Here is a 72,089-nt window from a genome sequence, read left to right as displayed (position 1 = left end):
TTTCTCAACTCTGACTCTAGAAGACAATGTACCATTTACGCATCTATTCTATTTTAAATTGGTTCTTGCTTAAACTTACAACAGTGGTGGATGGATTTGTTTTATGAACCATAATAGAACATTTACTTAAATTTACTCTATCTTTCTTCTGCACTGTCCATTCCATCACATATATTTCTCCATTCAAGTTCCTTTCTCAGAAACATGAAATAAGTGCTCTTTACCAAACCTAATTGTACTTGTCAGAAGAAAACTGTGTTGTTGTTACAAAAATTGTCATAACAAATTAAGTCATAGAGAATGTAATAATTCATTTGGGAAATACTCTTTTAAAATTTGCTTCATTTTCTGTAGTTCAAAATAATTCTAAAAAATATTGTACTCTTTAGAAAATGTATGAACACCATAAAGGATGACAGTTTTGTGAAAAGCTGTCTCTAGCTGAATGTTACCTACTTCCAGACTTGAAAACAAATAAATAAACAGTATATTAAAGATTGATATAAAATTTATCTTTGACTGCCATATAAACATCTTAGTAATGTGAAGCCTTCAGAAGGTATGCTCAATTTCTCTGCCACAAAAGTTTGTGAGAAAATATAATTAAATGTCTGACACCACATTTTCATCACAAATTCTACATTCACATTTATCACTGGACAGAAAATATAGTGAAATATGAAAAATGACTAAATCATTTTTCCAATTTCACTGTTCCAAATTACACATTAAGAATGGAGGGTACTAACATAGACACCTTAGAACCAAATACAATATTTTAAGGCTATAATAAATTACATATTCATATAAACTCTAAGTTGATATTTTTATTAAAAGATATTGTTATAAAACTCAAAAACAGCATTAAAGACAATCTTCCAAATGTTCTACTTTTGTGTTGGTACATATTAGTTTAAATGAGAAGAGTTAGAGAAGCAGCTAAAAAAGAGCAGTAGAACATATTATGGGGGCCAAATAACTGGAGTTGATTTCTGCTGCTTCTACTTACTAGCAGTACTAAAACAAATATAGCCCATATACTTGAATCTTGGAACACTGAAAAAAGTAAGATAAAATAAAATAATAATAATAAAGGTTAGTATACTAAAGCAAGCAACTATACTAATTATACTAAAGTCAGTATAAACCATATCTGAGCCTCAAAAAAAAAGGGGGAGAATAATAATGGTTATCTTTCTGGGCTATGGAAATGTAAACATAATACTTTTCTTTAAAGATTTATTTATTTGAGAGCACATGTGATAGAGAGCATGTGAGAGGGGCAGATAGAATGGGAGCAAGAGAGAATCCCTAAGCAGACTCCCCACTGAGCATGGGGACCCTGAGATCTAAACCAAGATTTAAACCTGAGCCTAAACCAAGAGCCAGACTCTTAACTGACTAAGCCACCCAGGCACCCCAAAGATAATACATTTAAAGTGCCCCAAATAGTACCTGGTACATATAAAAAGGCAAGAAAAGGTGGATTTTCCTTGTTCAACAATATTATCTAAAAGAATGTTGATAAAAATTTGAGTAGTTAAATCATTTCAGGATATTAGTATCTGAAATTTATGCTGGTGATATCTTTAAATATCAGTCATGATCAAAGTACCAATCTTTTCAAAACATTGAACATTGTATTATTTTCTCCAAAATTCTATTATAAAAAATAAAACATATAGAAAAGTTGAAAGAATTTTACAGTAAGCACTCACAAGCTACTACTTAGATTCTACAATTAACATTTTATATTTTGTCATATATTTATCTATCCATCTGTTAATGCATCTTATATTTTTATGCATTTTGGAATAAGTTGCACATCTCTGTTCTTCTCCCTGAATATCTCAGCATGCATGTTATATAGATATCCATATTTGTTTACAGTTTTCCTTTTTTTCACATAAAACTTAGATACAATAAAATGCAAATCCTAAGTGCACATTTACATTTTGACAAATGCATGCATCTGTATATCCCAAACTCCACAAAACATAACGAGTACTACCTCTCCACAAAGTAAAACACTTTAAATACAAGATACTTTAGTCATCTTGTGAATCAAAGTAGAAGAATTATGCATTGATTAAAATTCACATTAGAAATGTATAAAAAATAACTAAAAGTCTTGAAATTAACTGTGACAACTGGAGATAACAGAAAATGGAGAAGACGGGCCTACATACAAAGATGAGAGTTGATAGGAAAACCATTCACCCAAGAATGAGAGGGTACTGACTAATAGTGCAGGACGGGATCATTTTAAGCCCAGGAATCAGAATTCAAAGAACATGAAATCATTGGATATATTTGTGTATCCAGTGACAATATGCATTCACATTCATGTGTACATACTTGGTACTTGTATGTCTCATTCAAAATGAACACTTCAATTTTATTATTAAGGAACAAATTTAGATGCAACATGTCAAGCTGAATTAGGATGAGAGAGAAAAAAAATAATAAAACAAATAAACCAAAAAATTAAAAACAAATCAAAAAGTTTTGAGAAACAGGTTTTGTTTTCTTTTCCATTCTGAGTTCTCTATTTCTAAACAATTTCAAGAGACAGATGACTACAACTAAGTAGCTTTCTAAAAAGTTGACGCTTTTCTGGGACACCTGGGTGGCTCAGTCAGTTAAGTGTCTGCCTTCAGCTCAGGTCATGATCCCAGGGTCCTGGCATTGAGCCCCGCATCAGGCTCCTTGCTGAGCAGGAAGTCTGCTTCTCCCTCTGCCTACCACTCTCCCTGCTTGTGCTTTTTCTCTCTCTCTCTGTGTAATGAATAAATAAAATCTTTTAAAAAAATGTTCCTCTTGCAAGTTATTATGCTGACTTCCTTCTTTCTAGTTTTCTATATCTAGGGCTTTGTCATCTTGATATAAATTGCAATGTTTAAAATTAAGAAATTCAAAGGCTTGAGAGTTGGAGTTTAGTAGAATAACCAATCATGGAAAACACTGAAATAAAGGGCAAACAGAGTGTAATCATGGATGTGCAAGACAAAATAGCAGTTGGAGTATGGCTTCTCATATAGTTGCAAAATGTCCTGTTGGAATCCCTACCAGAAAAAAAATGACTGTAATAAAGCCATGTGGAATTAGAATGTGTCACAAGTTCCAAGGTCATTAATAGATAAATTAGGTCATAACTTGTATACATTAGCAATCAGAAGAGTGCCATTGTTCATTCACCATATATATAGCTATCCAGAGAAATAGAAATAGCAAGAAATATATTTTAAATACTCTATTTTCAGTTCACTCCCTGGTATTGCAGAATCTCATCTCTATCTCATTTAATTTCGGTATGTTCATGAAACTTCCAAAGTGATGAAGAGTCAATCTCTTTTGCTAATACACCAGTCCCTAAAAGACTAATGTTTCCACTTTAATACCCCAAATTTCTTTCTCTTGTCTGCAAGACCCACATTCTTCCCACACATTCATAATATATTGACTAAACTTGTTTCATAATTGAACTCCATCTATTTCCCCAAGATCCTCCAAACTATGTAGAACAACATTTTCACTTATCCAGGAAGTGGGGAAATATGGACCTTCTCTGAATCTCACACCTAAGGGCTCCATTTCCCCCAGACAAAATAATTAATACTTGGGGAAGGCCTCAACTAGAGGGTGGGTGGGTTTGGATGCTGTTGCACTCAAGCCCAGATATTGCATCTCTCTTCTGTGCTTGTTGTCAGTTTGTGTTGATTTTTGGGTACTCTGATGCTTGTTACCAGAAAATTTTCACTGGACATCATGAAGGACTGTTTTAAAAAATTTGTAGTCGTTAGGCACTGCAACTTTTGAACATATCTCTTTGTTCACATCAAATATATTAAGCTTTATAAATATCCCCTTTTTATTAACTAGTCTCCATGTCCAACCAGGGCTTGATCTCCCAGCTCTGAAATCAAGACCTGAGCTGAAATCATGAGTCAGTCACTTAAGTATTGAGCCATCCAGGCACCCTTACAAATATCCCACTTTAAACACAATTTTGCTGGATATATTTAAGATTATTTTTATTGATTAGAACTATATTAAAATAAATTATTTTATGATATACATTTTATTTTATTCACCTAAATTTAGATAAATATATGAAGTAATGGCTAAATTATTTTTATGCATTTACTGTTTCTTTACAAAATTGTATTTAAATTCTAGTTGGCTAACATATAATGCAAAATTGATTTCAGGAATAGAATTTAGTGATTCTATTAGAATCACTATAGAATCTATTCTAATAGAATAGATTATAATAGAATAGAATCACTATAGAATCTATTCTAATAGAATTTAGTGATTCATCATTTACATATAACATCAGTGATCATCAGAAGTGCCCTCCTTAATACCTATTACCCATTTAGCCCATCTCCCCCCACCTCTCCTCCATCAACCCTGTTTGTTCTCTGTAGTTAATATTCTCTTACTGTTTGTTTTACTCGTGTATCCTTTGGGTAAATATATAGTACTACAACTGCTGAGTTGTAAAAAATTGCAATAATCAGCCCCTTTCATTTTCCCAGTCAATGGTTTGGGGGAAGTGTTTCTCCTGTCTCTATTGAGCAACTCTATTGAGTTGAAATATTGCTCTATTTCTCTCTCCTTTCTCCATGATCAGGGCTCCCTCTATCTACTGCAAACTTAATTATTTTCTCCCACAAATCACATCACCACAACTCTTTCCACCTTGTGGCCTCTTTCTCCCTCTAGTTGTTCAGTTTGTTCTTTCAGTGCTCATGAATCTCATGGGTGTTCAAAATGGTTTGATAATTATCTAGTTGTGTTAGATGGATGGGGCAAGCATAAAGTCCTCCTAATATTAGGCCATCTTAACTCTTCCCTCCCATATATTTAATTTAAAATTTGTTTTTCATAATTTAAATTGTATGCATTTATTTATGTTTGTGTATGGTGTGCAAGAATTATGTATGTGTGCCCATGTTTAAGTCTCAAAAAATTTTCTAGATTGTTGTAAAGCTTAAAAACTCTTTTGATACTAGGTTTATAATACCTAGTCTTTAAAATGCTGTCTCCAAAATTTAACAAATAAAATAAAGGAAAAAACAATAACAAAAGGAACTAAAAAGCACACTCTTTAGAGAACAAACAGATGGTTATCAGAAGGGTGGTAGATGTGGGAATGCTTGAAACAGGTAAAAGGGATTAAGAATACACTCATCTTGTTGAGCACTGAGTAATGTATAGAATTGTTGAGTCACTATATTTTACACCTTCCACTAATATAACACTGTATGTTAAATCACTGGAATTAAAATTAAAAAAAAAAAAAGAAAAATCTTAAAAACTAAAAATTAAATAAATAAGTAAAATGCCCACCCCAGGTCCAACATTGATAACATGTTACACTAGACTTGTCTGCAATAGCTGTAAACAAGAGCAGAATACATGACACATGACCCAACTTGGCCCATTAACTCTCATTTCATTCACATTTTCCAATATGAATAGAAGAACAAGGTTCTGAATGCTTTTCCTCAGCTACCCTGAGCTTTCTCAAAGTTACTTTGCAAAATTATGCATTCCTGCTTTTCTCTTAAACTTACATTCTTTATTTTTTCATAGCTCCAAGTCCCTTTTATATGTATAACAAACATTTCATATTTTTCTTTTTTTATTATTTATGTGAGTCACCATACATCATCAGTTTTTGATGTAGTTTTCCAAGATTCATTGTTTACATGTAACACTCAGTGCTCCATGTAATATGTGCCCTCCTTAATACCCACCACCAGGCTCACCCATCCCCCCAATCTCCTTCCCTCTAAAACCCTCAGTTTGTTTCCCAGAGTCCATAGTCTCTCATGGTTCATCCCACACTCTGATTTCCTCCCATTCATTTTTCCTTTCCTTCCTCTAACGTCCTCCATGTTATTCCTTATGTTCTACAAGTATGTGAAACCATATGATAATTTACTTTCTCTGCTTGACTTATTTCACTCAGCATAATCTCCTCCAGTCCCATCCATGTTGATGCAAAAGTTGGGTATTCATCCTTTCTGATGGCTGAGTAATATTCCATTGTATATATGGACCATATCTTCTTTAACCATTCGTCTGTTGAAGGGCATCTTGGTTCTTTCCATAGTTTGGCTATTGTGGACATTGCTGCTATGAACATTGGGGTACAGATGGCCCTTCCCTTCACTATGTCTGTATCTATGGGGTAAATAATAAGTAATGCAATTGCAGGGTCAGAGGGTAGTTCTATTTTTAATTATTTGAGGAATCTCCACACTGTTTTCCAAAGTGGCTGCACCAACTTGCATTCCCACCAGCAGTGTAAGAGGGTTCCCCTTTTCCCACATCCTCTCCAACACTTGTTTCTTGTCTTGTCAATTTTGGCCATTCTAACTGGTGTAAGGTAGTATCTCAATGTGGTTTTGACTGGAATTTCCCTGATGGCTAATGATGAACATTTTTTCATGTGTCTGTTAGCCATTTGTATGTCTTCATTGGAGAATTGTCTGTTCATTTCTTCTACCCAATTCTTGACTTGTTTGTCTGTTTTGTGTGTGTTGAGTTTGAGAAGTTCTTTATAGATCTTGGATATCAGCCCTTAGTCTGTAGTGTTATTTGCAAATACCTTCTCCCATTCCATGGTTGCCTTTTTGTTTTGTTGACTGTTTCCTTTGCTGTGCAGAATCTTTTGATCTTGATGAATCCCAAAATTTCATTTTCACTTTTGTTTCCCTTGCCTTTGGAGACGTGTCTTGAAAGAAGTTTCTGTGGACAATGTTGAAGAGATTACTGCTTATGTTCTCCTCTAGGATGTTGAAGGTTTCTTGTCTCACATTGAGACACTTTCTCTTTCTTTCTCACTCTTCCATCCATTTTGAGTTTATCTTTGTGTATGGTGTAAGAGAATGGTCGAGTTTCATTCTTCTATATGTATCTGTCCAATTTTCCCAGTACCATTTATTGAAGAGACTGTCTTTTTTCCACTGGATATTTTTTCCCGCTTTGTCAAAGATTATTTGAGCATAGAGTTGAAAGTCCATATCAGGGATCTCTACTCTGTTCCACTGGTTTATGTGCCTGTTTTTTGTGCCAGTACCATGCTGTCGTGGTGATCACAGCTTAGTAATAAAGCTTGAAATCAGGCAACATGATGTCCCCAGCTTTGTTTTTCTTTTTCAAAATTTCCTTGGCAATTCAGGGTCTTTTCTGGTTCCATACAATTTTAGGATTGTTTGTTCCAGCACTTTGAAAAATGCTGATATTATTTGAATCTGGATGGTGTTGAAAGCATAGATTGCTCAGGCTAGAATAGATATTTTAACAATGCTTATTCTTTCAACCCAAGAGCATGAAATGTTTTTCCATCTTTTTGTGTCTTCTTCAATTTCTTTCATGAGTGTTCTGTAGTTCCTCCAGTATAGATCCTTTACCTCTTTGGTTAGGTTTATTCCAAGGCATCTTATGGTTTTTGTTCCTATTGTAAATGGAGTCAATTCTCCAATTTCTCTTTCTACAGCTTCATTGTTAATGTACAAGAAAACAACTGATTTCTGTGAATTGATGTATACTGTCACATTACTGAGTTACTGTATGAGTTCTAATAATTTTGAGGTGGAGTCTTTTGGGTTTTCCACATAAAGTATCATGTCATCTGCAAGGAGAGTATGACTTCTTCATTGCTGACTTGAATACATTTTATTTTTGTTGTTGTTGTCTGATTGCTGTTGCTATGACTTCTAGTACTATGTTGAACAATAGTGGCGAAAGTGGGCATCCTTGTCATGTTTCTGATCAAAATGGGAAGGCTCTCAGCTTTTCCAAATAGAGAATGATATATCCTGTGGGTTTTTAATAGATGGATTTTATGAAGTTGGGGAATGTTCCCTCTATCTCTATGCTCTGAAGAATTTTAATCAAGAAAGGATGCTGTATTTTGTCAAATGCTTTTTCTGCATCAATTAAGAGGACCATGTGATTCTTCTCTCTTCTTAGTTTGTTCTATCACATTGATTGATTTGTGAATGTTGAACCACCCTTGCATCCTAGGGATAAATCCCACCTGGTCATGGTCATGGTCATCTTTCAAAAAAGATCAAAATTCGATCTTTTTAATGTACAGCTGGATCCTATTAGCTAGGATCTTGTTGAGAAATTTGGCATTCATATTTATCAAGGATATTGGTCTGAAATTCTCCTTTTTTATGGAGTCTTTGGAGCTCAAGGTAATGCTGGCTTCATAGAAAGAGTCTGGAAGCTTTCCTTCTGTTTCTTTTTTTTTAAGCATTTTCAGAAGAATAGATATTATTTCTCTTTAAATGTTTGGTAGAATTCCTCAGGGAATCCATCAGGTCCCAGACTCTTGTTTTTTGGGAGGTTTTTGATCACTGCTTCAATCTCGTTACTAGATATTGGTCTATTCAAGTTGTAAATTTCTTCCTGTTTCTGTCTTAGAAGTTTGTAAGATTCAAGGAATGCATCCATTTCTTCTAGGTTACTTAACTTATTGGCATATAGCTGTTGATAATAATTTCTGATTATTGTTTCTATTTTCTTGGTGTTAGTTGTGATCTCTCCACTTTCATTCATAATTTTATTAATTTGGGTCCTTACTCTCTTTTTTTTTTTTTTATTAGTCTGGCCAGTGGCTTATTGATTTTATTAATTCTTTCAAAGAACCAGCTTCTAGTTTCATTGATGTGTTCTACTGTATCTCTGGTTTCTAACTCATTGATCTCTGCTCTAATCTTAATTATTTCCATTCTTATGAATGGAATAGCCTTAGTTTGTTGTTTTTCCCCAGTTCTTTAAGGTGTAAAGAGAGTTTGTATATTTGGGATTATATATAATCCCAAATATGTGTGTGTGTGTATATATATTTTTATATATATATTATATATATTATATATTTATATAAATATGTACTTATATAAATATATTTAAAATATATTTATATTTATATTTATATATTTTATAAATATATTTATATAAATATATATTTTTAAAATATATATATATATATATTGGGTTTTTTTGAGTGAGGCTTGGATGGCTATGTATTTCCCCCTTGGGACCGCCTTTTCCATATCTCATAGGTTTTGGACCAATGTGTCTTCATTCTCATCAGTTTCTAAGAATGTTTAAGTTCTTTGATTTCCTTGTTGATCTAAACAGTCTTGAGCAGGGTGATCTTTAGCTTCCAGGTGTTTGAATTTCTTCCAAACTTTTTCTTGTGGTTGAGTTCCAGTTTCAAAGCATTGTGGTCTGAGAATATTCAGGGAATCATCTCAATCTTTTGATATTAGTTAAGACCTGATTTGTGGCCCAGTATGTGGTCTATTCTGGAGAAAGTTCCATGTGCGCTTGAGAAGAATGAGTGTTCTGTTGGTTTAGGGTGGAATGTTCTGTATATCTATGAGGTCCTTCTGGTCCCAATGTGTCATTCAATGCTTTTGTTTCTTTATTGATTTTCTGCTTAGATGATCTATTACTGAGAGCAGTGTGTTAAGATCCCTTACAATTAATGTATTCATATCAATATGACTCTTAATTTTTATTCATAGTTGGCTTATGTAGTTGGCTGCCATATTGGGGGTACAAATACTTAACAATTGTTAGATCTTCTTGTTGGAGAGACCCTTTAAGAATGATGCAGTGTTCTTCAGTATCTCTGACTACAGTCTTTAGCTTAAAATCCAATTTGTCTGATATGAGAATCCCCAATTTTCTTTGGAGGCCCTTTGGCATGAAAGATGGTTCTCCATCCCTTCACTTTCAGTCTGGATGTGTTTTTAGGTTCAAAATGAGTCTCTTGTAGACAGCATATGGATGGGTCCTGTCTTTTCATCCAATCTGCAACCCTATGCCATTTTATGGGAGTGTTTAGGCTGTTCATGTTGAGAGTGATTATTGAAAGATATGTTTTTATTGTTATCATGTTGCCTGTGAGGTCCTTGTTTCTATAGATTGTCTCTATATGTTTCTGTTTTATATCACTCTGGGGTCTTTCTTCTTTTATAACCCCCCCTTAATATTTCTTGTAGGGACAGCTTGGCAGTCATATATTCCTTTAGTCTTTGCTGGTCTTGGAAGCTCTTTATCTCTCCATCCATTCTAAAACACAGCCTTGTCAGATAAAATATTCTTGGCTGCATGTTCTTCTCATTTAGTGCCCTGAATATGTCTTGCCAGACCTTTCTGGCTTGCCAAGTCTCCATGGACAGGACCGATATTATTCTCAGTATCCTTCTTCTGTATGTATGGAATATCTTCCCCCTAGCTGCCCTTAAGGTATTTCTCTGGTTTTATGATTTGCGAGTTTCAGAATCACATGCCGGTAGGTCTCTTTACCTTCATTGATCTTGTGGGGGTGTCCTCTCCACATCTAGGACATGAACACTTGTTCCAGTCCCCAGATTAGGGGAATTCTCAGCTAGATTTTGCTCAAGTATATCTTCCAGTTCTCTCTCTCCACCCCCTCAGGGACCCCAACAATTCTGACACTGGGATGTTTCATGACATCATTTATTATTCTAATTCTGTTTTCATGGATTCTAAGCTATTTGTTCCAGGCCTCCTTCTGATCCTTCTTTTCTATCATTTTGTCTTCTAAATCACTAATTTGTTCTTCTGCTTCACTTACTCTAGCTATTAGAGTATCTAGATTAGATTGGATCTCATTGTTAGCATTTTTAAGTTCTGCCAGATCAGCTCTCACTTTTGCCTTTAGAGAATCTATGTTGTTACTAATGGTTTTCTCCAACCTAGCCATTGTCTACATAACTGTTATCCTGAATTCTATTTCCAACATCTTGCTTATGGCCATATCCATTAGTTCTATGGCTGAGGTCACAGTCTCTGAATTTTTCCTCTTTTGGGTGTTTCTCTTCCTAGTCATACTGGTGGGATGTGGTTGAGGGGAAGTATAGCTGAAAATATCAACTATCGATCCAAGCAAGGTGCACCCTGGAAAGTTTTGGGGCAATCAGAAGTCACTGCCAAAAAGAAAGAAAAAAGAAAAAAAAAAACAGCCAAAATGAACCCCATGAGTAAAATTTATAAACAAAAACAAACAAATAAAAAGACTAACAAGAGAAAAATAAAAATCAAAACACAAACTAAAAAGGAGGGCATGAAGGTAAGGTGATTATAATCCCTCAATGTGGACAAGGAAGGGTATTTCAGTTCTTTCTGGGTGTATCTTGTTAGCTTTGTTAGAGGACTCAACTTTCCATAGATACAGGGAAATTAAAACTGGCATATCTATAGAGGTAGTATTGAATAGGGATAAAAAGAACTACATTGAAACTTGTATCTGTATATAGATAGATGATAGATAGATAGATAAATATAAAGAAAAAGAAAAAAATTATATGTATGAGAAAAGTTCAAGTTAAAAAGTTACTACGGAATATGTTGTATTAAACTTCTAGTTGAAAAGGTAAGTAGGTAAAAAAGAAATAAAAGAACAAGAATCATGAGAAAGAATTTAAAAAGAGAGAGAGTTAAGTTGTTTCTAAGAAATATGCAGTCTGTAGGGCGCCTGGGTGGCTCAGTAGGTTAAAGCCTCTGCCTTCGGCTCAGTTCATGATCCCAGGGTCCCGGGGTCGAGTCCCACATTGGGTCTCTGCTCAGCAGGAAGCCTGCTTCTCCGTCTCTCTCTGCCCGCCTCTGCCTACTTGTGAGCTCTGTCTTTCAAATAAATAAATAAAATCTTAAAAAAAAAAAAAAGAAATATTCAGCAATACCAGGAACTTAATATATTGTTTTCCCCTGGTGTTGGGGTTTTATAGTATTATGGGGAACCTGTGGTTGTTGTTCTCTTGTTCTTTCAGCTTGTCTTCTGGGAAGGGGCCTGCTGCATTGTTTTTCACTCAATCCTTCTTGGGAGGAGTTGCCCCATTCCCTATCAAGCGGCTGGGCTCTGTGGAAACCAGTATTTTTGGCTTTTGTTCTCTGGAGATTTTTGTTCTTTGGTGGCTTTTCATGCCTTTTCAGAAGGTCAGAGAAAAGTAAATTGTCTGCGCCCTGAACTCTGTCTCAGAGAAAAGCCACAGACTGCTCCTGTCTGAATGGTCTAGAACACAGACTCCCCCTCTGCAAACTCCTATGAATATCACATCCTCCCACAAGCTGTGAGCACCCCCAGCCACCAACTTAGTGATTGCCTTAACCCCTGCTTCTTCTCTGTATCCCTATGCCACCAAAACTGCAAGTGACACCAGTCCAGGTAAACCTGGTCCTGGCTGCTGCCATTTCTGGGACCACTGATTCAAGTCCATGTTGGGTTCCCTCAGCCACATCAAAGGCAGTGGCAGCAGCAGCGGTGCCAGTGGCTTTGATAATAGTGGCAGCTGCTAGCCCCAGGGACCACCAACTTGAGCCCACACAGGGTACTCTTAGCCCAGGGACTATGGAGTAAGTGGAGGTGGCTGTGGTGGTCTGCCAGCCCCAGAGACTAACTTGAGCCCATACTAGGCCCCCTCAGGTATGGGTGAGTGGTAGCTATAGCCAGTCCCAGGACCATGCGCTTAGGTGCTCCTGAGGCTGCCCAGTCCCAGTAAGTGTCCCTTAATTCCCTTTGTTCTGTTTGAGTGCTGTTATCAGTCCCTTCCTGCCTCCCAGACACTGGTCTCCAAGCTATCACTGGTCCCCAAACACAGGACACTTTTACACTGGGGTACTACATTCCAGTGGTTCACTTCTGGTGGCTCCCTCCTCCTTCTCTTTATCCTGTGATACCTATCCACGCACTCCCAAGACCACTGTACCTCTACACTGATGCTTCTCTGCCCCCATAGAGAGCCAGAAGTGTATAATCTTACCTCTTAGGCTGATTTCATGGGTGTTCAGAGTATTCTGATGGATATCAGGCTCAATTCAGGGGACTGGTTGAAGTAGGGTCTCCTACTCCTCCACCATCTTGCCCCTCCCACCAGACACATTTTTTTCTATCTGGAATCTCTCACCCAATCATTTTATATACAATTTCTACATATTCCTTCAAAAATAAGTTATTTTTCTATCACAAATATCAAGTCATAATATAAATTACAGAACATTAGAAGCAAAATTATCTGTCAACTTTTAATTTGCATTTAAATAGTTCCTATTCTGGTGTTTTATCTTTACATTCTTTTGCATTTATATTGCATATACAAATCTGTGTTACTATTTTTAAAATAGTTTTACTGGTTATAATGTTAACAATTGATCATCGTAAACATTTTGGAGAATTTCAATACATTAATTTTTAGTGAAACACCCAGAATCCCCTTAACACAACTACTGTTAATATTTTCCTAAATGTCCCTATAGGGTTTCCATACATATATTTATATTGTTGATATATTCCATATGTTTCTTTTAAAGCATAGTTTATTAAAAAAGTTCATCCAAGTTATGGATAAAACATGATTAAAGAGAATTACTAGAAGTGGCTCTAGGAGAGTGTTTCATAAGTATTCTTTAGCTTAAAATACATATTAACATAGAATTTTAATGAAAGAGAAAATAATTTCTTAGTTTTATCTTTTATAAGAATTGCAAACATTTAAACTAACGATAGCAGCTAAAATTTTATGAAACATACTGTGGTCTGGACATTGCTACTACTGTGTGTGTGTGTGTGCGTGTATGTGTGTTCTTTCAACAAAATAAATATATTATACTTTATCCTCTTTTTAACAGATAAAGATAGTGAGGCAGGAAGAGGTTACATAATATTCTTTTTAAAATTAATTATCATTTGATTGCCAATTATGCCAGGCCTTGCATTAGTTTCAGAGAATAGAACAGTGAGAAGTACCACGCAATCCTCTGACATTAATGACGGGCCAGGATTTGAAACCAGTAGGACTCCAGAGCATAGGTATTTACAATTACTCAATGCTACCATGTTTCTGCTTTCCAGTTTTGTGAATTTATAAACAGACAATTTGTAATGTCCTAAATGTACAAATATTTTAGCAATTTTTGCAAGTTAGTAAAACATAAAATATAAATATTTTATGACCATTAAATCTAGCAAAAGATTTCCTATGAAACGTGAAGGGAACATTATAAGTATATAACACATGTTATACTAAGATGAAGTGAATAGTAGGATTACAGAAGAGCTTGGGGCAAGATAATAGACAACAAATCATACAATTAGTTTCCTAAATTTGAGTAAAAAGAAGGTCCACAAGACTTTTTATTCTACAATTTCCCCCATTTTAAAACTCTTACTTTCTAGTCAAAGATAAGCTGGCTAGAGAGTACCTTTAGTAATTTTTTTTAGTGTAACTATGTGGGTGGTATATGTTCTGAACCATTATAGATAATGCCTTTTAGCTCATGTATGAACAAAAAATTAACCATATGACAACAGATTTTTCCTCAAAACTCTGAAACTACTGCTTTCTTGAATTTAGTGTTTCATGATGGCATGCTGTCACCCAGACTGATTTTCAGAATATAGGCTCTTTTAATGATTTCAACACCTATATAAATCAGTTATTCTGATTTTTGCTAGAAATTTTTCCAATTTAAGTCTGTAGACTAGAAGCCACTGATTTCATTTAAGAGTAAGAATACCAAGATGAAGAGAGGAAGGATGACTAAATATTATATTCTGGATTCTGAATTGTCAAAATTATCTTTTATTTCATCCTCTAGGCAAGAAGTTAGATATATCTTATTGCGGAGTTTTACTAATCCTAGAAGGAAAGCCTACTAATAATGAAGTGGAGCTCCTCATGTAATGTCCATTTAGAATACCCAGTAGTGAAATTAGCAGTTTATCATTATTTTCCTTATGTTCAGAATTTCCAACCAGATTTAGTCTCCAAGAACAAATAACAAGGTGGTAGCTTTGAGCTTTGGCAGCCTGTAGGAAGATGTGAAAGGTTAGGGATCCACTTTCCAAAACTCGAGTAAAAAGGTGAAGAAAACAGCCAAAAAACCCACCACCATTCTCAAGGGCTTTCTCTACAAATTGCCCAAAACAACTGATAAATGTTTACTTATGAAAAAAGTGCTAGAATTTTGGGTGAGAAGAGTAGAAGACTGTCAGCTTTATTGCCTACAGCTGCTACCATTTCCCCAAATCCAGCTCAGGGGAAAGTGTTACCAAGGCATAGCTTACCATGAAAACCAGCAACTTCCACACCACAAGTTGTGAACAGTATTTTAGGAAGAGTGCAAAAATTCATACCTTGTGTCATTTTTAAACAAGTAGCAAACACAAAAGGAAATGAAGGTGAAGACACACTGCTTATCCCAGAAACTATCCTAACTAAAGTAAGAACATTTCTCTATTGTTAAGGCCCTATAGAATTCCAATCTTATATAAGGGGAATGGAGAAGTTATGAGGCTGGAAAAAAGTATTTGTGAAAGTAGAGGGCAGAGAATGTTTTCAGTGGACTGTTTGGAGAAACAGATCATTCTAGGCCTGGGCAGGAAATGTAGAGATGTGCCTGAAACATCTCATAGTGACAGAAAGTAAAGAAGTACTATTAAAAAAAAAAAAAAAAAAGGAAAGGAAAGAAAGAAGAAAGAAAAGAAAAAGAAAAAATACATCCCCCAGCCGCCACACACACACACACACACACACACACACACACACACACATACACACATCCTCTACAATGCCCATGGCACACAAAAACCAATTGAGCTCCCACTGGTCAAAGCTGGAACATTATGAGAAACAAAATAAAACAGTATTACATTATAACCCAAAGTATAAAATAAATGTCCATGACTCCCTGACTCCCAACTACTAAAAGCAAATGAGTGAATAAATAAATGGGAGAGAAGTAATAAATCTGTGCAGAATTCCAAATAACTTATGTAGATACTCCTCCCTCAAAGATATAGAGTATAACTCTCAACCCCTTCAGTGTGATTTGTGTATTGGGAATTCATCTCCAAAAGTACCTGTGGAAAAGGGGGAAAAGAGTAACTTCGCAGTGGAAGAAACTGATAAAAAAATTAGTTGGGTGATTAAGGTTAACATCAACTATGAAAGTCACACTGATAGTCTGCAACCTTGATATGGTAAAATGAAAATGGCGTTTCATGTGCTCTCCCTCTCAAAAACACATAAATACAATCCAATAATGAGGGAAAATAACAGGCAAATCCTAACAGGGGGACACTTGAAAAAAAATACCTGATCAAGATCCCTCAAAACAATCATGGCCAGGGTCACAAGGAATCTAAGAAGACATGAGTACTAAATATAATGGAATGTTCTGAATGGGTTCCTGGAAAAGAAAAAGATCACTAGGTAAAAATAAAGAAAATGTCAATAAAGTATAGTGTTAATACTAATTAATGTATCAATTTTGGTTCTAAAGTAAGATTTAATAATAGCATAACTATAACAAATTTTTAGCTAATTTAAAACCATACTAAAATTAAAAGTCCATGAAAAAAAGAATGAGGAATGTTGAAAGGGTAGAGGAACCAAACTGAGGGATTTCCCAATGTTCAGACTGGAAAAATTTGGGCAAGAAGATGGAAAAATCTCAAACATTCAAAAAATCCATATGTATACTAATATGAATGAGTAACGGAATAAGAAATATATGAGAAGATACAGCTCTCCCATACAGAAGAATTCAAATTCACAAAGGTAGAATGAATAAAGGAAATAGAAAATTTTCATTAGAACAGCACAGAATAATTGTTCACTGTCTCTGTTCATTGTCAAGATCCAGTAATGCATGCTACAATTAGTGAGCAAAAGTTTGAGAAGAAATAGGATATTTGCAGAATGTATTAGTATCTCCGTAAGATATTTATTGATTACCAAGGGAAAATGGTCACTTTACAGTGGGGAAACCTAGCAGACAACACATTCTACAAGGGACTAAGGTTAATATCATCATTAATAAGATATATCAACCTTACTTACTCTAGATATGATGAATTTATAGAATTTTCACTTCTGTGGTATTTTTGTAAAAAATAACCTTAATCAAATCTTGGAACAAATAGGACAAATTCAACTGAAAGATCACTGTCGAAACAAATGACCAGTACTCTTCAAGTTTCAAGACAAAGAAAGATTGAGGAATGTGACTCTCCCCCTGGTGGAACCATAGCAGTTTCTGGGCTGGATTCCTAATCTATTAGGGCCTTAGTTTACACATTCCTCCATATTCTAACTATTGGTTTGGATTCAGAATATTTGCGATTGGATAAATGCAAATGTTACATCCTTGAGGATAGTGCACTCCAATATGGCATGATTCCAGTGCTAACTTTTTAGCTGAGTTTTTAATAATGTATTCTAATGTTCTATTTGGCTGCATCAAAGTGATATAGAAAACTCAGTGGGTTTCATAAAATTGCCTTGAACAAATCCTTTGTGAAACCAATTGAAATAAGTCAGCCATTCTGTAAGATTACTCTGAGAGTGATGAGGCAGTAAGATTAGAGGCAGAAAGGGCAAATCCACATCCAATTTGAGTTATCAATCTAGTAAAGGCTAATTACAGATGCCTTCAGAGTGGAAAGCTCTGACGTAATCATCTTAATACTAAGTGTCCAACAGGTCTTCTTAAGGAATTGTACCATATTAAGGTCTCATCTCTGGTCTCTGTTCTTGACAGGTTGGATGAACAGCAGCATAAGAAACCTTATCAATCTTGGTGAGAAAGAAATACTGTTGAAGCCCAACTTCCATCACTTGACTCTATTCATGGGTCAAAATGCAAGTACTGAGATGTAGATATTCTGAAAATCAAGCTTGTGGCATACATTTTTACATTTTTTAATAAAGTTGCTATGAAAACATTGATATTACTTAATTATATTAATATAAAAATGCCTTTTTGAATGAAAAATTATTTTTATTGTTTAATATCAGGAATAGTTCCTGATATTCAGAAATCCATTGTAATCCATTATACTGCATTGATATTTTGTGTAATCCATTATACTGCATTGATATATTCTAAGCATTCAGAGCTGAATTTGGTATTTAAATACAGTAACAAAGTTTTATTTAGTTTTTCTATACCCTCCTCCAATTTATTACATGTCTATTGACGTACTCACCAATCTTTTTTTTTTTTAATTGCAACTATAGAAAGTGTTGTAGAATAAGTAGCAATGGAGTTAGATGAAATACTGAAAATTGAGAAAAGCTTTACCATGCAGTTATTGGTCATAAGGCTCTGATCTCTGTGAAGTATATATATATACACACACACACACACACACACACATATATACATACATAAACACACACACACGATGCTTTCAGAGAATGAAATAAATTAATCTTTTGTTTATACAAACTGTAAGAAATTAAGAGAGTTTGTCATAAATGAAGTAGAAGTTCAAAATACCCTGTGCACTTGAGTGTTCATAATTATATGCAAATATATGAGATATTATATAATTGACTAAACCTGAAAGCAGTCTACTTTATAATGTTTCAATCAAATAATTTTATGTTAACTATATTTTTCAAAAGCCTAGTTATTAAACATATAATTGTAATGTCAGATAAAAGCAAAGCATTTAAATTAGAACAAAAAGCTCATTATTTAATCACCCTCACTTTCTAATAAATGTGAAATTTTGCATACCCTATGACAATTTTTGTCTTCAAAAATTGGCTATTCTAATTTACATTTTTAATTTAGACTTTTGTCAAATAGCACTATTATAATCATATTGAAAAAACAATTGATAATCACTAAATTAATAAATAAAGCAATAGAAAAAAACAAAATTTTGAATATAATAGCAAATGTGATTTTACCATTCTTATAATTGGTTAATATGTAATTTAAAATTATATAAAATCACACTTCTTCAATTTCAGTCAAAATAATCTAGCTGAGAATTACAAAATGTAATACAGATCATCATTGTTCTGATATATCCAATGAACTGAAATAAAAATTAAATGCAATCATTATAAGTTAAAAAAAATGTTAGTAACATCTTTTCCAAATTGTTTCTAGACTGAAACTTCCAGCTTCCTGAAAACACTGAACTATGTTTCTCTTAAAAAATGTAATGCCCACATTTCAGCAAACTGCATCCTTTTGGCCTTCAAAAGAAAATGACTAAACAACATAAGTTTAAAACTGAATAACTTGTTAATACAAATATTTCTTTAGGTGGGGTGCATAAGATTCTGTAAAGGCTGATCCAAAGGCTATGAAAGATATGTGATTTAAAAAAAAAATTGAACTGTGCTTGAATTATTTTATAAGGAATTAACAAATACAAACAACAGAAAGAAAAAAACATTCAAGATAGCACCAATATAAACTAGTTTCATTCTGTTCTATGGAAATTAGAAGTGAAGTATTGGGTTTTGATATTTTAAATAGAAGTGTGGTAATAAGTAAGTCTGGAAACTATGAGAATCATTGTCCACAACCCATTCAGTCTTAGCTTCTGAACATGATCACATCACATGTTTACAAAAAAAAAAAAAACCTTCAGTTTTGAAGATGCAATAATTAATGAACTGAACTACCAAGTTGAAAATTAAATTACTTTCTCAGAAGAAGTATATTTTAACAAATAGGATCTTAGAACTATCAGAGCAATAAATTGCCTTAGATAATTTTAATCAAATTTAATAACATTTAAATAAAAATCAAATCACTCTGATTATGTCAAAGGATGCATGGCAAATGCATGCTTGCATAATTTTAGCATCTGGAAAGCTTTATGTATTGCAAAAATGTCTGAAATATAAAAGCCTACACTCAACCATTTGAGAATATTTTATTTAGCCTACTCATTTTTAATTGCTATATCTCAGGTTCCAAAATTCCCAATTTCCCAAGAAAAGCAAATGGATTAAAGTATTAATGACAAGTATGTCAATATCTATCATTTATGTCAAATAAATCAACAGGGATAATAAATAATTTGATGCTTCAATGCATACAGTTATACAAATATTTATTCATGTTCTATCATAAACAATGTTTTCACAGTTGATCAAAAATTATCTAAAGTGAAAATTTTCTCTCTTAATTGTAAGTTTACCTTTGGTATCCTTTTTTAATTTATACATGATAGATAATATATATAATCAATACATATAATATTTGTGTATATAATATATATAATTTTTTCTGATGTGATATTTAAAAGATATTGTGATTTATTAATCTAGACCTAATTAAACTAAAAAATCCTCAATCATTGGATAATTATAATAACTGAACATCAAGTCAAACTTTATATTTGACCAAAATGCATACTTAGTATTTGATTAACAGCTCAGGACATACCCTATAAATTATAATCAATCAATATTTATTAATAAGTTGGTTATAAAGTATGCTTCTTTGTTGAATTTTAAAGAGAGGAGTTAACACAAAAACACACTCCCATTTCTAAAAATTGTTTTCATGTGTTTCTCTTCAGGAGACCAAAATTTAAGTTTCATGAAAGCAGAAACTTGTCTATCTTGTTCTTTGATATATTCTAATCACTAGGAAGAGTGCCCAGAAGAATTAAATGAAACTTTCACAGAGAGGCATTAGTGGCAGGCTATCTATCTCTTTCCCAATTCTGGGATTTCACATAAGGTCATGACCTGAGTTCTGACCATATTTCTTTACTCCATGCCAATAACTGATCATTGAACTACAAAACATTTTAAGAGACAAAATTTTTAAAAAACAAAATTTCAAAACATAAAAAGTATATGTTTACACAAACCTTTAAAAGGAATGTGGCTAATGAAAAGTTGTAGAGTAGTATGTCTGAATTTTAAATAACCCAAAATCTTGATTAAAAAAATATGAAGGTGAGACACCTGGGGTTAAGTATCTAACTCTTAATTTTGGCTCAAGTCATGATCTCAGCGTTGTGGGATCAAGCCCTGCATCACACTCCATTCTCAGCATGGAGTTAGCTTGAGATTCTCTTCCGCTCCCTCTGCTCATGCTTTCTCCCTCTCTCTCAAATAAATAGCTAAAATCTGAAATAAAATGTAAAAGTATTTAAAGAAATCAATAGAGTAGCCAGGTTGCTTTATGAAATTATAGACTTTGAAAAAACAGAGGATGATGAAGTAGCTAGAAACAAAAGTAAATATAAAATACTAAAATAAACCCCAAATAGCTTCATGCCACCCTCCTAGTTTTATCTCTATGTTCTTCCATTCACTGTCCCTGCCTCTTTCACCCCCATTGCCTAAAGTAAATAAATGCATAAAAATAAAAAATTAAAATAAACCCATATTAATTTTGTCAGAATTATTAAGCATAAAGTATGAATCATGAAAAACTAAACACAACATCTATTTTTCAGTTCTGCTTGACACATGAAAGAAATGCATAACTCTAGTACACTAGACAGCCAATATGTTAAAGATGAAGAAAATAAAAAAATTCACATTTCTCATTAACTTCTATACTTTCTGAAGAAGAAGTTAATCTTCAATCTGAAAAAACAAAACAATATATACAAACAGGTTTGGAATTAAAATCTATGGGTGAAGAGGATCTGATTAGAGTTCACCACATCCCTTTAACATAATTTAGGTTTCCTGGTTAAGGTGAGTTAAGTCACAAGAACAAAAGTTTGCAAAAATGATCTTGGGTCAAGACATGACAATGTATGACATGACAGAGTTGACAGAAGATTCAATAAAGCCAAATATTATGAATTTCCAAAGGTAAAATTTATAAAGTCCAGATATAATTGCTAAGATTTATATCAGTCTATATATTCACATTCTACTATAATATTATTTAGATAATTTGTGGGGTTACTTAGCAAAGTATAACTAGATTCTAAATACCATTCATTAAGACTACAATGATAATCACTTTTCTCTTTTCCATACTTTTGATGAAAAAATAGAGAATTGATATAAACATACTCTGCTACATTTATTGCATTTTTTGCATGAATGTGTAGCCATTGTTCCTGTTGGAAGTTCTTATAGTTAATTATAGATTTATCCAAAGGACATTTCCTAACAATAAGGAATAAAACTTGATAGAAAGTAAGAGGTCTGTCTCTGGCCCTGTCCTATTCTATATTTCAATTAATTGCTTAAATAAAAATATAAGATGCAAGTATATCACAATATTAAATGATATGCATTTAGTTGAAAGCATATATTGTGAGGTTAACTGGCAAATTATAGAAGATCCAAAGGTAATGGCTAAGAAGATAAAGGCAAGTAATCGATGTAATGATTAAAGAGAAAAATAAATATAAAACAACTTAAAATATCTAGTCCAGAGAAGAAGAAATGGAGATTATACAAAATCAGGGACATATGATGCAGTTTGAGGTCAAAATAGGGGTATTCTAGACTAAGATTTTAAAAATCAGGAATCTTTCCTTATCTCTTAATATATGCCAGTCTAGAAGTTCATATGTGTAAATAAGTAACAGAAAAAGGCAGAATGAGGTATGTGCCAAAAGAGAAGAAAATTGGCAAAAGACTAGTGTAAAGAACATGGATTTGTGAGAGTGTTGCTGGATGATATACAAATTATGAAATAATGGAAATTTAGTCATATGGTCGTGGGCATTGGGTAGAAGAATTTCCCAGATGGAAGAATAAGCATAGAGAAGGCAGTCATGGGAAAGTTAGAGCTCACTTTGACATAATAAACGTTCAAATTGATTAAGGCTTTCCCCATAAAGGGTAATAATCACAAAAACTGTTTTGTTTTATGGAAGGGTGATGTAATTAAATCTACACTTCAGAAAACATAATCTGGCAGTGATAATTGAGGCAAGATAAAAGATCATTATAATGAGATTTGAAGCAAGGAAAGAGGTAAGAGTAGAAAAGATGAGCCAAAGATATTATAGGACAGAGTTGACAGAACTTTACAACTAACTCACTGTCAAAGGAAGATAACCCAATAATATTCAGTCATATTTCAAAGGTTCAGTGATGCTGACTGGAAGAATTTTGTCATTACAGAAATAAGGCCCAGGGAACACCGAGCAGGTGAAAGAGGAAAGAAGACAATTTTGCACATCTCAAATTTGGTGCACTTCTCATACATAAGGTATTTCTATCTGTTTTGAGGAACATTTCAATTTGGACTGCCTCGTTATCCATTTACTTTATTTTGGGTAGCTATAGTTCACATTACACAATATAAATTATCTTGAAGCCATATGTGCACATTTTTTTAATTGCATGTTGACTTATACTCTAAATACACTTTAGAGAAATTCTTCTGATCTTTTAAAAAAATAGTGTAAAACATACATGCATGCATGAAAAAGGCATAATCTCATCCATAAACAACTTAATAAATTTACAATAAATAAAATAAAATAAAACTTATCTGTGTAGCCAGAACCTAAATCCAGATAGAAAACATTTTTATTACCAGAGGCCTCCACTGAACCCCTTTTAAGTATATAGCTCTCCTTCAAGTGTAGCCACTACTTGAATTTCTAAATCTGCTTTATATTTTATGTAAGTGAACCAATACAAGATTTCCTCTTTTATGTCTTTTTCCTTTTGCTCAGAAATATATTTATAAGGCAGTCATATTACTGTACACAGTTGAAGAGCTTTCATTCTTATTGTTAAATATGTGTGAATATATCATAATGTATTTATCCAATCTACACTTGATGACATCTGATGGGTATTCGTAAATTTCAAGTTTTTGTATATTATTAATTATGGTGCTGTAAATGTTCTTATATGTGATGCCTGATAAATATATTATGAATTTCATTTGGGATTATGCCTTATAACTACAACAGGAATCACTGGGTCAAAGTTATATATATGTTCAGTTTTAGTAAATAGTGCTAGATTTCCAAAGTATCTGTACCACATGCATTTCCACAAGTGCTATTGAAGACTTCTAGTTGCTTGACATTCTCACCAATATTTGAAATAGCTATAGGGGGGCGCCTGGGTGGCTCAGTGGGTTAAAGCCTCTGCCTTCGGCTCAGGTCATGATCTCAGAGTCCTGGGATGGAGCCCCACATCGGGCTCTCTGCTCAGCAGGGAGCCTTCTTCCTCCTCTCTCTCTGCCTGCCTCTCTGCCTACTTGTAATCTCTGTCTGTCAAATAAATAAATAAAATCTTAAAAAAAAAAAAAAGAAATAGCTATAGGTTCTCATTTCAATTATTCCAATGTGTGTGGTGGCTTTAATTTATGTATCTCTAAAGACAAATGAATTTAACATCTTTTACACGTTTCTTGGTCAGATACATATTCTCTTTGATAAAGTGTCTGCTTAAATAATTTGTTTATTTTTCCACAGATTTTCCTTCTCTATGAGTAGTAGTTGTTCTCTATATATTCTGAATGTGAGTCTTTTATCTGATATATGTATAGCAAATATCTTCCCCATCCTGTTTTTTTCATTTACCTTTTCTTTATGACCTTTGAGAGAAATTCCTTTTTTTTTAAGATTTTATTTATTTCTTTGAAAGAGAGAGAGCACGAACATGGGCAGTGGCAGGCAGAGGGAGAATCTGTTTCTGCTGAGCATGGAGCTCAATGTGGGGCTTGATCCTAGGACCTGGGATCATGACCTGAGCCAAAGGCAAATGCTTAACGGACTGAGCTACCAGGAGCCCACCATTGACAGAAATCATTAATAATAACACGATTGTTATAACATTTTTCTTCCTTTAAAATTTGCATTTTTAAATTATATTTAAAAAGTCTTGACATATTCCAGGTTATCAAGTTGTTATCCCATATCATCTTCTACGAACTTCGTTGTGTACCTTTTACATTTAGAACAGAATGTACTGGCAATTTATTTTCTGAATGCTGGGAGAATGCAGTCAATACTGGTTTTAAAATATGAATTTCTAAGAGACAAAGTCATTTATAGAAAGACTGTGTTAAAAAAAAAAAAAGTAAGACTGTCTTTTCTCACTATTCTACAGTGTCACTCTTGTCAACCATTTAGTGTCTTCATATGTGTAGGACTCTGTTTCAAACCCATTCTGTTCCATTGATCTATTTTTCATCTGTGTAACAAGAATGTGCTGTTTTAATTAGTATTCCTTTATATAGGTTTTGAAATGCCACTATAAGATCTCAAATTTTGTTCTTTAGGCTGCCTTGATGTTTCTTAGACATTTATTTCTTAATATAAATGTCAGAATCAGCTTGTCAGTTTATTTTTTTCTATCTTTATTGAGGACTAATTGACCAATATAATTATAAATTGTATCTATTCAAAGTGTGCATTGTAATGATTTGATATCCATATACACTATGGAATGATTACCAAGATCAAGATAACTGACAGAATCATCAGCTCATATCGTTAAATCTTTTTGTTTAATTTGTTGTTAGAATGCTTAAGAGCTATTCTCAGCAATTTTCAAGTGTACAATACTATATTATTAACTATAGTCACCATTGTTGTTTATTAGAACTTAGCATTTCTTTTTTTTTTAATTTTTTATTATTATTTATTTATTTATTTGACAGAGAGAGAGATCGCAAGTAAGCAGAGAGGCAGGCAGAGAGAGAGGGGAGGAAGCAGGCTCCCTGCCAAGCAGAGAGCCCCATGCGGGGCTCGATCCCAGGACCCGGGGACCATGACCTGAGCAGAGGCTTTAACCCACTGAGCCACCCAGGTGCCCCAGAACTTAGCATTTCTTATAATTGAAAGTTTGCACACTTTAATCTAGATTTACCCATTTCCCTTTCACCCCAGCTCCTGATAACCACCATTCTATTCTCTGTTTCAATAAAGTTGTGTGTGTGGATATATATATAATTTCATATATATATATATATAATTTCATATATATATATTTTTATATATATATATGTTGGAGGCTACGGCATGGTTGGAGTCGTGGATCAAACCAGGCCCTGACTTGTGTCTCCTTCAAAGTCCGGACACCTTGACAAGGTTAAGGACAGGAAAGTTGAGTAACACTGAGTAAAGGGTCTGTGCTATGTGTCGTGGGCTCGCCTACGTGACTTCCCACACACTCTCCCTATAGAAGGGAACAATGTTGTCAGGGTCATGAGTTCTTAGTTGGTCCTTGTTGTTCCTGTACCTCCCATAACCCACTCCCTGGTTGATTGTCTTGCTAATGGCTTTAGCTGAGACTACCTGGCATCACGAGGTTTGCTTGTAGTTGATGTAAACTTGTTATAGAAACTTGCAGTCATCTGACTAGGTACTGATGTATTACTCCTTCTATTGTGGTCTGCCTTATAAATGCTTGTAAGATGTGGAATAAAATCGGCACTGTTGGACATCCTCCTCAGTGTCCCTCCTGCCCCCATCTCTTTGTCTCTTAATTTCTTTTCACCATCTTCTTACCCTCACGTTCCCTGGTTGATTTGTTGCACCGGCCACAACATATATATATGGATATATATAATTTTTTAATCCATTCATCCATTAAGGGACATTTAGGTTGTTTGCATATCTTGGCTATTGTGAATAATGCTGCAATGAACATGGGAATGCAAACATCTGTTTGATATTCTGTCTTTATGTTGTTGTTTTTTTGTTTATGGATATGCAATCAAAAGTGGGATTGCTAAATTATATGGTAGTTCTATTTTTTTAAGTTTTGAGAAACTTCCATACTATTTTCTTAATGGATATACCTATTTACTTCCCCACAAACAGTGCACAAGTGTTCCCTTTTTCCCACGTCCTCACCAACATTTGTTACCTCTTGTCTTGAGTATAACCTTTCTGATAGGTATGAGGTAATACCTTGCTGTGATTTTGATTTGCATTTCCCTGATGATTAGTGCTGTTGAGCACCTTTTGTGTACTTATTGGCCATTTACATGTCTTCTTTTGAAAAATGTTGATTAGGCCTTTTGCTCATTTTAATTGGATTATATGATTTTTGCTATTGACTTGCATGAGTACTTTATATATTTTGGATTTAACCCTTATCAGATGTTCTCTTTTTGTGTTTGAGAATTTGATTATATTTTGTCTTGGTGAAGACCCTTTGGTTTGAACTGAGCATTTTCATTCCATATCTTTATGACCATATCCAGATAACCAAATCTTTCCCCAAATTTGGTATGTTTTAAGTAATTATTTCTTTAAATGAGTTCTCTGTCCCTTTCCCTCTCTCTTCTACTTCTGGCACTCTCATAATATGAATATTGATTCATCTCCTGATATCCCATAATTCTCATAAGCTTTTTTCTCATAGGCTCTTTTCATTCTTATTTGTTTTCTTTTCTCTGTTAGGATGGGATTATAAAATCTGTCAAGCTCACAGATTCTGTCTTCCATTGATTGTTGAAGCTTTCTATTGCAGTTTTTATTTTATTCATCTGTTCTTTAGCTCAAGAATATGCGTTTGGGTGAGGCTGGTGGTGAGTATTATGGAGGGCACATATTGCATGGAGCACTGGTTGTGGTTCATAAGCAATGAATTTTGGAACACTGAAAAGAAATAAAATAAAATAATAAAATAAAATAGTAAAATAAAAAGAATATGTGTTTGGTTTAAGATTTCTGTTTCTTTGTTGAACTTCTCATTTTTTTTCATATGTTGTTTTCTTGATTTCATTGGTGTCTCTCTGTGTTCTCTAGAATCTTACTGACCTTTCTTAGGGAGTTGTGGGGGGAAAGGGAGGGGGAATGAAACAAGATGGGACTGGGGAAGGAGACAAATAACAAAAGACTCTCAATCTCAGGAAACAAAAAGAGGGTTGGTTGCTTGGGGGGGGGACAGGGAAAGGGATAGGGTGGCTGGGTTATGGACATTGGGGAGGGTATGTGCTATATTGAGTGCTGTAAATTGTGTAAGACTGATGATTCACAGACCTGTACCTTTGAAGCAAATAATACATTACATGTTAATTAAAAAAAGAAAAGGTAGATTGAAAGTAAAAGGATAAAAAATGATATACTACTTAAATATTAAAAAATAATAATAATAATTAAATGAATTCTTTTTTTTTTTTTTCCTGGTGATTTTCAGATCTTCATTTCTCTGGGGTCAGATAATGAAAAGTTACTACATTCCTTTGATGGTGTCAAGTCCCCTTGCTTTCTCGTGTTTCAAGTGACTTTGCACTGTTTGTGCTTTCAAGAGAGAAGTTACATCTTCTAGGCTTATCTGACTGACTTTGGTGCAGAAAGACTTTCACCAAGATATGACTGTGAGGGCATTGGCTGTTTTGGGTGCTAGGTCTCTGGCTCCTGAAATAACATGTTGGCATAATCTTCGTGTAGCTCTGTCATCTGAGGTAAGTAATGGGTAAGACTGCTGGGTGGGGGAAGGATCTTCTATAGACAAGATTATGGAGATCCTATATGTGTTAGTGGTGGCTAGTTCTCTTGGGACTCTTGGACATGAAGACTGCTGCAATCCTCTTGTTTTCCTCCCCCACCCCACCCCTGGGAGGATGTTCTAGCCAAGTGGATCTTTCTTGTCACTGGCCCCAGCATGCTGGAACTCAGTGGTAGTGGAGCTGGGATTCTGGGATTAGAGACACACAGAACTACCACAGACAGCTTTTGGGTTCCAGGTCAGGGGGCATTTACTGTGGTACGACACCAGAATGCATGATGCCAGCATGTGCAGATTTCCCATGGAACTAGGATCTTGTTCTCTGGTGCTCACAGAAATGATTCATGCCCTGGGTGCAGGACAGGAAGGCAATAATGGCACAGGCCCTAGGATGAAAGCCTGGAACAGTGGCTTGAGCCTAAGACAGGGTGGGACAGCAGCACACTCTGGGTAGTGGCTTAAAGTTCCAGCTCTGTTCTTATGCAGTACTTACAGACCAGCAGCAGCTTACCCAGTAATGGCAATTTGCAGCCTCCACTAAGAATCCTGGAGCAAATCACAGACAGTAACAAAGTCCCAGGGATGATGGATGAAAGTCAGGACTTGGACCTGGGATTGGGGTGTCTAGCAGCAGCAGCAGCATCATCATTGTGGTTATGGTGGGTCAAAACCCCAACTTGGGACTCTGAAGTAGAGTGCTGAACAATGGCACCTCAGTGCTGGTAATGAAAGTTCACAATGAAGACTTGGGACCCAAGGGTGGAGTGCAGAGCAGCATTAGTTTTGGTATCTCGGATGACAAGGTGTTGTGGCTATTGGCGAGCCAATCCCAGCAAGCGAGGCATGACAGTGACTAGAGAACCAGGGCCCAGGTCTCACTGTAGGGACATTTCCAGGGAGGAAACCCAGTAGCAGAGACTCAGGACAGCTCTGTCAGCTGTGTTCATCATCAGCAAAGACGTGGAGGTCCTCAGGAAAAAGCTAAGATATTGGGTACCTGGGTGGCTCAGTGTGTTAAGCCTCTGCCTTCAGCTCAAGTCACGGTCTCAGGGTCCTGGGATCCAGGCCCGCATGGGACTCTCTGCTCAGCGGGGAGCCTGCTTCCTCCCCTCTCTCTGCCTGCCTCTCTGCCTACTTGTGATCTCTCTCTCTCTGTCAAATAAATAAATAAAATCTTTTAAAAAAAAAAAAGCTAAGATATCCATGGAGTGAAGCTTGCTGGGATATTCCTGCTCTCCATTTCTGAGTAAGGTGAAATCCCTCCAAATTGTACTTCTTGGCACCATGCTCCTCTGGCCTGGGATATAGGGTGACACAGGTAAAATGCTTCCTACAGGATTTTTGTTTGTTTGATTGTTTGTTGTTGTTTTGCTTTTTTACATAACCATCATCAGTTTTTTAGTTCCTCAGGATTTCTGCTGCTGCTTCATTATAGCTCAGGGCCTTCCAATGAACTATTTTTACTGGTTTATTACTATTCATTTTTTATTGTTTTTATGTGGGAGATTATCATTGGTTCCTTCTAGCCTTCCATCGAGCATCTTGCTTAAGTAACCTTAGCTTATGGTTCACACACACATGTGCACAGACTAGGATTTTGATTGTGATTACATTGAATCCATAGATAAATTGGAGAGAATTGTTATTTTTTCAATACTGAGTCTTATTATCCATAAACATATAATTACATATTTAAGATATTCTTTAGTTTTTTCAAATAAAGTGTAAAATTTTATCTTTGTAAATGTCCTACATATGTTTTGTTAGATGTATTTGTAAACATTTCTCTGATGCTCTGTTAAAAAGAACTTTTCAGTAATTGAAAAAAATACATCATAGTCCAATTATTTTATAGTTTTAGATGTTTGATATATTGTGTTTACTTAAAGAGGTGTTCTGTGAACTGTTACTGTTGGTTTGTCTTTAGTTCCCATGTGTTATTTTTATAAGGTCTTCTTTTGTGGATGTCTTTAGTTCCTTGAAATATTTTTTAGGATGACAAAAGGTTATGAACTCTACTATTCTCATTATACAGTTGGGTTGTAGAGTTCTCTAAACCCCATGCTGTTCAACAATTCCTTAGGTCAGCAGTTTCTGTCACAGTTGTCACCTGCAGGAATGACAATGATAAAGTAAACCGCCTGTATGCATTGTGGCAAGGTCACAATAACCTTTGTGTTTTCTTCTCCCAGCTATAGCAGCTATTTACTTAGGTAACAATGACTAATAATAAGAATATATACTAGCAGATTTCTTTTCAAACATTAATGCCAGGAAGTAAACATCCTATAGTAATATATAAATAAATAATGATGAATGCTTTGAGAAAAGCAAAGAGTTTCATTGATATGAATGTTATATATGTAGTACATATTTCTCCTTGAGTCATCCATCATAATAACAAAGGTATAAATATAAAGTAAGATAATGTAGGAGAGTAGGAAAGTCAATTTAAGACTCTAAAACACAACCTCTCCCTGCCATCCATTTTGGACACAAGTCTTAATGGAACACTGTGGTGATAAGGCGAGCACATTTAATTTTTTCAGTCAGGCAGGTAGTCGGGAGAACAGGGCTTTTGTTTTTGTCTTTGTTTTAAATATTGAGGGTCCATCGTAAAGAAAACAACTGTTTATGAGATAACTGATTCATAAGTATCTCTCAAAAGGCACGTGAAGAATAACAGTGATAAAGTATAGCTGGAAGGGTATGAATCTCTCACTTCTGTAATAAAGATTGGTTTAAACTGGGAATGATTATGACTGTTTGGGTTTAGATAAGATGGAAAGCTGGTTTTATTTTTTATGAAGTACATACTCTGTGTGAGAAAAAAGGGTGGAGGAAAGAAGGGGAAGAAAGGGAAAGGAAAAAAGGGAAAGGAAAAGAAGATAACATAAGTTTATTGTTCTCTATGAGGTCTCATGAAGTGGACATCTAACATTTTGATTTATAAATTGTAAGGTGATACTGAAAACAAATAGAATATTATCATTCTAAAATAAGCTATTGGTTTATAACAGTGAGTATATAATGGGGGTCTGATATGCAAATTTCAAAGGCAAGAGGTGAAAGACTCCAGTTAATTGGCATAAGAGAAGTCAGGGATCTTTTCTATGTCATTGAGGATTCATTTCTGATACTCTGGAGCCAAGGTTCTGAATATTGACTTTGTAAAGTTTTTGGTAATCTTACAAAACACACAGTGAGTAGTTATCTGAGGCATGCTCCTCTTTCGCACAACTGTTAAGTTGCAGATGATCCAGAGGTGCGTAAAGTAATTACATTCCTACCTCCGTGGTTTCCTGAGTGTTCAGGGTCATCAAGAATTCCATTCACAATAATCTATCTTTGCCATATTTCTTGTTAGTGTAATTGTGAAGCTAGGTTTTAGAAGATAATATATATTTGTTTAAATACATGGTAAAATTCTAGGACATCTGGCTGGCTCAGACAGCGGAGCACGCTAGTATACTTGATCTCTGGGTTGTGAGTTCAAGCTCCATGTTGGGCATAGAGCCTACTAAACAAACAAACAAGCAAACATGATATTCTAGAACACTATGTAAACAAAAAACATTCAGTATTGTGAATTTTAAAAACTTTTTTCTAAGTTATATTTCTTCTTTGAAATGAAGCAATAAAGGACAGTTAAGGTTACATTAGCTTGTTTGTTTGTTTCCTCTTGCTCTGCCCTACATATCAATGCTTATAAATTTATTTTATAAATTTAGTTTATGAAATTGTTCTATGACACTTCATTGAAATCTCTGTCTATTTGGGTGACTTCATTTTCTAACTATTTCAGAATAATACTGGTAAAAGTCAACATCTGAATGATTTTCATATTTTAATTGAATTTAAGAGAAAATGTTATTTTAATCACAGTTTCAGAAAGCAAAATTCAAGACTTGCTAAGTAATGGTTCTAAAATTCTTTTCCATTGATTAATTCTTTATAACCACAGGGAAGAGTTTTTTTTTTTAATTTCCTAATTTTTATTTTTAAGAAAAATATCATTCGAGTTATGTAAATATATATATATATATATATATATATATATATATATATATATATGAAACGAGAACAGGAATTCAAAGAGAATAAAGTAGGAATCAGCAGGAGGCTCTAGACAGTGAATTTTCACTACAGAGCTAAAGACAGTTTCTGGAAGAGCTTAAAAAAAGAAAAAGATAAATCAAGAATTTACCCTTAACCATGTGGTATTCTGCTTGATAAATATTTATTTTCACCAGCAAGAAACACTGAAAAATTGAAAATGAATTTAAGCCTATAATAAAATGTTCAGTGCCCTAGGCAACCTAAAATAAAATGATTTCTATTTTTGGGATTGACATCAATCTACTTGCTTTTAATTTTTTCTTTAATTTTATGATCTAGTAAATAAATTCTAGCTGCTAATTGTGAGATACCTGATAAGGAAAATTACCACATTGATTGCCTTACCTTTTTTAAATTAATATGTAAAGTACTTTGTTAAGCTATGGTTCTCAAGTGTTGTCATAAATGAGCTTGCTTTTGGAAAAAAAAAAAAATAAACCTAACTATGCAGTCAGAGATTCTCATAAATGCTTTAAAACTGTCTTTGAGACTATTATTTTTTCTGTTTTAAAAATATTTAACAAAAAAAAGAAGTGTCTCAATAGAAATTTATTTTAACATTTTCTTTAGTTGAGTATTAATACTGTAATAATTTATGTCAGTGTACAATCCAGGATATCCTCCAGAATTTTGTTGCTTATTTAACACAGTAAAACAGGTAGGGCTTCTACTCATGTATTTGTTGTCATACAATGACAGGAGGAATCTATTCTCATAGAACTATTGCTTTCCTATTTCTCTGTAAATAGTGAACTATTTCTAATGGCTCAAATAGATTTGAATAAATTTGTTAATGCTATACTAATTTTTAACTATTGCTTTTTTTTCCTCTCCATATAAACTTTTCCATAACCAGGTTATTAGAGAAATAGAGTAATATTAACCAGGAGTTCTAAGTCTCTGTCTCCTATCTTTTATGAGAACATAAGGTACATGTAACAGAAAATGCAATTTTCCTTTGGATAAGATGGGTAAAATATAGAATTAATTCTAAGCATGTGTTTCAGTCCTTGATGTAACATTAACCTCTGAGCCACCAGTACTCTGAGACTGACATAAATCATCCTCAATATCCAAATATTTACGAATAAAATCATATAATATGTCTTTTCATGTCAGTATTACTCTCCAATATACACTTCAATGATGAGTCTTTCATTTTTCTCTGTGCAAGTTTGTAATATATGAATGCTGCCCACAAAAAGACGTCAACAAATAATGTACCTTGACATTATAAAGGTTTTCCATGTTCTGCTATTGTCCTTACCTGTTGCATCTACCATTTCTCCCAAATTTATTGTTATTTCTATTAAGTTCAAACTTTCATCATGGGTAGGGAATCATTTAGAAATAAATTTCATAAGAAAATTAGACACCCTGTGCATTTTATTTATTTTATTATTTTTTAAAGATTTTATTTATTTATTTGACAGACAGGATCACAAGTAGGCAGAGAGGCAGGCAGAGAGATGGGGAAACAGGGTCCCTTCTTGAGCAGAGAGCCTGATGCAGGGCTCGACCCCAGGACCCTGGGATAATGACCTGAGCCGAAGGCAGAGGCTTTAACCCATTGAGCCACACAGGTACCCCCACCCTGTGCATTTTAAACAAAATATTTACATTATATAAAAAAGTTGGGTAGATGATGCAGGTGACATAGTGAGACAGCAAAAGTTTTGCTGCCTGTGGTGCGACAAATGGGACACTGACAATCTCAGCAATGAGCATTCACTGGGTGGCAGTGACCTGTGTCAATGTTCCCCTTTCTTCCATTCAGTAAAAACATGTTTGATTGAAGGATTTTTCTCAGGTAGGCCTTAACAGTTACCTCACTAATGATCCCAATTTCAACCAGTGACCCAGAAATGAAACACTACATTTCACAAAACTCCTGGAGTGTGCTATAAACAAGACTTACAAAATGTCATGTCCTTGAAAACATGAAATCCAACATGCTGGTATGTGTCTTTTACTCAAAATTGAGTTCAGAAATAAAATGTTTCATGGGCCACAGAAGGAGGCTAGGTCTAAATATAAAAAGAAACACAAATCTTTTTTCTAGAAGTTAAACAGCAGAAAATCTGAAATGCGAAGTTATAGCGGTACAAGGCCAACCACACAATTCCTTTTGTAACCCAGAGGTACCCTCTCAATATTATTTGTAGCTCTGAGGAGACCACACAAGAGGTTTTATGATTTTTGTAAGATGTTGATTTCAGAAGTCCTAGAGAATCCAGGTTTGTCCACATAAAAAACTATTAAATCTATTTTAGCACTAATTGATTGCCTGATTTTTTTTAAACCCAGATGATAAGTATGCTGACCCACTTCTGAAAAAAAATACTTTGCATAACAATTTATATTTTGAAATGTTCTATGTTCTTTGATTCTCACAGCCAGGTAGAAACACTCATTTAAATCCAACAAATATTCAATTTAAGTATAGTATTAATACACATGAAAATGAATTGTTAACAACCTATATAGACATTTTCCTGAGTAGTTAAACATCTCACATTTTAAAATCATAATGCTGTGCTTGCTTACCCAAGCAATAACAGCAATATAGAAGAATTAATTTTGCGACTATTGAAATGCTGATCACTTTGCATCAGTGATTGCTAAGTGACTGTAGCTAAAGTGTTCTCCAAAGCACTCTTCAACTTTTCACTCTTACCAGCATAATATGTGAGTTCAGTTATACTGTCTTCTCACCAGCATTTATTATGGCCAGATAAAAAAAAATTTGTAGACATTTTATATGGTGTATGGAAACTTTATTGGGTTTCAATTTGTATTTCCCTGATGAATAATGATGTTGAATCTCTTTACATGTGCTCATTTGTTATGTGCACATCTTTGTCAACTCATTTTTTCAAATCTTTTGTCTATTTTTAGTTGTTTATTATTGCTATTATTCAGTATTTTTTTTTATGGATTTGAGAAATGTCTTTTATTATATATGTGATCTGCAAATCCTTTCTTGCAGTCTGTGTTTTGACTCCTCCTTCTCTTAACAATATCTTTTGAAGTCCAGATTGTCACTTTTTCTGTTATGGATTATGTTTTTGATATTTTATATCAGCAGTATTTGCCTAAGCCAAAGTCACAAAGGTTCATACCTACATTCTATTCCAGAAGTTTTATAACTTTTGGTTTAACATTTAGGTCTATGGTGCAATTTGATTTAAAGTTTATATATGGTATGGCTCATATTGAAGTTTATTTTTTACATATGGATATCCAGTTGGTACAGCACTATCTGCTGAAAAAAATTTCCCTTTAAGCATTGAATTGCCTTTGCACCTTTGTTGGCAAACATATGTGGTTCTATTTCCAGATTTTCTATTTAGTTTCATTGATCTACCTATCTATGCTTTTGCTTATACCAAGAGTCAGCAAACTATTTTTGTAAAGGACAAAATAGTAAATATTTTAGACCTTGATGGCATCATATCTTTCTTTTTTTTCTTTAATTTTAGTAAGTTCAACTTAAAATTTACATAACAACGTGGGGCCAATGTCTACCATATTAGACAGAGTAGGTCTAGAAAGAGGTAAAAGTCTTAATTTATGTTAGTCTTAGATAACTCAAGGATGCATACTATAATCACTATACAAGGCATTAAAAGAAAGAAACACGTTTAATTGTTAAGCTTAGTAGGTATAAAGATAGAATAATAAGAATACTCAATCTAAAGGAAATAATTAAGGCAAAGGAAAAGTAATAGAAATCAAATACTTAAGGACTAATATATCAGAAATCACATTGAATATATGAAGTAAATGCTATAGTTATGTGACAAAAGTTATCTGATGAGATTAGAAAAATGGGTGACACAGGAGTGGCTGTGTGTGGCTCAGTCAGTTAAGTGTCTGACTCTTGATTTTAGCTCAGGTTGTGATCTCAGGGTCGTAAAAGTGAGCTCCATGTCAGTTTCCATGCTCAATGGGGAGTCTTCTTTGAGAGTCTCTTTTTCCATCTCCCTCTGCCCCTCCCACTGTGCTCTCTCTCTAAAATAAATAAATAAAATATATTAAAAAAATAAAAATAGGTCACACAAATAAAATATAAAGAAATGGAAAAATTAAGAAGAACTTGAAGAAAATATGAAATATATGACAAGCTATTGTGGAAACACTAACCTGAACAAAGTTGATTGGATTATACATTTAGAAAAAGTAAATATTAATGTAAAAACTATTACTACAGATAAAGAGAACCTTTACAGTGTTAAGGGCTTCAATCTACCAAGATAACTTAACAATTTTATTTTCATAAACCCTAAAATATGAAAAAATAAAAATTGACAAAACTAAAATAAATGTAAAATTTGACAATCTTAGTGCAAGATTTTAACAAACATCTCTCAATAACAGATAATACAAGTAAACTAATAAGAATATAAAAAATGAACAACATAAACTTTCCCTAAATAACATATGCATACGTCTGTGCAAAAGAACTACAAAAAAACATACTTTTTCAATATACATTTTTTATTACCATTTGTTTGTATGTTAAGCAAATGAAACAAAAACCAAAGGTTTTAAGTTATATATGTTATCTTACAGCAATGGTTTTATGTTAGAAATTTTTAAAAAATATAGTAATTCTGAGGTTTAGAAATACGGAAAATAATTCTTCTTTTTTAAGTTTATTTGTTTTTTACTTTTTGTTTTTTTTTAAGATTTTGTTTATGGTGTGCCTGGGCGGCTCAGGTGGTTAAGATGGTTTAGCTCAGGTCATGATCCCAGAATCCAGGGATTGAGTCCTTTGATCACTTGGCTGCTCAGTGGGGAGCCTGATTCTCCCTCTGCCTCTGCCTTTCTCCTTGTCTCCCAGAAATATATAAACAAAATCTTAAAAAAAAAAAAAAAGATTGTCTTTATTTATTTGACAGAGAGAGAGAGAGTATAAACAGGGATAGCAGCAAGGAGAAGGAGAAGCAGGCTTCTGCTAAGCAGGGAGCCCAATGTAGAACTTGATCCAGGACCCTAGGATCCCGACCTGAGCCCAGTGAAGATGCTTAACCAACTGAGCCACCAGACACCCTTGGAAATTAATTCTTAATAATCAACAGCTCAAAATTATCACAAGGTAAATGATTATGCACACATTTGAGCAGATAGTGCTGAATATTAAATATAATATTGTTATATACAATATATATTGTTTAGAATGTAGTTTAATGATAACTAGAAAGAACTCTGCTTTTTTAAATCCATTGTACATATTTGAAAGAGTAAGACAGCAAATCTTGTCAAAACACTTTTCACAAGAAGTTATTTTAAAAATTATGTGGAAGTTGGGGCACCGGGTGGCTGGCAAACATCCAATCTTAATTTTGGCTCAGGCCATGATCTTAGAATTGTGGGATCAAGGCCCATGTCAAGCTTCAGGCTCAGCAGGGAGTCTACTCTATATTCTTTCTCTCCCTCTCCTTCTCCTTCTGCCCTTCCCCCTGCTTTCATGCATTTGCACTCGCTATTGCTCTAAAATAAATAAATAAATTTTAAAAAAAAAGTGGAAGTCAAGAAGGGAAAAGAAGTCAAAGAATAAAAAATGAAAATATTAAAAGTGATATATATATATATAAATACACACACTCACACACATATATAAAAAAGTAAATGTTAGTTCTTTGAAAAGAATGACCAATGTGAGATTGACAGAAGAAAGAATAGATAAGAGAAAGCACAAATAATAATGATGTAACTAGCAAAAAAGGTAGAATAACTATGAATCTTATAAACAGCTTTATGCCAATAAATTTCATGATTCAGATAAAATAATCAAAATCTTAGAAAAATAAAACTCTTTGAAATTAAGAGGAAATAGAAAATATGAATATCTTATACTTATTAAAGGAAATGTATCTGTAATTAAAAAAAAAAAAAACCTATCTTAAAAATAAATTCCATAACCTGTTGTCTTAAGTCATGAATTCTAGCTAAGAGTTAAGGAAGAAATAATGCACATTTTGTATAAACTCTTCCAGGGACTAACAAAAAAGGGAAAACTAACTCACCTTTTTTTTTCTTTTAAATCATAAACTTGAGGTCAAAACCTGAGAAGGACATTAACAGACCAGATTAGAAAAACATAGTTTTTGTCATAAACATAGAAGCAAAAAATTTCAAATTAAAATATTAACAAACCAAATATAATGAAGTAAAAAATGGCTAATAGTTTACAATTAAATTAGATTTAATCCAGAAATGCAAAGTTGACTTTAAATTAAAAAATCAGTTACCATATTTCAACTGACTAAAACAAACAAACAAAAAACCCACATAATCATCATTATAGATGCATCAAGTCTCAAAATAAACTGATAAAAATTCATATAAGTAAAGAAAACTTTTTAAAATTTATTTTATTATTTTTTAATTTAAATTCAATTAGCCAAGGTATAGTACATCATTGGTTTTTGATATAATGTTCAATGATTCATCAGTTCAGTATAACACCCAGGGCTCATCATGTCACATGCCCTTCTTAATGCCCATCACCCAGTACCCCATTCCCCCACCCACTTCCCTTTCGCAACCATCAGTTTGTTTCCCGGAGTCAAGAATCTCATATGGTTTGTCTCCTTCTCTGATTTCTTTCCATTAAGTTACCCCCACCTCCACCCCTATTGTCCTCTGCTCTATTCCTTATGTTCCACACATGAGTGAAACCATATGATAAATGTGTTTCTGACTGATTTACTTCACTTAGTATAATACCCTCCAGTTCCTGGCACATGAAGCAAACTCTCTTAATCTGTAAATAATACTGGCAAAATATTTGCAGTAAATCATAATGAATAGGGAAGTTTCAAAAATAGTATTTGAAGGGATAAAAGACCTAAATGTGAGACAGGAAACCATCAAAATCCTAGAAAAGAACACAGACAATAACCTCTTTTACACTGGCCGTAGCAACTCCTTGCTGGATATGTATCTTGAGGCAAGAGAAATAGAAGCAAACATAAACTAGCAGTTCTTCATCAAAATAAAGAGCTTATACACAGTGAAGGAAATAGTTAACAAAACTGAAAAGCAGCCTACTGAATAGAAGAAGATATATGCAAATGACTTATCTGATAGAGGATTAATACATAAAGAGCTTATCAAAATCAACACCCCCAAAACAAATAATCCAATTTAAAAATAGGCAGAAAACATGAGTAGACATTTTTTCCAAAGAAGACATACAGATGGCTAACAGACACATGAAAAGATGTTCAACATCACTCATCACCAGGGAAATAAAAATCAAAACTACAATGAGCTATCACTTCACACTAGTCAGAATGGGTAAAATTAAAAACACAGAAAACAACAGGTGTTGGTGAGGACATGGAGAAAGAGGAAACCTCTTACACTGTTGGTGGGAATGCAAGCTGGTGCAGCCACTCTGGGAAACAGAATGGGGGTTCCTTAAAAAGTGAAAAATAGAAATACTCTATGATCCAGCAATTGCACTATTAGGTATTTACCCAAAGGATAAAAAAATACTGATTCAAAGAGACGCATACCATATGATTTCACTCATATATGAAATTTAAGAAACAAAACAGATAAACATAGGTGAAAAAAAGAGAAAAACCAGGAAAAAGACTTAACAGTGTAGAACAAACTGATGTTTGCCAGAGGGTCAGTGGGTGGGGGGATGGGTTAAATGGGTGATGAGACTAAGCAGCGCATTGTGATGAGCACGGGGGAATTGTATACAAGTATTGGATCACTAAATTCTACATCTAAAACTCATATTGCACTGTATGTTAACTGGAGTTTAAATAAAAACTTGAAAAAAACTAAGAGATGAAACTAACTGTCTTATTCCTGATATTAATGACAAAGTATAATTTTTAGATAAAGAATGTTTTTGTGTTATGTATGTAGCTTTGTCATGCAAAGGAACTCTCCTCCTGTGCTACTTAATACATATTTTTAAAAATCAGGAATTAATATTTAATTTCATGAAGATTTTTTATATGTACAGATCTGATCATGTGGCTTTTCTTCTTTGACCTATATATATAGTGACCAAAATTTATGTATTTGTTAACTTTGAATCATTGTTACTTTTCTGGAATAAACTATTATACTACCAAAAAAGGTATTATTTGAGATTAGAAAACAGCAACGATGCCAATGAATTGGGTAATAAAATGAAATACAAGGGGGCACCTGGGTGGCTCAGTGGGTTAAAGCCTCTGCCTTTGGCTCAGGTCATGATCTTAGGGTCCTGGGATCAAGCCCTTCATCGAGCCCCGAATTCTGTGTTCTACTCGGCAGGAAGCCTGCTTCCTCCTTTCTCTCTGCCTGCTTCTCTGCTTACTTGTGATCTCTGTCTGTCAAATAAGTAAATAAAATCTTAAAAAAAATTAAAAAAAAAAAGAAATAAAAGTTTAAGCATTGGAAAAGAATTCCTACTAGAAAAAAGAAACAGAAAATGAAGGAAATAAATGCTCAAAACTGAAACAGTCATATTATAAAAGGTAACATGCAAATCATCAATACAAATGTGAAAAGATAATTCTCTTTGATTTAACATCAACAAAATATAGATTAAAAGTACATGCAAATGAAAAGGAAGGTCAATGAGATCGGACTTATACATTCATCAAACTGATTAAATTTTTAAAAGAATGACAATAACAAGTATTGCTGTAGATATGGAAAATGGGTCTCTTAAATAGAGCTGCTGAATAGTTTAAACCGCTACACCCTCACTGGAAAATATACTGGAATTACCCAATAGTGCTGAATATAATGTACAGAAATCCTACCCATAGCTATGTATTTAACAGAAATGCATATATATGTATATATGAATATATAAATATTACATATGTGTAATTTGGAGTAGCCAAAACCTGGGAAAAAACTACATGTCTATCAACGTGAGAGCAGCCAAATAAATTATGACTTATTTACACAACAGAATGCCCAAGGAATGAAAATGGATAATCTTACCTTAAAGCCACCAACATGGATAACTCTCACAAACATATGTAAAGCCAGACCTGAACATACAATATATATAAATATATATAAACATATATCCTTGCATTTATATAGGATAGAATTTATATCCTATCCTATATATATATATATGCTATATATATCCTATATAGCATTTATATAGGATTATATAGGATTTTCAAAAAGGCAAAACTAAATTATGTTAAATTATGTTAAATTTTTAAATTGTATTAACATAAAATTATATAATTTTATAAATTATATAAATTTTATATTTTATAAATTATATAAATTTTACATAAATTTTACATAAAATAATATAAAATTATGTAAAGCCTGTAAAATTATGTATTATGTAAAATTATGTAAAACATAATTTTAAATTATGTTAAATTATGTTAAAAATTTTTAAATTTAAGGAAGAGATAGACAGTGGTGTTTGGGTGAGGAGGGCAGGAAGGAGTCTTCTTGTATACTAGAAATGTTGACGTTCTTGATCTAGTTAGTGATTACATGGACATTCTCTTTGAAATAATTCATTACGCTATGTATTCACATTTGCCTTCATTTTTTTCCTATATGTGTATTATTTCAGTATTTTTTAAAGCCAAAAAAGACACAAAAATAGGAGCAATCTATACTTTTTTAGATAATATGTTTTTTTTATTATTTTTAAAAGATTTTTATTTATTTATTTGACAGAGATCACAAGTAGGCAGAGAGGCCGGCAGAGAGAGATGGGGAAGCAGGGTCCCTTCTTGAGCAGAGAGCCCTATGCGGGGCTCGATCCCAGGACCCTGGGATCATGACCTGAGCTGAAGGCAGAGGTTTTAAGCCACTGAGCCACTCAGATGCCCCAATATATGTTTTTTAAATTTTAAATCTCCTTTCTATCAGGGTTCTCCAGAGGAACAGAACCAACAAGATGTGTATGTATAGATCTAGAAAGAATTGTTTTATGGAATCAGTTCATGCAGTTTTGGAGGCTGACAAGTCCAGCATCTGCAGGGTAGGCTGGCAGGCTGGAGACCCAAGCAAGAGCTGATGTTGTGGTTCAAGCCTGTAGGCTGTCTGCAGGCAGAATTCTGACTTGTTCAGGGGAGATCAGTTTTTGTTTTATTCAGGCCTTCAGGTAATTAGATGAGGCCGCCTGCATATGGAAAGCAATCTGACTCACTCAAAATCACAGATCTAAATGTTAACCTCCCAAAAACATCCTCACAGAAACAACCATAATAAAGTTTGGTCACATTATCTAGGCTCTATAGCCCAGCCAGACTGACATATAAAACGAATCATCACACTCTTTTTCTGAAACATATTCATGTAAAATTCTTCAATTATTAAAGAAATGTAATTCTTCAACTATGTAAAAGTTTTACCGTATGCAAATTGGAAAGTGAAATGCAAAGGGCTAAACACTATTGCTTTCATTCTTTAAACCTCAGTCCTTTGTCCCCTAACTTTTTCTTTCCTATTCCTTGTACTGGATTTATAGAGACCAATGGTATTTAGGCAATGCTAACAGAGAAAGTTGAGTAAGTGGAGTGTAACCTGGGGAAGTACACTTAAAAGCCATGCCACCGGTTTTAGTGTTGGATAAGGGAAATTATCATTTATAGTCAGGAAAACTTGTTTAGTCCAATGTAGTGTAATTGCATAATGGTTGGATGTCTCTATATCTTAGAACGCTAAAGTTATGTAATCCAAATTCCTGCCTGCAAAGAGTTCCGTGTTTATTTAGCAGTGATGTCTAAGTGTAATATAAAAGGGTTCTTTTAAAAATTCTGTTAGCAAAATGGGTAGGCTTAATAGTTTTTCTGTACGTTAATTAGAATTCTAAGGATTTACCTTTTGGTTTATTTTAATACATCTGTCAGATGGAGCCTTAAATTATATAGTAAGCTGTGAAGGCTAAATTCCTTTGTAATGGCATTGTTTCAAGATTTATTACGCTGATTAATCCAAATCTCTAAATGGCTCCTTTATTGTTTATCTGTAAAGCTTGATTCAATTGAGAGAACTGTGGGTCAATTGTTCTCATCAGTTAGGTAGTGACTTTCTCCCAAAATTGGAACTTGTCTGTGCTAGTGTTTATTTTTAATATCATTGTATCTTTGACATATTTTGAAATTTGAATTGTATGCTTTGAGTCTGAATTAATGAAATTGATATATCACAGTTGGGAGTATATTAGTGTTAATCAGAGGGGGAGATGAACCATGAGAGACTGTGGACTCTGAGAAACAAACTGAGAGTTCTGGAGGGGAGGGGTGTAGGGGGTTAGGGGAGCCTGGTGGTGGGTATTAAGGAGGGCACATATTGCATGGAGCATTGGGTGTGGTGCATAAACAATGAATCTTGGAACACTGAAAAAATAAAATATAAAATAAAATAAAATAAATACCAAGCTATGACTTATTCCTTAGAGATTTGCGGGTACTTTTTATAATTTCTTTTTTTTTTTCCACAAATCGAGTGGATTTATTTTATTTTATGTTGGAAGACTAAGAACATGAACAATTAATGACCAATTAACACACATAGTAAAATTTCTCTACCTGTTAGAAAGCACTCACATTCACCTCCTATTCTATGATGTTCAAGGTTCTTTTGTACTCTTCTCCAAACCCTTATACACTTTGACCACCAAAAATATACCATAGAAGCAAATTATTCTATTTGTTCATATGTAAGGAGATACCTATTCTTTTTTCATCTGTTTATATCTCCTTGCTCTTTTCTACATTTTACTTTACTCAGGGTAAAAATGGTTCATAGTCTCAGCTCTGCCAGGGACAGAAAGGAGAAAATAAGTTAAAATGATTTATAAATCAAGTTAAACAAATGAGACTCATATTCAGCATTTGAATTAGTAAAATAAAATTGTGTGAAGACAAAGAAGTAATACATTCCTGACTGATAGACATCTTTACAGAAATCTAGAGTAGTATTTTTCATTTTTTAATTTTTTTTAAATATTTTATTTATTTATATGACAGAGATCACAAGTAGGCAGAGAGGCAGGCAGAGAGAGAGAGGAGGATGCAAGCTCCCCACGGAGCAGAGAGCCTGATGTGGGGCTTGATCCCAGGACTCTGGGATCATGACCTGAGCCAAAGGCAGAGGCTTTAACCCACTGAGCCACCCACGTGCCCCTAGAGTAGTATTTTTCAAAATGTAGTCTGTAACCTCCATGTGGTGATTCCTGGGTATCTTACTTAAATATAAATTTCTGAACCCCACTTTAAATATATGAACCTGAGATTGACAAATCCAGATGGTGTAGGAAAAGAGTGGTAAAGCCTAGGAGTCCATATATTAATTTGTAATTTTTCTTCACACATAACTTTTTAAAAATCACTGCTCTAGAAGCTTTGACAAATGGGTAGGGTTTTCTTTTTTGTTTGCTTGTTTTTTTAAGTAAAAGAGGAATGGTAGTATCTGTAAAGCAAGGTTCTTCCTACTACATCCAACCTCAATGTGTTTTCAAATGAAAGATTATGAGAAGTAGCATGCAAAAGCTAGCTAAGAAAACCTTTATGGGTCAGTTAAATCTAGAATTCTAGGTCTAGAGAAAGCTCCCCACCCCAGCACTATTTCCGCTGTATAATTCTTTGTCATCTGGGGCTGGTCTAGGTATTCTAGATTTAACAGCATCTCTGGCCTCTACCCATCAGATGCCAGGAACCCTCCCACCCCATTTGTTGTAACCAAAATGTCTCCAGACACTGCTAAATGTCCCCTATCTGTAAAATTGCCCCACTCTAGTTGAGGAACTAATCCAGGGAAATGTATATGGGAAACAGATTTCTTGTTGTGTATCCACTTACAAGTACTTTATTTTTTTGAAGATTTTATTTACTTATTTGCCAGAGCAAGAAAGGGAGAGAGAAAGAGAGAGAGAGAGAGAGAGCACAAGTAGGGGGAGCAGCAGAGGGAGAAGGAGAAGCAGGGTTCCCACTGAGCAGGGAGCCCAACGTGGAGCTCCATCCCAGGACTCGGAGATCATGACCTGAACCAAAGGCAGGTGCTTGATCAACTGAGCCACCCAAGTGCCCCACTTGCAAGTATTTTATATTTTGATGGCAGTGAAATCTGGATAGTTTGAAGAATATTTACCATTGATATAGTTTATATTTCCAGCCTTTATTACAATTAGCCTACAAAAGTTGGTGAACTTTTGACGAATCACCTTTTATGAAAAAGACTCATTCTTTGCTGCTTCCATTTTATTGATCACCCTTTTAATTTACTCAAGCCATATGCCTGTCCTTCAGTATCATTTTTTAACAGTAAATTGAGAGATAACCTTTTTTCATGGGTGGAAGTGGATGTCAGTGCACTGAGAGTCAAACGTTACTTCAGAGCAAACTATTTTTATTATATATGAATGCTCTTTGGCTTTCTTTAAAAAAAAAAAGCATGATACTGTGTAGCTTTCATTAGCTACAGTGCTCATAAATTATTGACTGACTATAAACACTGGTAAGCATAGTCTAGTAAGTTTGCATAAAATCCACTAGTCTTCCATTAACTTAATTTCTTAATTTCTCATTGGTATAGTATTCAGTTAAATGTCACATTGGGATGTTCTCCAATGTCTCCGATCTGCATGATCAAAGGTTCCCAAGGTCATGCCATTCTCAGTCCCAGTGTAAGCTTTGCTGTTCTTGTGATCTACCCAAACAACTCTCCGTTGACATCACTGGAAATCACACTGAGGACTGTGAGGAACATATGGCCTTTCTATTGTGTCCTTAGGGTCATAATGAAAAACAAGTCTGGAACACATCAAAATTATGCCATGCTGTCAGGAAAATTCTAATCAGTGTAAGCTCAGCAGCTTTATTCTCTAGAAACAGTGTTCTGTCTGTAAAGAGCCTCCTACATGGGCATAAAAATGGGAAACGGCAGCAGTATATGCATTCCATTAGCTGGAGTCCTAGACTGTTTAGTGGTTTTCTTAAAACCACTTTCTAATCAATCCCCATTAGCGCTTTATTCTATTTCCAGTAAAATAAATTTAAATTTAAAATTAAAGTAGTTTCGTGTCCAAAAAAAATAGCATGTTGTTTGTATCTTAAGAATGATAGTTTTTCGGTTTTTGTTTTTTTTGTTTTCAATTAAAAAATATACCCAGTATTTGTAGCTCTTGCTGCTTTGTATAAGGTTTCAGAAATCACAAGAGGGCACTCTTTTACTAAATACATCAGGAGAAAGGGCAATGATTTAAGAGTTTGACTTTTTTAAAAAGGTAGTTTTTAATGATATAGGAATTCTACCCATACACATCAAATACTATTTTTTAATACTAAATTTAGAGTATTATAAAAATGTGACCCTATCCACTAGAAGTACTTTTTTGTGAAGGGTATTAATGTACTTATCTTGATGAGCACTGAGTAATGTACAGAATTGAATCACTGTCTAGTGAATCTAGATAGTGTATCTAGATAGTAAATCACTATCTAATGTACACATTGAATCACTATCTAGTACACCAGAACTTAATATAATTGTAAATTAACTATACTGGAATTAAAATGTAAAAAAGTACTTTTTTGCATCAAAATGTTAGCGAAGTAAATTTTTTAAAATTGTAATACAACAAAGAAACTCTTGAAAATGGATAAATATTTTGACTGAAACATAAGTTTCAGAATGTTTCTTCCCTTGTTTTTTTAGGAATGATTTTTTTTGAAATAACATTTTTTTTCCTGATTCTACTATGAAGAATATTGATGAGGCTGCCATTTGTAAAAGTTCCTTTTACTGCCTAATAACCATTTTATCTTTCTCTGAATTTTATATTTGAGGTGTTTAGGAGAAATCCATAATACATCGTGCATTAAAATGAAATTATATTAATCTCCCCATATGATGATAATTCTATTTTGAGTGATTTGGGGATGATGCTATTTGAAAATGAATACAGGTGGATTATTTACCATTATGATCAAAATTGCACCTGGGAATATTAGATGGTAGAAATGGGCCACATTAAATACAAAAAGCAGCATTACACTAAGTAGTAATGTAATCTATTACTTTGATCAATAGAAGTAAAAATAGAAAAAAATTCAAAATAACTCTAACAATTATAATTTTATTACTTTCCATGTGAAGAGGATAAGGGCAATCCAAGATGAACAATAAATGTAATATCCATTGATGTATAATTATATTGCAATTTAAGATGATTTACTTAGACTTCAAATGTTTCAAATAAAAGATTCTGATTTAAGTTAATCTAATAAATGAAAAATATTATGGATCATAAGTATAATTACATTTTTTTCAAAGAAAATACCAATAAAACATAGAGAAGAGCCTAGAGTAGTTAAAATTTGCCAGGCTTAACAAAAGGAAGCTAACAATTGGAAAAGTTAGCTATATTTTTGGCTCTGTTATGTTATTAGTTGTGCAGCTGTGGGTGGATCAGTTAACCTCTGGGGTTCTCCATTATTCTATTGCAAAATTCAAAAATTAGATTAACTTGTAAGCTCCTTCTATCTCAAATATCTATGATTTTAGTAACTACCTTTGATCATATTTTTATCTAATATAATAAGCATTCAGTTGCAATTTGTTCAAGTAATTAAGGATCAAAACAATCAATAAATGTAGGAAAGTACTTAGTCACTGAGTTCTCAAATATCAGGTTACATGGTGACACATATTCTAAGATTTCAATGACTATGTCAAAATATAAATACAAATCATTATAGTAGTTTATATTACAGTGTATTCAAGAGATTGGCAGGATCTAGACAAGCTTATCCCAACAAAGTTACAAGAATTTCAAAAATAACTATTAAACCAACCTTAGGGATATGACAGTTCTTATCATAACCAGCCCTTATGAAGATCTTTTATGGTTTCTTCCCGTTATATGGAGATTTGTCTTTTAGAATTTATGCCAGATATCTTCACACCTTGGTTGCAGTTTTAGATGTGAATTTGTATTATATGGATTTTTAAAAATATTATCATTACCTCTTACACCAAGTACTCATTTTGACAATGGATTTAATCATCAAATTTCAACAATATTTGATGAACTTCCTTTCCCAGAGGTGAAGTCATTTGTCAAAGGCCCACCACTCATTTTAGGGACAGGCTTGGAATTGGAACTCAGGTTTTCTCAAACCCCAGCAATTTTTTAACAAAATGTCATAACTATCAAATATATGTTTCTGTGCAGGTGACCCCAAGTCTCAGGCTTTAGAACGACACTAAATTTTAAATCTTAAATTTTAAGACAGTTGATATTTGAGATAGTTATGCTTATCATGATTTGATTCTAATAAAATAAATTTCACTTTAATTGAATGGATTTCTTTGAGAAAACTTCACCCTCTGAAGAGAAAATCCAAGTTCCCTGTCAACACATTTTACTAATATTCTATAGAATATATCTATATCATAGTCAAAACGATACTCTGTTTTGCAGAAATATGATAATAACACTTACAAATGGAAGGTAAAATCAAAATTGAGATGATTGGAAAAGTGTTTACAAGCTCAAGGCATTAGGAAGCAATAAACCATTGTTCTTCATGATACAATCTATTGATTCATATCTGAAATTCTGAATAATGCATATATGCCAGGAATGATAAATTACATTGAGAAAATGTGATTTATGTAACTGTACAGTCTCTGTATATTTTATCAAGATTTAAGCCTGAAGAATCTTCTTCCTTTCTTTTTTCTTTCCTTCTCTTTTTTCTTCTTCCTTCTGCCTTTCTTCAGCTACTCTTTTATCTATCTTCTCTTACAAGCCATCCTTCTCATCATCCTTCCCAATCCATTTTCCTAAAAAAAAAAAAAAAAGAGTATTTTTTTTAAAGATTTTATTTTATATATTTGATAGAGAGAGAGAGAGAGATCACAAGTAGGCAGAGCGGCAGGCAGAGAGAGGGGGGGAAGCAGGCTCCCCGCTGAGCAGAGAGCCTGATGTGGGGACTCTGAGATCACGACCTGAGCTGAAGGCAGAGGCTTAACCCATTGAGCCATCCAGGTGCCCCCCCAAAAAAGTATTTTTTTAAGAATACAATTGTCTAATAAACTTTTTCACATTGTCATACATCTGCAATATTTAGGAAAGTACTTTTTAGACATGCTAATGGGAAAATGCATGTTTTTCTGTTTCCTATGTTTCCTTCCCCTCCTAAGGATTCATTGAGAAATTAGTGATGGGTTAAATCAAACTAGATTTTGATGAATGAAACAACTGGCTGAGTTCTTTCTTTTCCAATACAACTTTTGTGGAGGTGGATGACTTACCATATTTCTTTAAAGCATTTTTTTTTCCTTTTAGTAAGCAACAATACTCATTAGAAGAAATCCTAAAACAGAAAATCAGAAAGAAAAAAAATGGTCACATTCCTATTATCATTTTACTTGGTACTATCTTTGTTGTTTTATTAGCTTTTTATTCATATTAATTTTGATAAACTTGGAATCACACAATTTATCTACTTTCCTTGTCACTGCTACTGTTTTTGTATGATTTAAAATTTTTTTTCCAAATATAATCTCACATTCTTTTATAATCTTAGGAAATGCTTTCAATTTTTACATAATACCCCATTAGTTATTATTTGGTTCTATTATGCTAATTTTCAATTAGTTATTATCATTGTATAGTGACAAGTCTACATTTTATCTGAAGCAAAAGTATTGCTTATGCTATTGACCAGGTTCTTCCACCCAATTGTAGTTATAGTTGATACTACATAATAACAATAATAAATGATATAATAATATTATATATAATATTATATAAAATAATAATAAGTGATAATAAATACTTTCAAGTGTAATATTTTGTCACTGTTGCTGTTTTACTTCTTTTGGATACACTCCCACAAATGAAATCATTGTCACAAAGATAGTAAAAATTTTAAGATTTTTTGATAATAAATGCCAATACTTTTCTAAAGATTGTATCACTTTATTTTCCCATCACTTACATATGAAACAGTCCATTTGACAGCATCTTCTTTCAGGTTGTCAGTAATTTCCAATGCTGTGTTAATCCACTATAAGGAAGATGAATTCCAGAACTTGCCCCAATGTTCTATTTGATGGTATTTTCCATAGAAAGCCAACTAGCACAAAAAGAAGCATCTTTTTTTAAATCCAAGTTGACTATAAAAGAGATCTCTGTTCCAATTCATTAAGAAGTTATTGCTATTAACAAAAGAGTAAGGAAATCCTACCCCTATTTTTACAGCTATGTTCTGACAATCCTTATTGATTAGATGCCCATTTGAGGAATTTCTTTTTCACTCCATTAATATATCGCATTTATAATGTCATCAAGAATATTTTTCTCAGTGCTACTACATCTATTGATACAAACTAGAAAGAGCACTACCTAAGGATAGCATGGTGAACTGTCTGTAGTAAGGACTTTGATTTTGCTCTATTCCTTCTATGGGTACTTTGCTCTTTCCTACTGTCCACTTTGGGCTGACCCATATTAACTGAAGTTCCAAGCTGACCTATATCATAAACTGAGTCTCTGTAAAATGCTATCCAAAAATGATTTGAGGATTTCCACCCTTTTATATAGTAACATCATCATGTTTTTACTTATCTAAGAAATACATATTTAGTTCTGCAATTTGGAGTCAAACACTGGGCACCAAGGGTACACAATTAGCAAAGAATCTCCCTGCCCTTATGCAGTTTAGATTCCAGAGGAGGATGACACAGACAAATAATTAATAAGAAAAATCATGGCTGCATGTGTAATGAGCACTTGGAATGTAAGAGAAGAAACAAGCGTAGTGATCAAAAGGAACTTGGGAGATTTCGGAGACATTTGAAAGATGATTGGAGGTTTTGAAGGAACTGTCTAGAAAAAGGAAATGGCATATGTTCACGTAAGGGAAATTTTACACATGCACTGTGAAAATCCAAAGGGGAGAGATGTGTAAACGAAGACGTAGCAAACTGTAAACTGCCACAGAGGTGTCAGAGATGAAGATGCAATGTTGTTTGTGACCTCAGGGAGAGGCGGCAGTGTGATATGGGCAGAAGCCAGATTGGGTTGAGTAGAGCAGAGAATGGTGTGTGGAAAACAGAGAGAATGAAATAACATGAAAAACACAGATTAACACGTAGATGGTAAACAAGATTAAGAGGTTGGTTTTGTCTTTACTTTCATTACTAATTCACATTTACTGGTCACTTATTCGGAATCTTAAATAGTAAAATTAATTAGAAAACAGGAAAGAATAATTGTCATCAAGTTACTAACTTCCCATTGAGGGTTTTGGGGTACAATATTAACATTTACAAAATAAGATGTCTCAGGTACAGATAGATTCAATACGGAAACAAAACAAGGTAATATGATTGTCACTGGGAATAGCTGTTTGGGCACGGGAGTCATAGAAGTGATATTTCTATTGAGAATTAAATGTTTGGAGGCAGCCATGAAAAGATTTGCTGGAAGAGGATTCTGAGAGACACAAATAAGTGAAAGTGCCTGGAACTATTGTGAGCATCACATGTTGGAGGGACAGAGATTAAGACAAAGTACAGTGAATGATGGGAAGAGTAAAGAGAACAGAGAGAAAAAGGAGGATTGGAAGACATGTAGCAGAAGGACATAGGGAGGGGAGTTGGTTGTGCCAATTAGTATTCTGGTTTCAGTAGCAACCGATTAAAGAGTCTTAAGTTAGGAAGTGACATAATACATACTCTAGGAAAATTGCTCTGCCTGCTCCGTTGACTTTCAGAGAGGCGAGAGAAGAGCATGACAGTGAGTGGAACCAATGGGAGTTAAGTTTGCTGCTAATTGAAGCTGCTGCATTGGGAGAGAGTTGCAGTCTTTTGACAGTTGCAATATTTTTTGAGTATATCACCTGCTGTAAATTTGTGCAGACTACTTGAGCTTTATAAGCTTATTAGCCTCCATTTCCTTAACTTGGTAATGGGCTAATAGAAGTAATTTTCCTACTTCTCACTGGTTTGTTGTTTGGATTAAATATGGACGTCTATGGGAAAGCCCTGAATAAGCTATAAAGCATTTGTCTAGTGTGTTTATGGTCTGTTCTGTTAAATTGTCATTTGTCGAGAACATCTGCTTCCTCAGAATTGATTCTGACATTGAAAAGACTAAAAAGAAAATAGCATACAACAGTCTGCTTTGCGAAACCCACCAAAAGCACATATTTTTCTGCAAAATATGACTTCCTGGTACTGTTTTTGATTTTTAGTGACTTATCCAAATTCCCACAGCTATTTAGTAGTGGACCTGCCACTAGGTAATTTACCATGTTCAAATGTATACTCTTTCCTTCAATATTCAGAGATCAAGTATCAACATCCCAGTCAGAAGAGTTTAATAATAAGAGGTTATGGGGCATATTTAACATAATCAAGTCAAGAAATACAGCAAGATATTTGCTTAGCTATCAATCAATCATCTGTCTAGGTGATAGATCATCTATCTTGTTGTCATTCTGATTTAGGTCCAAAAGGACCCAGAATGGCTAAATCACAAGTTACAGATATATTATGGCAAATATTAAAAGTTTTTGATGTTCTCACCATTATTGTCTCTATGGCTACTTGAACAAATTTCACTTTCAAATTAAATAATATTCAAAGCCACAAAATCACTAATGATATGTTTGACTTCTGATATGTTCTAAAGAACAATTTAACATAAAAAAGATACTGCAATTATTTTTAACCTGATACTTTCCATTAGTTTTGTCCATTATATGTAAATCTGAATGTCCCATTTTGGAATTCAGCTGATTTCTTGACTTGTAAGTTTCTAGTCAATTCTAAATTTATCATATTGCTCCACTACATTTATGGTCACAATTTTTCTTTATTGAAAACTTCTTAGACTCAAATAGTTTTGAATTTTTGAGGCTGTGCAACAAATGGTCAATAAATCTATAAGATTACATACTACATGGAATGAATCTGTTGTTTTGGAATGAATCAAGTTTTCAATTTATTTAAAAGTTGGATCCTATCTATATGCTAAGAATTATTCTTAACACTTGATACATCTCAGTGGGCGGGGGCGAGTCCTGACAGACTTGGAACTAAGTTTCTAGTTGTAGGAGACAAACAATAAACAGTAAATGTAATGTTGAATAAACTGTATATTATGTTAGAAGAAAAATAAATACTATGGCAAAACTAGAACAGGGTAAGAATTTGTACATCTATTTCAATCATCTTTTTTTGTATGCTAATCCACTTTTACTGAATTGGCAGCCTCAACATCAAACTCTGCATTTACAGTTCCATTTTGGTGTTCAGCCCAGACTGGCAGGAATTTCTCAATTCCATTTTCTAATTCCTGTGGGGGAGAATCTGACTGCTACAACTTGAGTCAGGGTTCCAGTCAACTATGGACCAGAGCCAAAACTTGTCCTATAAATCTACAGTTAGAGTTTCATCCTTGTGATAGAGAAGTTCTTATAGAAGAGGGATGTGGCCTAGACACATACAATTTATTTACCTCCTAGTTCATAATCATGAAATGGCTTCCAGGGACCACATTCTCAGAGAATTCATTCAGTATTACAAGTTAGAGGCAAGTTGGCCAGTTTGATAGGACAATTATATTCACACATCTCTCTCTTTCAGGAATGAATGTCTTCTTCAGATTTCTCAACACTCAACAGTCAGAACTAGGTCACTGGGTTTGAAAAGTTAGTATCTGGCATTTTGATGCATTTATTTGGGGGACAGGCCATCACCAGTAAGGAAAAAGTGACAGAAGATTTAGGCAGCCCATGATATCAATTAGTCTCATATTATCAGGTATTTTGATACTTTACATTTTTATCTTAGATACATTTTATTTGTTTTTTTACTCATTAACCCTTATAAGGGTCAAAAAGAAGTGGGATTTCTATGACATTTTTTTTTAATTTTTAATTTTTTTATTAACATATAATATATTATTAGCCCGAGGGGTACAGGTCTGTGAATCACCAGGTTTACACACTTCACAGCACTTACCATAGCACATACCTTCCCCAATGTCCATAACCCCACCTTCCCTCTCCCTACCCCCCTACCCCACCCCACCCCCACACCTGGCAACCCTCAGTTTGTTTTGTGAGATTAAGAGTCTCTTATGGTTTGTGTCCTTCCCAATCCCATCTTGTTTCATTTATTCTTTTCCTACCTCCCAAACCCCCCATATTGCCTTTCAACTTCCTCAAATCAGGGAGATCATATGATAATTGTCTTTCTCTGATTGACTTATTTCACTAAGCATAATACCCTCTAGTCTATGACATTTTATAAGGAAAACTGGATTATGGGCGCTTGGGTGGCTCAGTGGGTTAAGCCTCTGCCTTAGGCTCAGGTCATGATCTCAGGGTCCTGGGATGGAGTCCCGCATCAGTCTCTGCTTAGCAGGGAGCCTGCTTCTCTCCCTCTCTCTGCCTGCCTCTCTGCCTACTTGTCATCTCTCTCTGTCAAATAAATAAATAAAATCTTAAAAAAAAAAAACTGGATTAGTTAAAATTTCCAAGAAACATCAGGAAGTTTGCTGCTTAAATATTGCAAATACCCTGAAAAAAAATATATCTCACTGATCATATGTAATATATGAAAAGCCCAAGATCTCAAATTCATAATTTAATAAATGATTTCCAATTATTTTACTGAGTGGCTCAATTAAAATATCTAAATTAATGTGTACATCAATAGTACACTATTTTTTTAAATTTTAATTCCAATATAGTCAGCAGTCTTATATTAGTTTCAGGTATACAATATAGTGATTCAACAATTCTATACATTACTCCATGCTCATCAAAATTAGAGTACTCTTAATCCTCTTCACCTATTTTACCCATCATCTCATACACTTCCCCTTTGTCAACCATCAGTTTGTTTTCTATAGTTAAGAGGCTGGGTTGTTGTTGTTGTTGTTGTTTCTCTCTTGCCCCCTTTGTTTATTAAATGTTTTGCGTCTTAAATTCCAAATATGAGTGAGATCATATGGGATTTGTCTTTCTCTGACTTATTTTGTCTTAGAAATAGGCAAGATTTTATTGTTTTTTATGGCTTAGTAATATTCTAATATATGTAACCTCACATCTTTTTTAAAACCATTCAGATATCAATGGACAGATGAACTGCTTCCAGAATTTGACTATTATAACTAATGCTGAAATAAACATACATAAAACCATATATTCTTTTGTGGGTTTTTTCCAAGCATTTATTTAAATTCCAGTTAGTTGACATAGAGTGTAATATTAGCTTCAGGAGTAGAATTTAGTGACTTATCTGTTGCATATTACACCCAGTGCTTATATCACAAATGACTTCCTTAATACCCATCACCCACTTAGCCCATCCCTCCACCTACTTCCCCTCAAGCAACCCTCAATTTGTTTTCTGTAGTTAAGAGTCTGTTTTATGGTTTGTTTCTTTCTTTTTGTTTGTTTTTTTTCTCCATGTTCATTTATTTTGTTTCTTAAATACCATGTATGAGTGAAATCATATGGTATTTGTCTTTTGTCTGACTTATTTCACTTAGTATAATATACTCTAGCTCCACACACTTCTTTGCAAATGGCAAGATTTCATTCTTTTTGGTTGCTGAATAATATTCCTGTGTGTGTGTGTGTGTGTGTGTGTGTGTGTGTGTGTGTGTATCATGATTTCTTTATCCAGTCATCAGTTGATGGACAATTTGAGCTCTTTTCATAACTTGGTTATTGTTGATACTGCTGCTATAAACATCAGGGTGCATGTATCCCTTTGAATCAGTATTTTTTTGTTTTCTTTGGGTAAATACCTAGTAGTGCAATTGCTAGATCATGGGATAGTCCTGGTTTTAACTTTTTGAGGAAGCTCCATATAGTTTTCCAGAGTGGTTGCACCAGTTTGCCTTCCCACCAAGAGTGAACCAAATTTCTTTTACTCCACATCTTCAACAACACTTTCTGTTTTTTGTGTTTTTTATTTAATTTAAAATTAAAAAAATTTATTTATTTATTTTTATTTAAGTTTTTTATTTAATTAAATATTTTTAATTAATTAATTAATTAATAATGAGGGGTGTGAGGTGATATCTCATCATGGTATTGATTTGCATTTCCCAGATGATGAGTGATGTTGAGAACCTTGTGATGCATCTGTTGACCATCTGTATGTCTCCTTGGAGAACTGTCTGTTTATGTCTTCTGCCCATTTTTAAGTTGATTATTTGTTTTTGTGTGTGTGTATTGAGTTGTATAAGTTCTAATATAGTTCACTTTAAGTGACCCAACGTCTACCTTGATCTAAATCTAAGGCAAACATTTAGAGTTCTTTAAGAAAATTAGAAATTTTTGAGGAATGAGCTTTTATTGTACTGACTATAGAGCAAAATCTCAAGTCATTCATGTAAACATAAATGTTTTGTTCTCCATTCTTTGTGAATCACAGGGACATGCTTCCTATAATAAAGACTAAAGAAGATAGTAAGCATGTTACTCTTTCTTTCATTTAACAAACAATTTTGACTGACAGATACTATTCTGAAGCTTAGGGGGCAATGTTAAGTTATTCATGTATTCTGGGTCGGGGATTACAATCTTCTGAGAAATATATTGGCATGAAAAAAAATAATTAAAGTAAACCATAAAAGCTCAAATAGAACATGAACACAAGATACAATCTATTCTAGAAGCACAGAGGAGGAGTATTTAGATTTGCATAGAAGAATAGAGGAAGTTTCCAGAGAAAAAGGCCATCTAAGCTGGTCAATGAAAATTATTTTCCTAGACAGTATAAATGGGATGGGCTTCAATAAAGTACAGAGGAAACTGCTTATTCGGAAGTACTTTAAACTGAGTATAAGATTGCCAATGAGGAGGCAGATAGAGATGAGACTAGCAGTGCAGACACATGACAGTATATCCTGGGAGCATGTGAAAAGACTGCTATGATACTGAGTAGTGCAGTTTATTTTGTAAGCCAGGGGAAAGCTGCAAAGTCACCAGAAGTGTTAAAAGAGGGATGGTATGAACTAATTTAATTTCTAAGTTCTCATCCTGACATCCTCAATGAGATACCATTAAACACCCACCAGATGTCAAAAACTAAAAGGACTAATGACATGAAAAGGTGTCAAGGATATGGAGCAACTGATGGATTCAAACAATTCTGGTGAAAGTATAAAATGTACAGTCACTTTGGAAAAGAGTTTAGCAGCTTTTGACAGTGTTAAAAATATATAACATGACCCAGGAATTTACCCCAAGAGAAATGTCAATGTATGTTTGGAAAAAAAAAATCACCCAAGAATTTTCAGAGTGACTTCCTTCATAATAGCTAAAAAACAAAATTAATGCAAATGTCTATCAAGAGCAGAGCAGATAAGCAAATTGTGATATATTGATAAAATGGAATACTACTCATCAATAAAAGGTAATAACTTACTTTTAAATATAATAATATGAATGAATCTCAAAAATATTATGCTGAGCAAAAAAACCACAGAAGAATACCTACAGGTCTAAAATCATTTATATGAAGTTAAGAAAAAAGTCAAACTAGTCTAGTATTATATAAACCACAATAGTGATTTCTAGAAGGGATAGGATTGACTAGACTTGGGCTTGAGGAAGTTTTCTAGAGAGATTAAAATTTTCAAAATCTTGATTAACATCATGATTACACAGAATATGTATTTTTTTAAGATTTTATTTATTTATTTGAAAGGCAGCACAAAGGTAGAGTGAGAGGGAGAAGCAGACTCCCCACCAGGTAGAGAGCCCTATGTGGGGCTCAATCTTAAGACATGATATCATGACCTGAGCCGAAATCAGACATTTAACTGACTGAGTCACCCAGGAACCCCAGAATATGTACTTTTAAAAACTCACTGAGGGGTGCCTGGGTGGCTCAGCGGGTTAAGGCCTCTGCCTTTGGCTCAGGTCATGATCCCAGGATCCTGGAATCGAGCCCCACATCGGGCTCTCTGCTCAGCGGGGAGCCTGCTTTCCCCTCTCTCTCTGCCTGTCTCTCAGCCTACTTGTGATCTCTGTCTGTCAAATAAACAAATAAAATCTTAAAAAAAAATTAAAAAAAACTCATTGAATATTTGACACTATCTGAATATCCTTAAATGTTGTTAATTGAGTAAATATTACTCAATTTCCAAAAAGGACAGCTTTGACAGCAACTTAAAGGTGAACTACTAAGGAAAGAGGTTGATAGCAAAAACACCTCTGAGGAGAATGATGTCTTATTATAGGTAAAGGTACGGATTTGAATGAAAACAGTGCCAGTGATGACACATAAGAGAACAGATTTCATGAGGAAGAGGAAGTTCCGCAGAAGAGATGACTGTGTTCACAATATGATGATGGTGACAGTGGTGGGTAGAGAAAGAGAAGAAAATAAAGAATGGATGTATGTTGATGTCAATGGTTAAAGATGTACATATTGAAGGACAAAAGATCCAGTATACCTAATGCAGTATCGAAGGATAAAGTCAGTCTAGATTTCAAGACTTCCTTGTTACAGTAAAGCTTAGTAATTTAGACAGTGCAATATTGGTGGAAAAAAAAAAAAAAGACAAATAGATCAAGGGAACAGAGTAGAATACCCAAGTGGTGGCCAAGTGATCTTTGACAAAAGAGCAAAGACAATTGAATGCAGAAAGGATAGTTGTTGCTGCTGTTGTTGTTCTTCTCAACTAATGATGCTGGAACAACTAAGAAAACTATGTGCAAAAAAATCATACACAGACCTCAGAACTTCCACAAAGTAAGTCAAAATGAATTATAAGGCTACATGTAAAATCCAAAACTACAAAATTCCCAGATGATAACATAGGAGAAAACATACACATTCTTGGGTTTTACAATGACAGACACAATAACAAAACAGAGTTCTTGAAAATGAAGGAAACTGGGGAAGGTTGGTCAGGGGATACATGAAAACTAATGATTCCAATTTTATATGGATTGTGTGTGTGTGTATATATATATATATGGTACATATTTAATATTCAGGCGGAGAAATAAAACAACAATGGCTATGTCTAAGATTCAATAAACAATGGATATTCATATGTGTAGAGGAATAAAAAGAATAGAGTCTATGTCAGAAATCTAAGAAGCATCAGGTAAAGAAGCCAGAAAAAAAGAGGGTGAAGGAGTCATTTAGAGAGAGAAGAAACAGAACAGATTGGTTTTATATGAGTCAAGGTTGAGTATGTTCTGTTGTGTCAAATGCTGCAGAAAGATACAGTAGTTTATGAATATGAGGAAACAATGTAAAATCTAGGTTACTAATTTTAGGGAAGTGGTAGGATCTAGGCAGGTTTGCAATGAGTTGAATAAAGAAAAGGATTTGAGAAATAAAGTTAAAAGTTCAGAGCAATAACTGAAAAGTCTGATGAAGAGGAAGAGGGAAGTCCAGCCATCGCTGTCATAACTCATTAAGAACATTTCAAGGCAGCTTTCTTTACTGTATAGTTCTTAAAGTGAGGGATTCATGTCTTTGATGAAGTGTTCTTGTTGCTGTTCTTGGCATAGCGTAAAGCTAGTTAATAGTATTCCAGTGAGTTTTGAAATATGTATATAACATGTGATAAACTTATGTAATATTCAGTGTAAAAAGGTGACTCCTCCGTCATGCATTCAGCAACAATTGATTTAATATTTTAAATGATATTATATTTTCTACCTGGGATATTAAAACAGAATCCTCTGGAAAATTAACCATAGTTTTACAAAATTTCTTATTTGACCTCTTACCTATGCCTTACTTTTAAAATTTAAGATAAAATGTCATTCTGAAACCTATAGCTCGTATTTTAAAACAATGTATGAGTTGTCACAAAGACATTTATTTAAAAAAAAACATTTTATTTATTTATTTGACAAAGAGAGAGAGAAAGAGAGAGAGAGAGAGAGAGAGAGACAGCGAGAGAGGGAACACAAGCCAGGGGAGAGGGAGAGGGAGAGGGAGAGGGAGAAGAAGCAGGCTGCCCAGGGAGCAGGGAGATGGATGCAAGGCTCAATCAATCCCAAGACCCTGGGATCGTGAACTGAGCCAAAGGCAGAAGCTTAACAAGTGAGCCACCCACACATCCCAAGGCATTTCTTTTATTAAAAGCTGATTTCCTAAAATAATCAGGATGACCAGGTAGACCATAACAATTATGATCAGCATTTAGATAATTTGAATGGTCTATCACACTTTGCTTTTGTTTAGCATATCTGTTAACTTTCAAAAAACATTTATCAAAGTGAGGCCTGGGTGGCTCAGTGGGTTAAAGCTTCTGCCTTCTGCTCAGGTCATGATCCCAGGGTCCTGGGATCGAGCCCCACATAGGGCTTTATGCTCAGCAGGAAGCCTGCTTCCTCCTCTCTGTCTGTCTGCTTGTGATCTCTGTCTGTCAAATAAATAAATAAAATCTTTAAAAAATATACTTATCAAAGTAATAGGAATAATTATATTATTGCAGTGGTGATTTGATGAATAACAATTATTTCTTTAGAAACACTTAAAGCAAGTGAAATTTTAGGTTATTTATTTTCTGAAATGATTTGGGTTGTAATAAGGTAGTTTTTAGGATTGGGTCTATATTCCCAAACAACTTCATTTTTTTTTTTAATTTTTTTTAAGCAATAATTTCTTTTAATCTAAGTGGGCATTTTATTCACTTTTTTTTTACTTAAAAATTTCAAATGTTGAATATATTGTGTAAGGTATTAAAACAAGTGTAAGTTCTCAAACATTCATACTCTTCAATTATTACTATACATAAATGGTGCAATATGTCAGAAATATTGCCCCTCCCCAAAAAGCAGTCCATTTGTATTGCTCTTTTGAGCATAAAGATTAAACTCCATCATATCTTCAGCAAATAAACTCTCAACAAGGTCATGGCATTGTTTACATTTTCTATTTGGAACAATTCAATCAATCCTGTAAGACAGCTTAAGAAATCACCAAGTATTCTATAATAAAAAGATCTCTATCAATGAAGTGCTTATCAGGTTATAGTCAATACAATTAAATTAAGAACCTTAGTTGGCATAAAAATAGTCAGATTGCCACAGGATAATTACTAATAATTGTAGAAAATTCCAAAGTTTTCAATTTTATCTAGAATAAATGGACATGAGATAAAACAAACTTAATTATGTTAATATAGAAAAGATTGGCAAGAATAAAATTTGTATAATAAAGGGTAATTAGTTAACTATACTATAATCATACAATGTAAAACTATCTAGTCATTCAAAATTATATGTGAAAGACTAATAATATAAAAAAGGTTAATAATATTTAGGTAAGGGGGGAAATTCAATTTCAGTTCTTTTTCGGGGGAAAGACTAATTCCTGTTCCAATAACAAGTGATGTCCCCCATGTAACTTCATGAGAACTGATCGAAGACTCACAATGAGAAGAAGTCAATTCTACAGCATTTCTGTCTGTGCTTAGATTTAAGATCAATTCACACAAGGAAGAGGATTTCCACCACTAGGATTAGCATTCTGTCTGTTTCATATACCTCCTTCAATTTGTACAATAATAGAGGAAGAAAGAATTGTGAGAAATATGTCCTCAAAAGTGAGATTTTATATATATATAAAATCTATATATATATAGATTTTATATATATAATATAGAATAGAATAGAATATATAGATTTTATATATATAAAATCTATATAGAATATAGAGATCAGAATATAGAATATAATATATAATATATATTATATAATAATATATAGATTAGAATATAGAATATATTTATATTTTATATATATAAGATATATATAAAATATATATATAATCTATATAATCTATATAATATATACATATACTTTTTTCAAATTAAAATCATAGAATGTTTGATTTGGAAAAAGCCTTAGAAAATACCTAGGTTTTTTTGGTTATTTTATTGATTAAGGACATCAAAGGATGGAACAGTGACTTATCTTAAGCTGCACCATTGATGGCACATTTGGGGCTAGAATTCAAGGCATAAGAGTAATTCAAAAATTGTCATAGCTTTTAAATACCATGAACTTGAAGTTCAAGTTCTATCGGTGTTTGTTTGTTTTTGGTATTCAAGACCTATGATGAATTTTTAATTATATTTATGTCTTGAATTCTGTTTTACACCTCTTAATTTAATGTCTACCTTTCTATTAGATTGTAAAGCATTTTATTTATAATTTTTTCTGATTTATATTTTTTTGTATAATAAATTGAATTAGCACTATGTGGTATGTGTCAAATATATTTTCTGTCAGTTTGCTATTCGTTTGTTTGCCTGTTTTGCATAACAATTATTTCCATTTTTATGTAATCAGATTTATCATTTTGGGGGGTTTTGCTTTTTTTAAGATTTTATTCATTTATTTGAGAGAGAGAGAGAGCCTGTGAACAAGTGAAAGCATGAGCAGGGGAGGGGAGGAGAGGCAAAGTGAGAGGGACAGCAGACTGGGGAGCAGGAAGCTCCCCTCCACCAGTGCTTGATCCTAGGATCCCAGCATTTTGACCTGAACTGAAGGCAGACACTTAAATGACTGAGCCACCCAGGCACCCCTTAGTTTTTGTTTTTTGGACTTTTGGTTAGCTTAATAACATATTCCCCATTCAAAGATTATGAAGTTGATACTTTTTTAAGTAAAGATTCTCTTTCCATGATTTAAAATGTATAACACATCTAAAATACTTTCTGATTTGATGAGTGAGGTTTTCGATCTTGAAACCAGTGTTCTTTTGGTTTTTACAAGATTTTTTTCTCTAACTCTCAGACAATTTAAATAACTTCAAAAGCATCTGTTTCTAGAAAAAAACCTTAGTAAAAATTCATCTATGTAAGGAGCTGAGCCTGGTAATTTTTCTCAATTGCATTTATGATTGTCAGCATTTTTATTGTAGTTTGTTTTATCTTTTCTATGGTCAACAAGGATGAATTATATTTTTATTGAAAATTCAGTTTCTTCCAAATTTTTAAATTGATTTACCCACAATTGTGTAGGACATATTTTTATTATTAACATGTTTCCTTCAGAATATGTAGTTATTTCTCCAATCAGAAGCCAAATGTGGGGGATTTTTTTTTTTTTTTTTTTTTGATTAGGTGACTAAATAGTTTTTCACTTTACCCAACCGTTTATCAAAGCTATTTATCAATTTCCTCATTTAATAAGTTAGTATTTTTAAAGGTTTTTTTCTTGATTTTTCAATAAGTTTCCACAGACCTTTTGTTCTTTTTTGTTTGTTCATAAATTTTCCTGAGACAAATGCTTTGTTTATTATAAGTCTATTTTTCAAAGGCATACACTAAAGGTTATGGATCTTTTCTTTTGACAGACTTTTTTTGTTTGTTTGTTTGTTTCCTAATCTAAACATTTTACAGGTAATTTTCCAGATTTCTAACTGCAGTCAGAAATCAGTTTGACTGAGATTCTGGTGATGTGGAGCCTCACAGATTTGAAAAGCCTCGCTATTTCCAGTCCACAAAAGGAACTAATTACAAATTGCAACGCAACAGCTGTCTTAGCAGAAATAAAGATTGTAACTTCATGTCTTTTTCAGATTCTTTCTGAAGACATTTCTCTGACAACAATAAAATCAAGCTCTCCTTGAAAGTTGTTATGACAAATGGTCTTAAAGTGATGACCAGTATTTAAAAGACAAGGACAAATAAGTAGAACAAATAATGATAAGAACTTTTATATTTAAAATATATATCAAGGAGTGCCTGGGTGGCTCAATCAGTTGAATGCCTGACTCTTGGTTTTGGCTCAGGTCATGATCTTGGGGTTCCAGGATGGAGCCCCATGTTGGGCTTCATGCTGAGTGGGGAGTTCACTTAAGGATTCTCTTCCCCTTCCCCTCCCCCTACTTGTGTGGACTCTCTCCCTCAAATAAAATAAGATAAATAAATCTTTAAAGAGATAGATAGATGATAGATGATAGATATATAAGATCTTTGGGTTTTATTTACTTGTATATGCATCTAAGGAAAAGAAATAGCCAAGAAATATACTACTTTAGGAAAGCTCCTTCTCTAGCCAGTAGCCTATGATGGTCATTCTCTTAAACATTCTACTGGGCTCCAAACCTTTTTCAGTTTGAATTATTGCCTTAGTGGTGGCTGTGGAAGGTAAGAGACAAGAAATAACTTGGCAGATGGAAGAACCTTGGGGGAAAACAAACAAGATTTTTCCCCACATAAGAGATGAGGATAGTCATATTGACTAATCAAATCAGTTCCTCCTTAAAGGAAGAGTTCTAGTGTTGGCAATTCCTGATGCACTAACTCTATTGATCAAGAACTATTGTTTTTGTTTCCCTTTTACAAATGGGACTTTTTATTTAATTATTCTGTTGCTCATCCACCATTGTACATTGGATGTATTGAGGGCAGATAGCATGTCTATTAGCTAATTGCTAGGCTATGAGTAGCTGTATATGAGCTTGATGGAGAAGATGGCTTATTGCCCAGAAAAATCTAGGAAGTTGTTTTAGAGAGAGAGAATAGACTCTTCTTTTTTCCTTCCTTAATTATACTTTAAATACGATGTCTGGAACTTTAATAGTCATCTTAGCATGAGAGTCACTTTCCTCAAATTTTTCAGAGAGCTTGAGGATGTTCAAGTATCTAATTAATATGGTGTTGTCTGGAAAGACATGCCTATGTTTGGGACTTTGTGATGTACTACTATACTAGTTAGGTAAAGACACCGTTAGTTCAGGGTTCTAACATACATTTAGTCAAGCTTAGTCCTAACTGATGTATAATTTTTTTCACCTGCTTAAAATTGTATTATTCAGCTTTTTCATATCCTTGTGTTTACCTCTTTGGGTTAAGAAATATGAGTTAATATTTCAGCATTATTAAATTTATATTAACCTCTTATATATATAGTCTTTACTGTTTACAAATTTGATATGATATGATTTAATTATATGCATATTTGTTACAGTAATTCTGATAGCATCAAGTATTCCCATCATCATTCTCAGTCAATCTTCTTAGCTTTACATACTTTTTAAAACATACTCCACTGAATTTCACTTTATTTGATATTACTATACCAACCTCTGCTTTCTTTCCCTTATATCTACCTGATCTTCACATTTTAATGTCAACCATTTTGAACTACTTTCTGTTTGATAATCTCCTGTATGTTGTTGATAGCTTGGTTTTATTTATTTTAAAAAATATTTTATTTATTTATTTGACAGAGAGAGAGAGACAGAGAGGAAACACAAGCAGGGGGAGTGGGAGAGGGAGAAGCAGACTCCCTGCTGAGCAGGAAGCCTGATGCAGGGCCTTGATCCCAGGACTCTGGGATCCTGACCTGAGCCTAAGGCAGATGCTTAATGACTGAACCACCCAGGCTCCCTGGTTTTATTTCTTGATCAACTATGATCATCTTAAAAAAAAAAAAAAAAAAGTTGAGCATATCCCAATTAACCGATAGTTGACCTCAATCCTGTTAAATTTTAACTTTTTTTTTTATTTTTTATTTTCAAAACTTGGTTGACTTTTTCATTTTGTTTCTCTTTTAAATTATAGAATCTTTGTTTTTTCCTCTATTTCATAATTTGGGAAGAGTGACTTTTTTTATGTTCTCTTAATTATTTCTACTTTAACAGTGAATAATATAGATAAACCTTAATTTTTTTAATTTGCAGTGAATGGGTTCAGTTGCCATCTGAGTCCAGGTAGGCCAGTCACTTCTCAGAAGTAGTAGATCTGGGCTGAGCTGTACTCAGCTCTAACCAGTGTTATTACTCAGGTGATCAGGAAGGCTCAGCTAAAAGAATGTGGCTCTTCTAGCCTAGATCCCATAGGGACAATCTCCAGGAACCAGATTTGGGTGGGATCTTGGATGAGGATATGGAGTGGGATGGGCATAATTTACTAACTTTTAAATGTTTAGACATATAATATGTGGGCCACCATTTGTACTCTTTCCCCTAGACTGCACAAATACTGAGGGCAGGAATACATTTAAAAAGCTACCACATTGGAATATAATTATCATTAAATGATTAGAGTAACATTAAATATATTTTAAAATATCATTCATCCATAAATATTGGCTTAAGTTTATATGCTTGTTAAAACTGTAGTCTGTAATATTGTGGCTATGAAAGACAAATTCTCTTCCTCCATCAAAAGCACAAAACTAAATTCCTACCATATCCAAACCATTCCAATGTGAATCTACCAATTATTTAAGTCATACTCAACTTCCACATAGAAAGATGTTAAATATTCCATACTTTAATTTACTCATGATTTTTTATATGCACTGGTCTGGCTTTGGAAATAACTATGTGTTTAGAATTCTAAATTCACTGTCTATTGCTCTTATATCCCTTTAGCCCCTTGAAGCAAATACATCCTTCCTTTGTTTTGTTTAAATTTAATGAAGTATTTTTCTTGATTATAATTTGTGAATTCAAAGAACTGTTTTGAGTTAATTTCCATCTAAGCCAAGATGTAAAAATCTGATGATGCTAGTGTAATAAAAAGAGAGTCAATTATCATATGGTTTCAGTTATTTGTGGAGCATAACAAATAGCATGGAGGACGTGGGGAATTAGAGGAAGGGAGTTGGGGGAAATTGGAAAGGGAGGTGAACAATGAGAGACTATGGACTCTGAAAAACAATCTGAAGGGTTTGAAGAGGTGGGGGGGGTGGGAGGTTGGGGGAACCAGGTGGTGGGTATTAGAGAGGGCACGGATTGCATGGAGCACTGGGTGTGGTACAAAAACAATGAATACTGTTATGCTGAAAATAAATTTAAAAAATGATTTAAAAAAAAGTGAGTTATTTGTGATAATGATACGAATATCAAAAAGCTCACCAGCAGCAGTAGCAGTGAATTATACCTGCCTGAAATCTCACAGCAGAAGTTATCTACTTTCTTATTGTACACTTGTGATGTTATCTAATTTTAACTGGTTCTCTTTTTAATTTTTTCCTTTTTCTTTTTAAAGATTTTATTTATTTATTTGACAGAGAGAGAGAGAGCGCACAAGCAGGGGGAGTGCAAGGCAGAGGGACAAGGAGAAGCAGTCTCTCCACTGAACAAGGAGCCCAACATGGGGCTCAATCCCAGGACCCTGAGATCATGACCTGAGCCAAAGTCAGATGCTCAACTGACTGAGCCACCCAGGCATCCCTTAATAAATTCTTAATGTTAAAATTCTCAATGTGGTTTCCTTTTGTTCTGCATTAAATTTAAGTTAGAGAGATTTTTAAAATCTATTTTGAAGGTAAGGATCCTCTCTCATAGTAAAGGATTTTTCATTAAATGTATCAGAAAGTATCATTTTACTACTGAATATCTAATAAAAGTACACTTTCCTATTGTAAGGTGAGAAAGCCAGGCTTAATTCAGGGTTGATATTATATACTAAACACTTGGCTCTAACAGACAACCTTCTAAGCTTTCCACACTGTGGCCCATGTGAGTTTGTCCTAATTTTGAAATCTAAACTGAGATCTCAATTTTAATGTCAACAATGTGAGAAACATCAAATAGTTTTATAATTATTTCTGGGGAATAAAAAGAATTTTCTCTTCATAAACTAATAAATAAGTTTCAAAGTAATCTAAAAAATGGAAACAAGATTTGAACTCAAAGTTCTCCAAATTTTTCACTTTATTAAAAATAATTTTAGATTGATTGAAGACTTCCAGAAACGTGGCAAAATAAATACAAATGTTAACTTTCACCCTTTCTTTTCTTTTCTTTCCTTTCTTTTCTTTCCTCTTTTCTTTCTTTTTAGTGTTCCAGAATTCATTTTTTATGCACCACACCCAGTGCTCCATGCAATACATGCCCTCTATAATACCCACCACCAGGCTCACCCAACCACCCATCCCTCTCCCCTCCAAAACCCTCAATTTGTTTCTCAGAGTCCACAGTCTCTCATGGTTTGTCTCCCACTCTGATTTCCCCCAACTCACTTCTCCTCTCCATATACCAATGTCCCCCGTGTTATTCCTTATGCTCCACAAGTAAGTGAAACCATATGATAATTGACACTCTCTGCTAGATTTATTTCACTCAGCATAATCTCTTCCAGTCCCATCCACGTTGATACAAAAGTTGGGTATTCATCCTTTCTGGGGGAGGCATAATATTCCATTGTATATATGGACCATATCTTCTTTATCTATTTGTCTGTTGAAGGGCATCTTGTTTCCTTTCACAGTTTGGCAACTGTGCCCATTGCTGCTATGAACATTGGGGTACAGCTGGCCCTTCATTCCACTACATCTGTATCTTTGGGGTAAATACCCAGTAGAACTTTCATCTTTTCTTGAAACCACCATAAAAATGAAGGAATTTTTTAAAGATGCATAAACCAACAAGGGAAAAACAAAGAGATAACATCAGCCACAAAATGATAATGAAAGTTAGAAGGTCAAGGGAAAGTGATAAGACCCAAGAACACAGAATCCTAAGAAGATAGATAAGAAAGCAAAACATAAAGTATAATAATACTGCATGTTTCCCAGGAAACTCCAAAATTAGTGGTACCTAGCTACCTCTTCACATAGAGGTAAAAAAATAGAAGTTAAAAGAGGACTGATGAAATTTCACTTAGGAAGTATTCAGACCTATTGTTCCTTTCCCTACTCAAATTTCCCTTCTCTCATCCTTGAAAGAAAGGGTGGTTTATTTTTTAGAAATGGTAAAACACATATTCTCTGATATGAACTCATCAAGCACAGATGTAAAGAGGGTTGTATCCACAAACAGAGAGATTGGGGCATCTGGGTGGCTCAGTGGGTTAAAGCCTCTGCCTTCAGCTCAGGTCATGATCCCAGGGTCCTGGGATCGAGCCCCACATGGGGCTCTCTGCTCAGCGGGGAGCCTGCTTCCCCCCACCTCTCTGCCTACTTGTGATCTCTGTCAAATAAATAAATAAAATCTTTAAAAAAAAAAAAGAAAAATTAAAAAAAAACAAAAAAACAAAAACAGAGAGATTAAGCAAACGTAAGGATACTGAACTAAGGTCCTTCACTCTAAGGATACTGAACTAAGGTCCTTCACTCTACCCCGGTCCATTTCACATTACTTTGTTTCCTGTAAGTGAGGCTTTTACCTTCCGTGCATCCTAAAAGAGGTTCCCCATAAGAATCTAAAAAGCAAGAGGGGAAAGTACCAGAGATAAGAAAGAAGAGAGGAGAGTGTTGATATAATACTTGAAAATTACCTTCTCATGAAGGATATTATTTTCTCTGAGAGTAGAGAAAAATCCAAAAGATAAATAAAAATTAACCAAAGACTTAAAGACTTAAAAAAAAAAAAAAAAGTCTAGGAAGTTAAATATACCAATTGAAGGAGTTCTACAAAAAAGAAAACAAGAAAAATAGAAAAATCACTAATAAAACAAGCCAAGAAAACTCTATAAAACAGGAAAGAATGAAGGAGGGCCCAGTGTAATGGATCAAATAGATCTACCCCAAAGAATTTCCCCATGAGATTTTAGACTACAAAGATATATTTCTGAAGAAAAATAAAATCGCATACAAAGTAATCAGGAATCATCTTGAATGCATACTTAGATAATAACACTATACAATAAAAGGCAATGGAGAAATACTTAAAAAATTCTGAATCATAAATATCTAAAACTATAAATCTATATCAAGAGAATCCATTGATCACAGTTGATGGTAGACTCAACCTATGAAGTCTCAGATTGTTTATTTCCCTTGTACATTCATTAGGGAATCTATTAGATGGTGTGTTCCACCAAACATGAGCAAACGCCAAGAAAGAGGAAGATGTTGGGTGTAGGAAAGGGAAGATTAATTACAGGAGAGAGGCATTAGGGCTCTGCAGAATGGTAATGAAGGTTGACCTCAGGATGACATCTGTGTACCTATAAGGAAGGCCAACAATCCAGATGGAAGTAGTCATATGTCTGCAAATTAGATTTCTTCAGAAAGATAAAACTGGTGAAACTCTTTTCTCTGGACATCTTGAGAGAAGATTTAAACAATTGGTGAAAAGTTTTAAAGTGTTAAATTTGAAAAAAAAAAAAGTTAAATAAGAAAATTATTAACTCCAAGAAAACAATTTTAAAAAGAAGAAAAAAGGAAATAAAGAAAGAGAAAGAGAAGAAAGAAATTACAATTTATTACATGGTTCAACTGCTCAACTGTAAAAATAATTCATTTCATCAGATGATGGGAAAGTTGTGTGTTTTTTTGTAAGGTTTATTTACTTATTTTAGAGAAAGCACAATCAGAGAGGGGCAGGCAAGGTTGGGGAGAGAATCTCAGACTCCCCACGGAGTTTGGAGCCCAATGTGGGGATCAAACACAAGGTCCTGAGATCATGACCTGAGCTGAAATCAAGAGTAGGACAGACAACCAGCTGAGCCACCTAGGCACCCCTGTGTATTTATATAACAAAAATTACAATACACCTATACTAGAATGATGAGAAGGATGATTAAAAAAATGTGTGTGTGTATGTGTGTATGTTTATGTGTGTTGAGGATGTGGTAGAGAAGAGCAAGAAGCAAGGAAAACCAATAAGTAATACCTAACACTGGAAAAATAAACAGTAGTAACAAATATAATGTAGAGATGTGGAAATAAAAGCAAAATTAAAAAGCTGAAAGGGATAAAAATGAAAAATAGATGAGGACAAGGAAGAAAAGGGCCTGGTTTTCATAAAAAGCCATATAAAATGATTTATCTTTTTAAACTAGAGCATGCATCACTTTGATTAAGGTTTAAAAAAAAAAAAAGCCAGCTTAGTGTTTTTAAAATTGCATGTCAAACCCATTAGTGAGTAATGAAATTTATATAGTCATCTCTGCTTTAACAAAATGAAATACAACTGGAAGGAATAATATAGAAAATATCAAGGTAATATGAATTGTGTTATCAATGCAGTAAAGGTGTGTTTTGTGAAACGTGCCTAGGTATGTATATATAAGTATATATACTGTGTGCATACTCTAAAACATATTTCATGAAATATAAAACTTATTTCTTAGTTATTATTTGAAAATACATTGCTTAATCTAATTCTCTAGTTATAAAAAAAGGAAGGAGGCCCAAGAAATCGTTGACTTCCACACATAATAGCAGACACACCTGAAAACAGAACTCCTCTTAAAAGAAGGTTATTTACAGTATGACTTCTTTTTAATGTAATGGACTATCCATAGACTATAAAATTCAAAGACCCTAAATTAATATTCCAGGCTTACTATTTCACTGATTCACAAAATTGTTGACCTGTACAGTTTTCTCTCTTCTCTTTTCTGTTCTTTTTTGTGCAAATCACTTATAATATGTTTATTCTTTTATTATCATCTTTGAGACTTCCTAAAGAGTCAGAGATAAGTGCATAAACTTATGAGGCCCTATAGCTCAGGGGTTAGAGCACTGGTCTTGTAAGTGCATAAACTTAATCTATCATGACTAAACAAATTCTGTCTAAGCTTTTTCTGTTATGTCATTATCAGAAAGGATATACCACCTGAGGGATTCTGTTCCTAATCAACTTTACCATTGGGATAAAAGTTATTCTCTGAACTTCAACTTCTCATCCATTAAACAACGAGACTGGACTTGTATCTTTCTTTTTCCAGAATCCACATTTCAAAAGTGTTAAGTATTTCCTATATTTTATAACACATCCCTCCTCAACCCTAAGTTTTACATTTTTAGAGTCAATGTCTTATAATTTATACAATTCATAATTAATCTCTCACAATTT

This window comes from Enhydra lutris, unplaced genomic scaffold, assembly GCF_002288905.1.
Source record: "Enhydra lutris kenyoni isolate GAN:26980312 unplaced genomic scaffold, ASM228890v2 scaffoldscaffold3, whole genome shotgun sequence".
NCBI lineage: Eukaryota > Metazoa > Chordata > Mammalia > Carnivora > Mustelidae > Enhydra > Enhydra lutris.
Note: the sequence above shows the minus strand (reverse complement) of the source record.